Genomic DNA, 72,089 nt, shown 5'->3' on the forward strand with positions numbered 1-72,089 from the left:
TCATCTCTACTCCCTTAAATGGATCTTCCATGAACCGTCAATGACCTGTTGAACAAGAACTTTCCCCTTGTGTGTGTGTGTGTTTGTGTCTGTGTGTTTTTTCTTGGGTGTGCTTATGAATCCATTGAAGTTGATGGTTTTCCCCCTGGTAAGCTGTGGATCTGGTTGTACTGACAAACAAATAGCTTCGCTTTTTCCAGTTTATTAACATCCTGTGCATTACCTCACTCTGATTTGCACTTCCTGCAGATGTGGCTCTGAGCCACCAGCTCTGTTATCACACTTCTAGTTTTGTCTGTTTCTCACATCCTCGCGATCAGTATCTTTAGCAGCTGTGTGTTGACCTTAGTCATCCAAATATATCTTCTGCGTGCCAGAGGTTAGTGTCCAAATCTAGGACAACTGGGACTCTGTCGGTAGGTGCCAGTGTGTGACTGGCAAAAAAGTATTTAGTCAGCCACCAATTGTGCAAGTTCTCCCACTTAAAAAGATGAGAGAGGCCTGTAATTTTCATCATAGGTACACTTCAACTATGACAGACAAAATGAGAAAAAAAATCCAGAAAATCACATTGTAGGATTTTTAATGATTTTATTTGCAAATTATGATGGAAAATAAGTATTTGGTCAATAACAAAAGTTTATCTCAATACTTTGTTATATACTCTTTGTTGGCAATGACAGATGTCAAACGTTTTCTGTAAGTCTTCACAAGGTTTCACACACTGTTGCTGGTATTTTGGCCCATTCCTCCATGCAGATCTCCTCTCGAGCAGTGATGTTTTGGGGCTGTTGCTGGGCAACACGGACTTTCAACTCCCTCCAAAGATTTTCTATGGGGTTGAGATCTGGAGACTGGCTAGGTCATTCCAGGACCTTGAAATGCTTCTTACGAAGCCACTCCTTCGTTGCCCGGGCGGTGTGTTTGGGATCATTGTCATGCTGAAAGACCCAGCCATGTTTCATCTTCAATGCCCTTGCTGATGGAAGGAGGTTTTCACTCAAAATCTCACGATACATGGCCGCATTCATTTTTTCCTTTACACGGATCAGTCGTCCTGGTCCCTTTGCAGAAAAACAGCCCCAAAGCATGATGTTTCCATCCCCATGCTTCACAGTAGGTATGGTGTTCTTCAGCATTCTTTGTCCTCCAAACACGACGAGTTGAGTTTTTACCAAAAAGTTATATTTTGGTTTCAATATGACATTCTCCCAATCTTCTTCTGGATCATCCAAATGCTCTCTAGCAAACTTCAGACGGGCCTGGACATGTACTGGCTTAAGCAGGGGGACACGTCTGGCACTGCAGGATTTGAGTCCCTGGCGGCGTAGTGTGTTACTGATGGTAGGCTTTGTTACTTTGGTCCCAGTTGGTCCCTACTTTGGTCATAGTTGAAGTGTACCTATGATGAAAATTACAGTCCTCTCTCATATTTTTAAGTGGGATAACTTGCACAATTGGTGGCTGACTAAATACTTTTTTGCCCCACTGTATGTATGATGGCTACCCAATTGGATATTGTTGTGATGGACTTCTTATCTCACTGCGTCTTTTATCTATCTTTATGGAAAGAGTCACCATGGTATGATATGATAGAATAGATAAGAAAACATTATTTATTGTCTATTATGTTCCGGATTCGGTAGCCTACCTCTCGTGGCATGAAAATTAATTGTCACTGTTTGCATTGTAACAATTCTATTAAAAGCAATGAAATAATTTTGAGTTGCCTCCTCGCTAATTCTCCTGACCCCCCCAAGAAAACGTATCGTGAAAATGTAGATTTTTAGCCCACACCTGACATTCTAAGAATGTATCAGTTTTGGGCCAGCCCGGGTTTAGGTCTACGCAACATTGTAGCCTGTTTGAGACCAACGCTTGGCTGTTGTTGTGGTAAGAGAGAGAAGTGTGCCTGTCACAGAATTAGAATGAGATATGATCTCTCTCTCTTGCTCTGCTCTGATAGACATGAGCCTGCTACTTTAATACCTCCAATGTCATCCTTTTTTGGTATTTGTTTTACAATTATTTAATATGCAGTTAATTCTATTTTTTTCCCCCAGATGGCCTGTAGAATAATAGCCACGGGAAGGTTGCTGAAGGCGCTGAATCACCCCCTGATAAATTGAAATATATTTGCCAAAATGATACAATTAGCCTACTGCTGTCTGTACAGAAATAAATGAAATAATTCAGAATAACCTACTATACCAAAGAGTATAATTTAGCCACAGAGGATCAATAGCTTTTAAAAATGTATCTAGCTGTGGATTGTGTGTAGCCCAATCACAAGGCATATATAGCCTACAGTCAGGAGCCACCTAATATCAATCGGCTGATTTTTGTGTCACGACTGTCAATGAACAGCACGCAGCCAAATCATTTCACAGTAATGATTTCAAATACAATCACGGGAAAACACTAAACACAGGTTGGAAAACAAATGGCTGCTGCTGAAAAGAGAAGACTAATCTGTCTGTCGGTCAAAATATTTGATCAACTTCCAAATGGGTCTATGGAGCGAATAGCAGTGTGTTACAAAGTAATCATCATTGGGTGAGTCAGTGGAACTAGAACTTTTTTTTTTTTGACACTAATTTCCTCCTCATATTGTTCTATACGTGTGTCTCCACTTGTCTGCCTATGATATTGATTGATTCCAGACAAGGTCGTTTTTAATCCAAGTCAAGTTGACAGTGTCAAAGTAGCCTGTCATTTCTGATGTATTGAAAAAAAAGATTCCACCCCCCCTCTTACATTTTTGTTACGGTACCTGCAGATTTACAAATGAAGCACTGCCGACCGGACGGCAGCATTTTGAAGGATGTGGGTGTTGGGTGGGTGTTGTCTCTGAAGCCCTGGAGTGCTTTCCTTGTGTGTGTACATTTCTTGGAGTTGTGGCTGTTCACTGCAGATTGTTCTGCTGGCCTGATAGACACCTTGTGCCAGTTTACTCATGTTCCTGACTGAGAGCTTCCCATACCAGGAGAAAACATTTAATGTGAGAACAATCTCAATCAGTGTTCTGTACCCTGTTGCCAGTGTTAACCCAAAGGCCAGCAGATGGCAATGTTGAGTCGTTTCCTCTCACCATCTAAAGGGAATGTATGCAGCCGGCTATACACTTGTATCCACAGCCGCGGGAAGTAGAGGTGCTAAGATATATAATAACAGCGGTCTGATACAGACATCTCCATTAAATCGAGTTAAGGAAGAACATGAGTGGCTCTTAGAAAAGTCTTTTGACATTTTCAAAAATGTGGCAATGATCCCTTTTTCCACTTTCACCAACTTCCACCGGAAAAGCAGGTCCCAGCCAAACAATGACTCATACGACATATTAATGATGGAGATGGGGTCATACTATGGATATTTTGGGATGGCAAGGTAATTGGATATTGTTGTCAGGGGTGGTGCTTGTAGGTGGGGCTGAATTGGACTACTTATCTCAGTGCATCTTAAGCTTCCATCTATGAATGAGATTGCTTTATGGAAAGAAACACCATGAACACTCCACTATTGATGTTTGGTATGTGACCATCACTGTCAAACTCTGCACATTTGCTAGAATTTGTGTGTATTATCTCTGGACTTCCTGTCCTTAACATTTGTATGTTTCATTTGTGCAGTTCTTCTGACTCTACCCTGCTACAGCGCACATGGTAAGTGGAAAGCACTGTCATCTCTTGCATCTGTTTGTATGATTTAAATGTGGCCAGCTGTTGAGAAGTGTAGGGCTGTGTGGGCTACTACTCTCCCCCTCAGATTGATGTGTGTACAGTATAAAGCAGAGATGATATTGTAATGTGGGATACTACTCTGCCTCTCAGATTGATGTGTGTACAGTATAAAGCAGAGATGATATTGTAATGTGGGATACTACTCTGCCTCTCAGATTGATGTGTGTACAGTATACAGCAGAGATGGTATTGTAGTGTGGGATACTACTCTGCCTCTCAGATTGATGTGTGTACAGTATAAAGCAGAGATGATATTGTAATGTGGGATACTACTCTGCCTCTCAGATTGATGTGAGTACAGTATACAGCAGAGATGGTATTGTAGTGTGGGATACTACTCTGCCTCTCAGATTGATGTGTGTACAGTATACAGCAGAGATGGTATTGTAGTGTGGGCTACTACTCTGCCTCTCAGATTGATGTGTGTACAGTATACAGCAGAGATGGTATTGTAATAGAATTATCTCCATGTGTTTTATCCTATCAACTTCAGTCACTGAGATAGACATTTGTAAAATGCAAAAATGCTATTTTAAAACATTAAATTATTATAATTTTTTACTGTAAAGTGATTTACAGTTTCAATATTTTCTTAGTGAGTGTTTTGCAAATATCACACTTAGATTAACAGCATAACCTGAGAAAGCTTTTCACAGAATACGTAGCCAGGACATTGTCTTGATGTGGGGATGTTACTTGTCTCACAGGGCAGATAAATCCTTTTGGAATTCCAGTCTCCGTCCATGCTGGGAAGTTCTACGGCACGTGAGTATAGCAAGTGCCCTTATTGTCTCTGCTCTGGTTAGAAGCTGCCCTTGGGCCCAGATCTTTAGTGGGGATATGCAAAACTGACCTTAGAACAGTGTTTAGGGGCAACTTCATCCTACTACCTTTCTTTAATTAAGACGTGTCATCATGATGTAACTGTATTTGTGAGCATTGTGACTCCACTTTGTCTATGTCTAGTTTATGTGCTGCATATAGACGAAGATAAATACCCTCTAGACATGAAGATGAGCCTCTGCCTTTCAGGTCTCCCAGAGATCACGTCTGCGACAGGGTTAATTATAGCGGTCTAGATTTCACCTGCTGTGAAGGAGTACGTCATGAAGGGGCGGGGCTGTCCTGCTGTGGAAACAGGGTCTTTAACCTCACCCAGGCTTCCTGTTGTAAAGGTGATATAGACCGTCATGTCTCCTAGCGGTATCCCACAAGATCTATTCACTTAAACCTGGTAACTGGGTTGAAATCATTATTTTCTTAGCACCTCCCAAGTTTGAATTGATATGCTGTGTGTGTGTTTATCTGTGATTCAACTGTTGCAGGTCAGTTAACTCTGAATGTGAGCCAGCTGGTGTCAGATTGCTGTGGGTGTAGGCCCTACGACCCACTCAACCAGCTGTGTTGTGACTCACGGATCCTAACCAGGACCCAACCTCATGCCAAGTGTTGTGGAAAAGGTCAGTGAGTTCCGGTCTATTGACATCTTTGCTGTCATCGTTGATGATTTATTTTTGTTTGTTTTATTTTCACAAAGGCATAAACAGAGGTGGTGTTGTCGTGTGCATTTTAGACTTGGCTCTCAAACTGTCCTGTAAGAGGTCTGTCTACTTCGAAAGCTGTTTGGGAGATGTTTCCCAATTCTCTCATGCTGACTCCGTGACAACATCCTTTCCCACCTGCACTTCACGGCTTCTATGTTCACACCCTCCCCTTCACAATGCCATGCTTGTAACACTTGAGCACCTGAAAGCACTTCTGTGCTTTAAACAGTAAATCTGATCAATTATTATTACCTGTCCCACAGAGCTTTACGATGAAGACCACCAGCTTTGCTGTGGAAATGTTTTGAAAGGAAGGAAGGTCCTGGCCAAAATGTCCAGTCACCACCGATGCTGTGGAGACCACCAGTTTGACCAGCAAAGCCACTGCTGCTGCTCTGAAACACTATCCCCAGAGCCTCTCAATGCAAGCTGCTGTGCATCAACAAGTTCTAATGTTAGTAAAAAGCCAACCTGCTAGTTTTGTATGGCTGTAATGAAACTTCCCATTATGATCGTTTGTCATCTTTGTGTGTATTTTGTTCGCTCTTTTTTTTCAGTACAGGGGAATTGACGCGAGTTCTCCAAACTGGTAAGGTTGCCTTTGGACTTGAACCATATAATTAACAGTCAGGTTTTAAAAATAATGCATTTGATGTCTAATGGCTCAATGCCACAGTGGGGTTGGCATCCATTTTAAAACACATTAAAAAAACACACACTACATGTCAGCTGTTCTGAATGTTCTATAATAGATTTCAAGGAGTGGTGGAATAATTAGAAACATGATGATGGATAATGTTTAAACAAATAGTTAACTATGCTTGCCTGTGTGTATTTGTATTACATATACACTGGTATGTTTATGGTCTGTTTACATGTGTCTTTATGTGCATGTGTTTGTATTGCATCTAATTGTGCTTGTCTGTTTCCCCACATGCCTCCAGTATGCCAGGGGAGAGGCCCGAGGGTTGCTGTGTGAACCATACATCCTGCCAGGGGCATCCTCACTCCCACCTCCAGACCTCTGCGGAAACACGCAGCCACACCCCAGGTAAGACAACATAAAGTGTCCTACTAGTGTGTGTGTGTGGTGTGTGTGGTGTGTGTGTGTGTGTGTGTGTGTGTGTGGGAGGGGGGGGCAGGTCATTTTTGGCTGGGTCCCAGAGCTCGACTTCCTGGCCGCTTATTTACTGATGGTATCTTAGAGCTGGAATCTGGGTAAACCCCCCCACTTTATTTGACTGGGTTTTTATCTTTGTATGGTCTTTATTCTTTATAAACATATAAGACAGAGAAGCACACGCAATGGAGAAATTGGAAATGCATTCACTGAGACTTCAATAATATATGTGTCTATATGTATGTATGTATGTATGTATGTATGTATGTATGTATGTATGTATGTATGTATGTATGTATGTATGTATGTATGTATGTATGTATGTATGTATGTATGTATGTATGTATGTATGTATGTATGTATGTATGTATGTATGTATGTATGTATGTATGTATATATGTATATATATATATGATGTGTATATATATGTATGTATGTATGTATGTATGTATGTATGTATGTATGTATGTATGTATGTATGTATGTATGTATGTATGTATGTATGTATGTATGTATGTATGTATGTATATGTATGTATGTGTATATATATATACACACATATATATATATACACATATATATATAAATATATATATGTATATACATATATATATATATGTATATACATGTATATATATATATGTATGTATATGTATGTGTGTATATATATATGTATATATATATATGTATGTATGTGTATATATGTGTGTATAAATATATATATATATGTGTATATATATGTGTATATATGTGTGTATATATATATATATGTATGTATATATGTATATATATGTATTTGTATATGTATGTATATGTATGTATATATATGTGTATATGTATGTGTATATATATATATACACATACATATATATACATACACATATATATATATATACATACACATATATATACATATATATACATATAACACACATACACATAACAGATGACCAGTTTTGTTCAGCAGTCATCACACTGTATTGTAAGGATGCTGATTTTACCGTATGAACAGTATACGCTGCCAGGTTAGACAAATCATTTACCATTCTTGATCTGATCATCACCACCATCACCATCTCTGTCCTTCCTCCTTCCCATCTCTCTAACCAGGTCTCCACGATGATGCTGGCTGTGGCTCTCAGGTTTACAATCCAGACCACAAGACCTGCTGTGCCGGGAAGCTGTCCAATAGGGTGCTCGGAAAAAACCTGGTGAGTCCATTAACCCACAGACCTAAGGCCTACAGCTAAAGCCTAGTTCATTGAACATCCTCCACTACGTTAGGTTTAATTCTCATCTCAGTCAAATTTAAGTTAAACAGCTAAATCTCTCTGTTGAGTAGTTGTTGGTCAAGGCATGAAGACAATGCTGTACACTACAGGGATGTATCTGTGTATTTTTCAAATGGTCAAAATAACTCAAAGCGGCATTATAAGACAAGGATGAAACTATATGTTGTCCACAGACCCATTTCAGTTCGCTCAGAATGTTTAGACAGGGCCCCAGTTGGAAGTGGGTGTCCTATACTCCAAGCCAATGTCCTAGAGTGCTGTTTGATCTAAAAGTGTATCAGGGAGAAAATCTGCCCCATGATATGCCAGTAACAAGGACTATTTTATGATTGTGTATGAATTTAGGGAATGCACATGCTATGGTGTGTTTGCATGAAATTGTCTGTATTTAATGTCTGTATTTGTGTCTATTATTCATGTTTTGTGTGTGTTGATACCCTGCTGACTGGTGTGTGTGTGTCTCTCCCAGTGCTGCGGTAAAACTCCCTATGCTGTAGAGGACCGACGGGTGCTGTGCTGTAACCAGACGTTGCACCGTGGGGTGGAGGCTGGGCACCAGTGCTCCCCAGGTGGCCACTTGTATCGGCCATCCCGTGAAATTGTGTGTGAGTCACGTGTTCATCTCAACGATCTAGGCAAACACTGCTGTGGAGAAGAGACCTACGACCCTCAGGATGAAATCTGCTGCAACGGACACAAGTGAGTTTCTTTGTAGGGTGGAAACTGTAGGTAGATGAACCTAGCCAGGCAGTTTATCCCAAAGACATGGGTGGGGTTATCACTGTCTGCAAGCCCAGTTCAGAGTCCCTAAGGGCTAACTATGACATCAGTTGTGAGTGACTCATTTGAATCTACTATTGTTTTGACTCTGTGGCAGGAAAAGGCGATTCTGATTATGAGCCATGTGTATTTTTTTGTCTCTGATTTCAAGGTATGAAACATTTAAAAAAATATTTAAAAAAAAGTTTAACCTCTCTGGTACAACAACAGCCAGTGAAATTGCAGGGTGCCAAATTCAAAACAACAGAAGTCCCCAAATTAAAATTCCTCAAACATACAAGTTTGTTGTACATACAACATTAGTTCAGAAATCCAAAGGCACAATGCACGCTGTCAACACCAAGATGAAAATGATTGCTGTTCTCTATATTTCTTTCAGTCTCCATCCAACAGTCAACATAAAGTTGTTAATATTAATGAGAATAAATAAAATTGGGGTACAACCTCTTGTTCACAATTCCTGACATTTAATCACAGTAAAAATTCCCTGTCTTAGGTCAGTTAGGATCAACACTTTATTTTAAGAATGTGAAATGTCATAATAATAGTAGAGAGAACTATTTATTTCAGCTTTTATTTCTTTCATCACATTCCTTGTGGGTCAGAAATTTACATACACTCAATTAGTATTTGGTAGCATTGCCTTTAAATTGTTTAACTTGGGTCAAACCTTTCCTGTAAGCCTTCCACAAACTTCCCACAATAAGTTGGGTGAATTTTGGCCCATTCCTCCTGACAGAGCTGGTGTAACTGAATCAGGTTTGTAGGCCTCCTTGCTCGCACACGCTTTTTCAGTTCTGCCCACATATTTTCTATAGGATTGAGGTCAGGACTTTGTGATGGCCACTCCAATACCTTGACTTTGTTGTCCTTAAGCCATTTTGCCACAACTTTGGAAATGTGCTTTGGCTCATTGTCCATTTGGAAGTCCCATGTGTGACCAAGCTTCAACTTCCTGACTGATGTCTTGAGATGTTGCTTCAATATATCCACATCATTTTCTCTCCTCATGATGCCATCTATTTTGTGAAGTGCACCAGTACCTCCTGCAGCAAAGTACCCCCACAGCATGATGCAAATCAAATCTGTCGTTCTGCCCTGAACAGGCAGTTAACCCACTGTTCCTAGGCCGTCATTGAAAATAAGGATGTGTTCTTAACTGACTTGCCTAGTTAAATAAAGGTCAAATAAAAAATAAGCTTGGCACATCTAGCCACTGGGATTTTTGCCCATTCTTCAAGGCAAATCTGCTCCAGCTCCTTGAAGCTGGTGTACAGCAATCTATAAGTCATACCACAGATTCTCAATTGGATTGGGGTCTGAATTTCTTTTTGCAGTATGCTTAGGGTTATTGCCCTGCTGGAAGGTGAACCTCCATCCCAGATTCAAATCTCTGGAAGACTGAAACAGGTTAACCTCAAGAATTTCCCTATATTTAGCACCATCCATCATTCCTTCAAGTCTGACCCATTTCCCAGTCCCTGCCAATTAAAAACATCCCCACAGCATGATGCTGCCACCACAATGCTTCACTGTGGGGGTGGTGTTCTCGGGGTGATGAGAGGTGTTGGGTTTGCTCCAGACATAGCATTTTCCTTGATGTCCAAAAAGCTACAATTTAGTCTTATCTGACCAGAGTTCCTTCTTCTATATGTTTTGGGAGTCTCCCACATGCCTTTTGGCGAACAACAAACGTGTTTGATTATTTTTTTCTTTAAGCAATGTCTTTTCTCTGGTCGCTCTTCCATAAATCCCAGCTCTGTGGAATGTTCGGCTTAAAGTGGTCCTATGGACAGACACTCCAATCTCCGTTGTGGAGCTTTGTAGCACCTTCAGGGTTATCTTTGGTCTCTTTGTTGCCTTTCTGATTAATGCCCTCCTTGCCTCTGTGAGTTTTGGTGGGCGGCCCTCTCTTGGCAGGTTTTTTGGGGTGCCATATTCTTTACATTTTTAAATAATGGATTTAATGGAGCTCCGTGGGATGTTCAAAGTTTCAGATGTTTTTTTTCTAGCCCAACCCTGATCTATACTTATCCACAACTTTGTCCCTGACCTGCTTGGAGAGCTCCTTGGTCTTCATGGTGCCATTTGCTTGGTGGTGCCCGTTGCTTAGTGGTGTTGCAGACTCTGGGGACTTTCAGAACAGGTGTATGTATACTGAGATCATGTGACAGATCATATGACACTTAGAATGCACACTGGTGGACTTTGTTTAACAAACGATGTGACTTCTGAAGGTAATTGGTTGCATCAGATCTTATATAAGGGCTTCATAGCAAGGGGGGTGAATACATATGCACGCACCACTTTTCCTTTTTTATATATATATATATATAATTCTTTTGAAAATGTAATTTTTTTTCATTTCACTTCACCAATTTGAACTATTTTGAGTATGTCCATTACTTGAAATCCAAATAAAAATCGATTTACATTACAGGTTGTAATGCAACAAAATAGGAAAAACACAAAGGGGATGAATGCTTTTGCAAAGCACTGTATATACAGTGGGGTTAAAAGTATTTAGTCAGCCACCAATTGTGCAAGTTCTTCCACTTAAAAAGATGAGAGGCCTGTAATGTTCATCATAGGTACACTTCAACTATGACAGACAAAATGAGAAAAAAATCCAGAAAATCACATTGCAGGATTTTTAATGAATTCTTTTGCAAATTTTGGTGGAAAATAAGTATTTGGTCACCTACAAACAAGCAAGATTTCTGGCTCTCACAGACCTGTAACTTCTTCTTTAAGAGGCTCCTCTGTCCTCCACTCATTACCTGTATTAATGGCACCTGTTTGAACTTGTTATCAGTATAAAAGACACCTGTCCACAACCTCAAACAGTCACACTCCAAACTTCACTATGGCCAAGACCAAAGAGCTGTCAAAGGACACCAGAAACAAAATTGTAGACCTGCACCAGGCTGGGAAGACTGAATCTGCAATAGGTAAGCAGCTTGGTTTGAAGAAATCAACTGTGGGAGCAATTATTAGGAAATGGAAGACATACAAGACCACTGATAATCTCCCTCGATCTGGGGCTCCACGCAAGATCTCACCCCGTGGGGTCAGAATTCATCACAAGAACAGTGAGCAAAAATCCCAGAACCACACAGGGGGACCTAGTGAATGACCTGCAGAGAGCTGGGACCAAAGTAACAAAGCCTACCATCGGTAACACACTACGCCGCCAGGGACTCAAATCCTGCAGTGCCAGACATGTCCCCCTGCTTAAGCCAGTACATGTCCAGGCGCGTGTGAAGTTTGCTAGAGAGCATTTGGATGATCCAGAAGAAGATTGGGAGAATGTCATATGGTCAGATGAAACCAAAATATAACTTTTTGGTAAAAACTCAACTCATTGTGTTTGGAGGACAACGGATGCTGAGTTGCATCCAAAGAACACCATACCTACTGTGAAGCATGGGGGTGGAAACATCATGCTTTGGGGCTGTTTTCTGCAAAGGGACCAGGACGACTGATCCGTGTAAAGGAAAGATTGAATGGGGCCATGTATCGTGAGATTTTGAGTGAAAACCTCCTTCCATCAGCAAGGGCATTGAAGATGAAACGTGGCTGGGTCTTTCAGCATGACAATGATCCCAAACACACCGCCCGGGCAACGAAGGAGTGACTTCGTAAGAAGCATTTCAAGGTCCTGGAGTGGCCTAGCCAGTCTCCAGATCTCTATCCCATAGAAAATCTTTGGAGGGAGTTGAAAGTCCGTGTTCCCCAGCAACAGCCCCAAAACATCACTGCTCTAGAGGATATCTGCATGGAGGAATGTGCCAAAATACCAGCAACAGTGTGTGAAAACCTTGTGAAGACTTACAGAAAAAGTTTGACCTCTGTCATTGCCAACAAAGGGTATATAACAAAATATTGAGATAAACTTTTGTTATTGGCCAAATACTTATTTTCCACCATCATTTGCAAATAAATTCATTAAAAATCCTACAATGTGATTTTCTGGATTTTTTTTCTCATTTTGTCTTGCACAGTTCGTGGCTGACTAAATACTTTTTTGCCCCAATGTACATTCTCTTGTGTATTGAAGGAAAAAGAAGAAAACACAGACATGAGAGAGACATTATGTTTTTTAATTTTTTTATTGTTACATTTTTTTGTGGAAGGCTGGCTCCCATGGCATCCATGAATGCACCCCATTGGTCATCTCTCTTCATTGTTCAATCTGTTGAGTCAAGTAATCAATGAGATACAAATCATAATTCTTATAGCTTGAACTCTCCATAATCCATTTCCTTGCTATTCATTGAAATAGAATGGGTAAAATCCAATCATTTATAATTAATCATCATTACACATGGCTCTGAGTTCACCCAACATGACAGCACAATAGACACCAAAATCTGAGAGATATGGGCTCTTTTGGTATTGGGAGGTCAAATATCATTCTCTGCACAGACACCGCAGGTTGGGGAACATGTCCTGCTGCGGAGGGAAGGCCTACGACCCCAGAAGTGGCCAGATGAAGTGCTGTGCAGATACTCTGTACAACCTGCAGGTTCAGGACAGGCTCTCAGAGGATGCCAAGTGCTGTGGGAATATCCTGATGGAGGCCGGCTCCACCTGCTGCTCCGCCCCAGGACTAGACCTGCTCTACCCTACCCAGCCAGGGTTCACCTGCTGTGGGCACCGCTACCCCAACTCCTCCCTGTGGTCTTGCTGCGCGGGCGTCCTGCACCCAAGGACTGAACGAAACACCACCAGCATGAACATGATTCCAGGTCAGTGGGAACAGGATACACTCCGAACCTGACTCCCATTTGGGTGTGTTTTGATAGGTCCCTGGTCTGGATTCTGTCTCTGTCTTAGCCCATTTGATTAGACTGTTGTTCATTTATCCTCAGGACTTAGGATTCTACCACTGGGGGACCTGAAGACGGAAAAGTTGTGTGACAACAAAGGTAAGCCCTCCAGTTTGAAGCACATGATGAAAGGAAACATGACTCAATACTACGGCCTTTAGCAAGAACCTTTAGGAAGCAATTGAATCTACTTTTAAGGGAAGCACAACGCTGATCTAAATTGTGTGTGTGTGTCCAGTTCTGCTAGGGACAGTGGAGAGTGTGTCTGTGAAGAAGAATACGCGATCCATCGTGATGGTGAACGTCATGTCCATGCAGGCCTGGCGTGGCCATGTCAACGCTCTGCCTTCCCCTCACCACCTCACATTACCCAACCACTGCAGCTCTCCTGAATTGGTGCCAGGCAACACTTACCTCTGGGTGAAAACAAGACATTTCCCAGACACCATAAACATAATCTCTGATCTCAGCGACCATCCCTCCCCTCTCCATTCCATCCTCTCCAGGTGCTCAAAATGATACATTTAACCATGATGAGGGTATACAGTGTTTGTTTATAAATATTGGCACAAAAAAAGCAGTAACATTTTACTTGACACCCAGTGACACAGTCATGTCCATTTCATAATATGTCATAACAGCTGACAACCTGTCATAACGTTTATGATATGGTCATAACACTGTCCTGACATATATTTAAACTTGTTGTGACGTATATTGACGTATACCTACTACGGTAGTTATTTTATGGCTTACGACACCAACATAAGAGCGTAAAAACTCACAAAACCTACTACGGTAGTTATTTTATGGCTGGTTATGGCACCTACATAAGAGTGTCAAAACCAACAAAACCTACCACACCAGACAAAACATTCCATTACACCATAGCCTACATGTCAACAGTATGTTCATGCTAATATATATATGCAGACACACGCATATATATGCACACACTGTATATATTTTTTCTATTGACCATATTAAATTATCATTGTGATTATGCACACATTGATGACACACATGCCCATACCCCAATGCTCTGTTGCTGATGACTGGGATGAATGTAGGAGCAGATTTCAAGAGCAGGACAAGGCACCCTCTTTTTTTTTTTTTACTGATATAAGGGCATGTAAAGCGTATCTGGCTTATATAATTATGATGGTCATAATGCTTCTTGACATGGTCATTCAAGTGAATTTTCTTAGTCCAAGTAAAGTGACAGGATGGCCATCAAGCATCATGACAGTGTCCCTAAAAAAAAACGTGACTGTAAAGAATTCACAACAACAAAGGGTGTAGGAAACCGACTTTCAAACCAAAGGAAATTGCACTCTTATTTAGGTGTCATTGTCAGCCATAGAATAACGCTCTCTACAGTATGCCACAACAGGTATAAATGTATGGGTCATGACAGTGTTATTACCATATGACACTGGGTGGCAAGTGAAGTTTGAGCAAAAAGCTTCTATTTTTGGTTCTGATGGGGTAGGACAGTTGAACTAAAGCAAATGAGGCATGCGTTATATTCTTCAAGAAACAATTTGTATGTCATTCATTTAAAAGTCCAACAAATGTATGTACAGTAGCTATCACAGATTGCCCCTTTTATGTTATCAATAGATGTTTAAGTTATTTTTTGATTTGCTTACAAAAATCGACCACCGTTTTATGGTCTCTCAAGGAGTCATATCTCAGGATAAGCCATATTTTATGATGTTTGTCTGAGTGGTGTTTTCTGTTTATGACAAAAGTTCATTTAATGTTAATGCAATTGTATTGTCTTCGATTCCCTCCTTCAATTCCATACTGAAGCTATTTCTTAATTGAAAGTTAACTTGTTCTACGTGACACCAACAGCGTAGGAGTAAACCTGTCTGTGAAGTGATTTGTGGTGGTGGTGGTGGTGGTGGTGGGGGGGTCGTTACATGCTCGCCCACTCCTACAAGTTGCCTCTGAGACTCGTTCCACCAATGCAATTAACATCCCAGGGCACTGGGTCAATGAGCAGAGTATGTTAATGAATAAAGTATTGTGAAACTATGTAGAAATGAGACGGAATGTTTATTATGTAGTTGACAACCGCCTGGTTCATCACAACTGACTGAATCTGAGGTGACCTCAGACAGAAGAGACGTTGCCTGAAACTGGAAGTTGGGTCGCCGTGAGCCATGCTTTTCCTCAGGGTACACCTTTACACAATGAGGTTGAAGCCCGTGGGGCCGGAGTTGAAGACCCATCAAAGTTATTCCACCACCGCACATGATCGGTAAGTGTCACAATTTAAATTTTACATTGATAAGTTGTTTTGTAATGGTTGATTATATATATTTTTTTGCACAGCAGAGCTCAATACTACAGACTGTGTGTTTGTCAGTATTCTTACAAATGCATACTGTATTACATAGAGACTTTGAAGAATAAAGCAATCTTCTCTCGAACACATTAAATGTTAGGGGTGGACCCCTCTAGACCTTAGGTGTTTTATTACATTACTTCTTGTTGTAAATTGTAAGTTACTGTAAATAACTTAAATGTTGTACTTATGTTTTTACATTTGTATAGTGTGTTTTCTTGCAGACATTGGCTGTGTGAAAGTAAGTTGTTGTTAGTCAATTTGTTTGTAAGTATATAGCACATGTAACTGCCTTGTATTGCAGGTATTGTTTGTAAGCACGTACATCATTTTATATTTTCCCATTTGTATATTGTCTGTGAGCTGAATGAGTCTGCTTTCTGGTAAATATTTTAAACTTGCTCGAATTGGATGTTGTTTACATTTGTGTTGTAAATGTATTTATCGCAAGCAAAATTTTTAATTGACTGTAATTAACTGTTCAGTTGCCCACTTCCTTGCTGGTTCTTATCCCTTATCACTAGCCATTACTCTTTTGTGTCCAATTCCAATTCAAACTAGGCCAGGGTTGGTTTGGAAGTGGACATTGGTTTCTAGTTAGGGTTGACATATCTGGAGGTTCTAGATTTGTGTAAGTAATATGGCAGAAGTGTCCCAGAGCCCATTACACAGCAGGTTGGAGACCAACTGAAAAAATAAGGGCTTAATTGAAATTTGAGGCTTGTACCTTGATGTGGTGAAATAACTTTTTAACTAAACCAGGTGCATGTTATTGAAAATTAATTCACCTTTTTTTTTGCTTTTTCATCCTGGCTCCTCCCCTCTTTAGTCTGCTTTTGGCCATGTTCCAAAACGGAGGCGACAAGACGATAACCAGCTTAAGTCAAATTTAAGCCCCTCTTCGAAGACTGGCTGCCTGCCAAGGACAAGTGACAGCAAGAACTAGCCGCAGCACCTCCAGCCCCTTTTCCCCACAATTACTGTGTTAAGGAAATAAATTCCCTGTAAATGATAATATTCTCTGTCTGTCATCCTTACCCATACCTACAATCGCATACCTCTTTCACTCCACGTGGAGTTGAGTGTAGCAGGGTGTTGCGTTCCCTCCAAGAGGCGTACGTAACAATTGACTTCAATGCAAAACCTAGGAGGTTCATAGGCCTCACCCCCTTCAATAGACATACATGGTAATTATGACCACTTCTGGAGGACATCCTCCAACCAATCAAAGCTTTTGCAGTATGAACTGACATGCTGTCCATCCAATATTAGAATTACGATCAGAGAATTAATCTAATGAGTTGTACTGGGATATTGCCACAGAGCATTATGGGGGTTCTATGTAATGCATAGCTTGGTGACATTGTTGGATAGAGATTACGAGTGAAAAGTGTTGAGCATTTTTGGGATACTATTCAATTTAAATTAGTTTTTTCAAATGACAGGAGACGGAGGAAGTATTTTGATTTTATAACTTTATTTTTGTGTCCAGAGTGCAATTTATTTAAATTTGCTTGCTATAACTTCAGTAGCTAGCTAGCTACCAGCGAGAGTGTGCAATTTTCTCCGCCAGAATGGTAGAATGGCCAAAGCTGCCGAAAATGTTGTGGACTTTTCGTTGAAGAACCCCTTTCATTCTCTGGGGTACTGTGGTAGGAGAATCAGAATTAGCTAAGTAACATAGATAATTAAGATGTCTTATCTGAAGAATATGCATATATGATTGAACTGTTGAAATCTTATTAGAATGTCTCCCTTTGTGTTAGCAGCTGCACTTCCTTCCCCATATGGGCCATGGGGCCCAGAGAGGGGAGAAGTCAGGCTTGTCTATCAAATGTCCCTGTTGCTATGCAGAAAATCAGAAAGAGACTAGGGCAAAGGAAATGTGTCTCTAATATGAAGCATGTGAAGGTATGGTGTGAGTAATGGGGAACCAATCACTTTTCTCCACATTGTCTGTGTGTCGTTCACCCCCTCTTTGGGCCTTGGGGGAGATTGTCCTCTCCCTTGGTTCCCTTTTTAGCAAGGTGGAGACTAAGTAACGAAATATGTCCTTTTGGTGTTTGGAATTGTACGCCATTGTATTTCATCTCTGAGGTTGCATCTGTCTTGTAACCCATTAAAATATTAATTTTAATGGGTTACAAGTAGGCTTTCCACTCAAGTAGGCTTTCCACTTTCCTCCAGTATTTATTTAGCAAAGATGATAACACAAAATCACTCCGGACAGACACAAGAAAAAACAAATTACATAAATGTTGCAGCAGCCTAGGCTACACCGAAGCATTAGAGATCTGACTTGCTGTATGGGATGAAAACGAGACTATTTTTCAGTCTGATCAACTGTAGGCTACTAATTAGACCAGCTGCATAAAGCCTATGCGCCCTGTCCATTTGGTCAGGGTAACTAATTGGTAACGTTATGTATTTATTAATAGACCTATATGTGTGCCCGGAGAAAATGTGAATGTGATCAAATGTAGTTAATATTCAAAATTGGGCTGGCTAGGCTGCCTATACATTTTTAATCCAAAATGATTCACTGGAATTAAGCAGTCAACATAATAGTGATGACAGATGTCAGTAAATGTTATGTGAGGCCTACAGTTGCATAGGCCTGCATCATGCAAACATGCATAAAGCAAGCTCAGACCTGTGAGTTCTATTGCCTATCAGTTGTCTCGGTAGAAGAAATCCCCCTCCTTATCTAGTCTAAATATAATTCATATGAACAAATATAAGGTAGCTGCAGTTTGACGGGTTTTCATCCCCCCAAGCCCAGGAGTTTTTTAAACCATATGACCCGACTAGGAAAACTTCATCTCATCCCAGCCCATATAAAACCTTTTAACAACTGATTAATCACTGTCATACTTTATAGGGTCCAGAGTTTTCCTAGTTAGATTAACATAAGGGAAAAACTCCAGGCCCCAGAGGGTAAAAATTGCCCCACTGCTCTGGGACCTATGATGTCACCAGTCTGTTTGCAGTTGTCAGGTATGTGGATGATCAGGGCTTTAGTCAGGAATGCTTCTTGGGATACTTTGATAGTCTGTTTGACTTGATGAATGTTGAGATGTCTGAGTTTAAGTTCATAGAGAAACTCGTTGTCCAAACCTACGATGGTGCAGCTGCAATGGAATGTATCTGCTATTTGTATTTACAACAAAGTCCCCTCCTGTTCCCTGAGTAAGAGGTGATGACTACTCCACTCCACTACCATTGTCAACTTTCTTCTGACATGAACTGAAGCCACGTCTCATGTGTCCGCTCATCCACTGTTACATTTAATGTTTCCTCTCCAAGTACTGTGAGTACACCTATCAATTTCGTCTCATTAATGTATGTAGAGTCAATCACAAACACAATCACATTATTATACAATGATTTTACTCGCTACTTAGACTAACTCATTCTTAGATCTTTTGTCTAAATGTGTAGTGTGTTGTGTGATTGTTTTTTGTCTTCCCAGTCAAATCCTGTCCTGCGTACTGGTCAAGCCTCTGAACACCTCAACTCATGCTGTCACGACATTCGCCGAAGTCGGTCCCTCTCCTTGTTCGGGGAGTGTTCGGTGGTCGAAGTCACCGACCTTCTAGCCATCATTGATCCATTTTTAATTTCCCATTGGTTTTGTCTAGTCTTCCTACACACCTGGTTCCATTCCCATCAATTACATGTTGTGTATTTAACCCTCTGTTTCCCCTCATGTCCTTGTCTGAGATTGTTTGTTGTATGTAGGTGTTTATTGTTATTCTGTTGTGTGATGGGTTTTGAACCCTCTATTTGTTATTTTGTATATTCTGGTTTTCGGGTTTTTTGATGTTTATTAAAACAGCTCAGTTTTTTACCAAGTTCATTCTCCTGCACCTGACTTCCCTGCCACCAACACGCACCACATTACACCTGCATCATACCCTCAGTCAATCACTGCTGTGATCTGTGATCAACATTCCCATTGCCTGTAATATTGTACTATAAATGTCATTAAAAAATGTTTTAGTTGACATTATTTTTGTCTTTGGCGATTTTTGAAACACATTTTGCCGACCGCGAGTTCCGCGCCTGATTTGTATCTTTGTCATCGACATAATAGACCCTGGACCAGTTATGGAGAGGAAACGAGGAGGAAATGTCAAATAAGAAATTTGCTGTAGTATTTAGTCTTTTCTGTCTTTACATTTATTTGCACACAAAAAAAGTCAGAACAACAGTTGGAAAAAGTATTAGTAGAATATCTAGTCAACCAAAATACAATCCACATGGCCTTATCCATGTGCTCTGTCTTGTGGAGACAAATTGCCTCATGAACCCACAAGCAAGTATACATGGTAAACTCTAAGTACTCTACTACATTGCAAAAGGGTTTTTCTAATGATCAGTTAGCCTTTTAAAATGATCAACTTGGACTAGCTAACCCAACATGCCATTGGAACACAGGCATGATGGTTGCTGATAACGGGCCTCTGTACGCCTATGTTGTCACGACTTCCGCCGAAGTCGGTCCCTCTCCTTGTTCGGGGCGGCGTTCGGCGGTCGACGTCACCGGTCTTTTAGCCATCGCCGATCCACTTGTCATTTTCCATTTGTTTTGTCTTTGTTTTCTACACACCTGGTTTCTATTCCCCAATTACATGTTCATTATTTAACCCTCTGTTTCCCACATGTTAGTGTGCGTGTTTATTGATTGTTCATGGCGGTACTTGTCGTCTGGTTATGTTTGCCGGGATATGTATTTACGCCCGTTATTTTCGAGTGACCAGTATTTCTCCGCACTTTGAGTATTGTCTGTATACTGGTGCTGTCATGGAATTAAATACCTTGTACACTCATTTCTGCTCTCCCGCGCCTGATTCACTGCACCAGTTAACCACCGCCTGACATATGTAGATATTCCATGAAATGGTCCGTTTCTGGCTACAATAGTCATTTACAACATTAACAATGTTCCCATTCTGTTTTCTCATTCTGTTTTCTCATTCTGTTTTCCCATTCTGTTTTCCCATTCTGTTTTCTCATTCTGTTTTCCCATTCTGTTTTCTCATTCTGTTTTCCCATTCTGTTTTCTCATTCTGTTTTCTCATTCTGTTTTCCCATTCTGTTTTCTCATGCACTATTTTTGGACCACTTCAGTATTCCGACAGTTTCAAGCAATATTTGGGCGCCAGTGTCAACCAATTATTTTTGATATCATTTCATTGTGGTTTCTTCAATCCCCTACAGACCTTCTTGAGACACCATCACGTCAGTTCCTCCCATTATTTTCAGCAAGACTATAATTATAAGATAATAATGTGTTCGTAATGTATACAATTGTTTGTCCCGTAACTGCATAGCTCTATGTCTGGAACTGGACAGCTTTGATTGATGGTTGTTTATGTAGAATTGAACAGAACCAAATCTACAGTAGTTCTGCTACAATAAATGAAATAATTCCCACCAAAATGTCTGAACTAATTTGGAGTATCTTCATCCATTGTCCAACGGTTGCATTTATTAGGATAGCTCTTACTAAACTTTTTTTTTAATGACCAATGACAGATGCAGCATCTGACAGATGCTCCTCTGCCTTCTCTGACAAGCAAACCGATTTCAGATAAAAAATAAAAAAAAAACTTTTTGACCTCTGTGCGTGAAGGTGTACCTTGAGGAAAAGTATGGCTCATGGATACAAAATGTGTTTGTTCTAGCAATGTCTCTTCTATGAGGTTATAGTACCTCAGATTCATAGTGAGTGACTTTTATCAACTCCACAATAAGCACTCCCTCTCATTTCTACCTAGAGTTTCACAATACTTTTTTCACCTAGCCAAAACACCCCGCGATGTTATTGCATTTCTGAACATGTCCTAGAGGCATCTTGTGGGAGTGGGCGAGCATTTAACAAACATCTTATCTAACTTGTTCTCCTTTAATCTTATACACATTATTCACACACTGCCTCCTCTGATTTCAAGAGTCATAAAATGGTACGTATGCAGGACAGCATAAAGGGAACACCCATCAAAGTCACATTTATTGACGCATGAGGAAGTCACACACCTACATACAAATGTTTTCTTTTAAAAAATGGCTTCATTTCCTGCCATTTCACAACGTGGTGAAATCACTTCACAGGCAGGTTTACACCTACGATGTTAGTGTCACATTGATCACAGAGATAACTTTCAGTGAAGAAATAGCTCCCGTATGGAATAATCATTATTAAGACAACAAAATTGAATTAACATTAAAGGAACTTTTATTTTAATATAACAGAAAACACTACCCAAACAAACATAATACAAATGTGAGCAAATAAAAATGTATTAAAGATATGATAGTTTAAATTAATCTGTGATGGCTACTGTAACGGTTTTCTTGACTTGAAGGAGAGGCGGACCAAAATGCAGCGTGGTTTCTATTCATGGTTCTTTAATAAAGACTCTACACATGAACAAACTAACAAAACAAACAAACTAACAAAACAAGAAAACCCAAAACAGCCCTATCTGGTGCAAACACAGAGACAGGAACAATCACCCACAAGAGACCTAAAGAATATGGCTGCCTAAATATGGTTCCCAATCAGAGACAACGATAAACACCTGCCTCTGATTGAGAACCACTCTAGGCAACCATAGACTTAACTACTCTAACTCTAGTTAACTCTAGTACTACTCTAACCACAATCCCATACCTACCAACAACCCCAGACAAAACAAACCACATAAATCCCCATGTCACACCCTGGCCTCACCAAAATACTAACGAAAACACAGAATACTAAGGCCAGGGCGTGACAGCTACATACATTTTTCGGAATTTGAATTTGAATGATATACAAATCGACTCTTGAAGAATATAGCGTATGCCTCATGAACTTAGTTTAAACTGTCCTACCCCATCAGAACACAAAAATATAAGCTGTTTTTTAAGCCATAGTTTGTATAGCCTCAAAACATGTATAGCCTCAAAACATGGTGAAAAGTATAATTTTGAGCACCTGGAGAGGATTTAATGGAGAGGGGAGGAATAGTCACAGAGATCAGAGATGAAGTTTATGGTGTCAGAGAAATGTCTTGTTTTCACCCAGATGTAATTGTTGCCCGGCACCAGTTCAGGGCAGCTGCAGTGGTCGGGTAATGTGAGGTAGTGAGGGGCAGGCAGGGCGTTGACAGGGCCACACAAGGCCTGCATGAACATGGCGTTCACGATCACGATGGACCGCTCATTCCTCTTCACAGACACACTCTCCACTGTCCCTAGCAGAACTGGACACACACACTTTAGATCAGTGTTGTGAAGCTACTGTACATCAATGAGTCAAAGTGCTTCCCAAAGGGATTCAAGTGCTTCCCACTGTATTTTCATGATTCCTTTCATCCTGTGCTTCAAACTGGAGGCCTTACCTTTGGTGTCACACAGGACTTCCGTCTTCAGGCTCCCCAGTGGTAGAATCCTAGGTCCTGAGGATAGTAAACAACAGTCTAATCAAATGGCCTAAGACAGAGACAGAATCCAGGCAAGTACCAATCAAAACACACCAACTGCATCTTTTATGAACTACATATAGAATCTTCATATCACTCGTCTGGCCTGTAGGTTGGTCTTTCGGTGACCATTCAGAGATCATTTGGTATTTTATGAGGATCAACTCAAGGACAGAACTACATCAATTTAAAAAAAGGCTCACGTAGCCAACATATCAATACATACACAAACTATCTAGGTCAAAAAGGGGAGAGGCGTGGTGCCGTGAGGTGTTGCTTTATCTGTTTTTTAAAAACAGGTTTGCTCTTCATTTGAGCAATATGAGATGGAAGGGAGTTTCATGCAATAACGGCTCTATATAATACTGTACGCTTTCTTGAATTTGTTTTGGATTTGGGGACTGTGAAAAGACCCTTGATGCCTTGTCTGGTGGGGTAAGTGTATGTGTCAGAGCTGTGTGTAAATTGACTATGCAAACCATTTGGGATTTTCAACACATTCATGTTTCTTATAAAAAGAAGTGATGCAGTCAGTCTCTCCTCAACTCTTAACCAAGAGAGACTGGCATGCATAGTATTTCTATAAGCCCTCTGATTACATTGAAGAGCAAGACAGGCCGCTCTGTTCTGGGCCAGCTGCAGCTTAACTAGGCCTTTCCTTGCAGCACTCGACCACACGACTGGACAATAATCATGATAAGACAAAACTAAAGCCTGCAGGAGTGGTGTAAAAAAAAGCAGAGCATCTCTTTCTTACCGACAGACCTCTCCTTATCTTTATAACCATTGAACCGATATGTTTTGACCATGACAGTTTACATTCTAAGGTAACACCAAGTAATTTACTCTCCTCAACTTATTTAATAGCCACACCATTCATTATAAGATTCAGCTGAGGTCTAGAACTTATGGAATGATTTGTACCAAATACAATGCTCTTAGTTTAGATAAAGAGATGCAACTCAAACAGTGACATAAATCATGGATCGATGAAAAATGGATTGCGGATTGCATGCTGTTCCAACTGAGATTGTATCCTGTTCCCACTGACCTGGAATCATGTTCTTGTTGGTGGTGTGTGGTTCAGACCATGGGTGCAGGACCATTGCGCAGCAAGACCACATGGAGGCGTTGGGTAGCGGTGCCCACAGCAGGTGAACCCTGGCTGGGTAGGGTAGAGCAGGTCTAGCCCTGGGGCAGAGCAGCAGTTCTGGATGGAGGATGTAGTTCTGGATGTAGGAGTGTTCTGGATGCAGTTCTGGATGTAGGAGTGTCCTCCATCAGGACACTCCTACATCCTCTGAGAACCTTTCTTGAATCTGGCCACTGTTGGGGTTGTAGACCTTCCCTTCAGATAATATTTTTAGACCTCCCAGTACCAAAAGAGCCCATGTCAACTCTCATAATTTGATGCCTTTTGTGGTGTCATGTTGGGCAAACTCAGGGCCATGTACTGATGATTATTTATAATTGATTGGATTTTACTAATTATATTTCGATGAATAGCACTCAAGGACATGGAATCTGGAGAGTTTTAGTCCATTCACTACTTGAGCATTGAAACCAGCAGACACTGCCATCCTCAAGAGGGGAGGCCTTCCATTTAGGCAATTAAGAGAAACCAATCAGCAAAATCTATTTTTAGATTGACTTTTTTGGTTAGGACAGTGTATTCAAACTTCTACTTTACTTATACTTTAGATCAGTCTTGAAGCCTCTGTACATCATTCAGTGAATCCCAAACCAGCCGCACGCCCCTACCAACCCGCTCGGAGGGCCTTCCATTGTCACGTGTTGCTGACGAAACTCAGAGGGTGACGTCAAGAGTGGTGAGGGGATCAATAAACGCTTCAGCTTCAGGGCACACTCCTGAATTGAATGATGCAATTCATGTTCCAGATTTATCATATAAAACGACCTTGAAATTCTAGTGAACAAATTTCCCCATTGTTATACAATATACAGTTGAAGTCAAAAGTTTACATTCACTTAGGTTAGAGTCATTAAAACTAGTTTTTCAACCACTCCACAAATGTATTGTTAAGAAAATATAGTTTTATCAAGTCGATTAAAGACATCTACTTTGTGCATGACACAAGTCATTTTCCCCAATTTTTTTACAGACAGATTATTTCACTTATAATTCACTGTATCACAATTTCAGTGTGTCAGAAGTTTACATACACTAAGTTGACTTAACCTTTAAACAGCTTGGAAAGTTCCAGAAAATGATGTCATGGCTTTAGAAGCTTCTGATAGGCTAATTGATATAATTTGAGTCAATTGGAGGTGTACCTGTGGATGTATTTCAAGGCCTACCTTCAAACTCAGTGCCTCTTCGCTTTACATCATGGGAAAGTCAAAAGAAATCAGCCAAGACCTCAGAAAAAAATTGGAGACCTCCACAAGTCTGGTTCATCCTTGGGAGCAATTTCCAGATGCCTGAAGGTACCACGTTCATCTGTACAAACAATAGTACGCAAGTATAAACACCATGGGACATGCAGCTGTCAAACCACTCAGGAAGGAGACGCATTCTGTCTCCTAGAGATGAACGTACTTTGGTGTGAAAAGTGCAAATCAATCCCAGAACAACAGCAAAGGACCTTGTGAAGATGCTGGAGGAAACAGGTACAAAAGTATCTATATCCACAGCAAAACAAGTCCTATATCAACATAACCTGAAAGGGTGCTCGGCAAGGAAGAAGCTACTGCTCCGAAACCGCCATAAAAAAGCCAGACTACGGTTTGCAACTGCATATGGGATCGAACTTTTTAGATAAATGTCCTCTGGTCTGATAAAACAAAAATATAACTGTTTTGGTCATAATGACCATCGTTATGTTTGGAGGAAAAAGGGGGAGCTGAAGAACACCATCCCAACAGTGAAGCACAGGGGTGGCAGCATCATGTTGTGGGGGTGCTTTGCTGCAGGAGGGACTGGTGCACTTCACAAAATAGATGGCATCATGAGGAGGAAAAATATGTGGATATTTTGAAGCAACATCTCAAGACATCAGTCAGGAAGTTAAAGCTTGGTCGCAAATGGGTCTTCCAAATGGACAATGACCCCAAGCATACTTCAAACGTTGTGGCAAAATAGCTTAAGGACAACAAAGTCAAGGTATTGGAGTGGCCATCACAAAGCCCTGACCTCAAACCTAAAGACAATTTGTGGGCAGAACTGAAAATGTGGAGTATGTGAGTAAGGAGGCCTACAAACCTGATTCAGTTACACCAGCTCTGTCAGGAGGAATGGGCCAAAATTCACCCAACTTATTGTGGGAAGCTTATGGAAGGCTACCTGAAACGTTTGACCCAAGTTAAACAATTTAAAGGCAATGCTACCAGGTACTAATTGAGTCTATGTAAACTTCTGACCCACTGGGAATGTGACCAAAGAAATAAAAGCTGAAATAAATCACTCTCCACTATTATTCTGACATTTCACATTCTTAAAATAAAGTGTTGATCCTAACTGATCCTAAGAGGGAATTTTTTACTAGGATTAAATGTCAGGAATTGTGAAAACTGAGTTTAAATATTTTTGGCTAAGGTGTATGTAAACTTCTGACTTCAAATATATCAACCTCAGTAACGGTTAAACATTTATTTTGGGATGTATTTATTTTGCTACATGTGTCATGCCTAGAAATTAGACACAAGCGAAATACACGTGGCTCATAATTCCCATTCTTTTTGTGACGTGGTGTTGTTGGACCCAGGTGCAGAGAAGAGACCAAATGAGGGATCAGTGGATAAACATAATACTTTACTGAGAAACGATATCCGCAGAGTCACAGTACACTTGAAATACAACAAACACTAACATGCTGACAACTAACATCCTACAAAATAAATGTACAAATGTTATCCAGTCATTGCACCCACACTGGGACGCGAGCGTCTGCGTAGCATGGCGCTAAAATAGAAATAGGTTGTGATGTTCAACGCGCTGAAAGTCCGGCCTTCCCATCTCCTCATTGGTTTTTAAGAGCATATACCCACGTGGGCGATTGAAAGATGAACTGACGTCCACACTCCAGTCGGTTGTAGTAATGCACTGTAAAGTTAGTTGCCAACCTCCATATAAAGTCCAAATAAGTAAAAAAGAAGCCTGAGGAAGGAGGAGAGATGACGAGAAATGAATTTGGTTTACCGTTTTATCTGTGGATTAATTGCAATGCAGGAAATGTAAAACTTGTTGTGTATTTGAGTTTTAAAAAGGCTTCTGAAGTTTGTAGTTTCCACTTTGAAATTTCAGACTGGATTTTCCCTTAAGAACAATTCAACAATAATTGCAAAAAATGTCTATTCATTATAATCCAAATAATAATTACCATTTCCTGTTGCTGCAGAATTATTTTCCTGCTGTAGTAAACTGGCTCACATTAAGATCCTACATCTGTACCAACCTTTACAGTTTCCATCCTACAGAACAACTCACTTGTGTCCTTTGCAGCAGATTTAATCCTGAGGGTCATATGTCTCCTCTCCACAGCATTTTGCCTGTATTGTGAAGATGAACCTGTTTTTGCTTTGTCATTATTGGGTATAAATGGGTCAATCTCAAGAAACCATTAAAATACCATGGCAATAATTGATTTTAAATATAAAACATGTAATTTAGTAATATAACAAAATATCATAATAATGAACATAGTGTTCTCTACCTTGCACAAATAGTAATTTCAACATAGAGTAAAATGAAAATATTCTGAAAAAAATTTATTCTCCTAGATGTATTTAAATGACAGAAAAATTATTAACTGAATATTCATGTATAATAATAATGAAAAAATAGTGGACAAATTAAGTGTCCATGACTGATGTTCTCATCCTCCGCAACATTTTTGAAGGACTGTTCACACATGCAGAGAATATTAACCTGTTATGGCTGCAATCCCGATATCGGGATCGATATGACAACTACCAGTGAAAATAGAGGGCGCCAAATTCAAACCACAGAAATCTCATAATTACAATTCCTAAAACATACATGTGTCTTATATAATTTGAAAGATATTCTCGTTGTTATTCCCACCAAAGTGTCCGATTTCAAATAGGCTTTTCAGCGAAAGCATTACAAACGATTATGTTAGGTCTCCACCAAAACACAATAAGCACAGCCATTTTCCAGCAAAATATAGCATTCACAAAAAGCATAAATAAAGATAAAATGAATCACTAACCTTAAATTATCTTCATCAGATGACACTCATAGGACTTCATGTTACACAATACATGCATGTTTTGTTTGATAAAGTTCATATTTATATTTAAAAAATCGGAGTTTACATTGGCTATTTAGATTCACTAGTTCCAAAGACATCAAGTGATTTTGCATAGCCACATCGTTTCAACAGAAATACTCATCATAAATGTAGATGATAATACACATGGATGCACATACATGGAATATACACATGGAATTATAGATATATAATATATAATCTGACAACCGCTGAGTCAGATTTCAAAAAAAGTTTACGGAAAAAGCAACCCATGCAATAATCTGAAACGGCACTCAGAACAGTAGCCAAATTAGCCTCCATGTTGGAGTCAACAGAAACCAGAAAATACATGATAAATGTTTCCTTACCTTTGATGAACTTCATCAGAATGCAGTCCTAGAAATCCCAGGTCCACAATAAATGCTTGATTTGTTCGAAAATGTCCGTTATTTATGTCCAATTAGCTACTTTGGTTAGCGCTTTTGTTAAACAATTCCAAAGTCACAAAGCGCGTCCACTATAACGTGACAAAATGTCCAAAAGTTCCGTAACAGTCAGTAGAAACTTGTCAAATGATGTACTGAATCAATCTTTAGAATGTTGTTTACAAATATCTTGAATAACGTTCCAACCGGAGAATTAGAATTACTTCAGATGAGCGGTGGAACGCAAGTCCTTCCCCTGTGAAAGCACCTGGTGAAAGCATGGCCCACTCATGGCTGTGGTGACTATTTCCTGTGTCAATCGACCCCCCTTCACATTAGAGTCATCAGACAAAGTTCTATTGACTGCTGACATCTAGTGGAAGGCGTAGGAAGTGAAACTCATCCATATCTCGCTGTAATTTCAATGAGACCTTGGTTGAAAATCTGCCACCTCCAGAAAAAAAACAGGAAGTGGAATTTCTCAGGTTTTTGCCTGCTATATGAATTCTGTTATACTCACAGACATAATTCAAACAGTTTTAGAAACTTCAGAGTGTTTCCTATCCAATACTAATATGCAAATATTAGCAACTATGACTGAGGAGCAGGCCGTTTGATATGGGCACCTTTCATCCAAGCTACTCAATACTGCCCCTGTAGCCATAAAAAGTTAAATAATGTTTGTATTTGAATGAAGCAATACATCTGCCAGTGCCTTCAAGATTGCTACCATTTAAAAGTTAAACATTCTCTTGTCAGACTGCGTACACGACAGCATTGATTATCATTACCGATACAGGTAGTTTTCCATATTTAGAAAAATGTTACGTTTAACATTTATGAAAATATACTTCATTAATGTCTAATTATGTACATTGAGCAAAAATGTGCTTAGTCATCATGCCTTCTCTATTGTTAGCAAAACATGCTAAGGTTCCTCATCCTCCGCAACACCATTCTCACTTACCGCTGCAATTTAAGCCAGTTGTGGTAGAGAGAACTTCTGTTGCAGTAATGAGAATGTAATAATACAGACTATATTTTTTAAATATGTATAAAGAACTATTCATTTTAAATATTATTTACTATTTTGCTTTATGTCCTGTTTAATTGCAGACAGCCAGCAATTGACATAAAGAAAGCTTCAGCGAAGGCTGACAAAATTCAGAGAAAAAGTTTACACCAACCCAGAACTGCTGGAAGAGTACAGAAGGAAGGAGAAAGAGAGGTCAGGGGTTGGAGAGGTTACAGCAAGAGTAATTATCATATATATAGCCTATGAAGTCTATGCCTTCAAACAGTGTCCATAGGAAGTCAATACCCTGGATATGCATATTCTTGGTTTCATTTTAAAGAAAACACTCTGAAGTTTGTGTAAATGTGAATTGAATGTAGGAGAATAAAACACAATAGATCTGGTTTAGATAATACAATGAAAAAAACATATGTTTTTTATGTTATATAATTTTTATTGTTGTATCATCATCTTTAAAATGAACAAGACAAAACAAACATTTAGATAGGATGATGGGGACAATTTCAGTGAAACACATAAGAGGGCAACAGTACTTGTGCAAAGTTTCAGAATGAAAACTTCCAAAATGAGTGTGCTACATGACATTTATCATGAAATCACCCAGGTGTCCCACACAAGTAGCCCAAATGTACCCGAAGTGGCCAAATTGGTGAAGTTATACATGAATGGAATAACTATATACAAAATACCAAAATGGTATTCTAACACACCCCCCCCAGAAATTGAGAAAAAACATGAAATTATTATTATTATTTTTTTTTTTTTACAAAATAACACTTTCAATATTTGGAAGACCCTCAGTCCTCTACACAGTATTGTGCTGCTGATGCCAGGTGCCATAGCAGTCTCTTTCTGCTGTAAAGCAAAGGGTCAACAAGCATGTGGTGCAGGTAATATGGGTCTTCATTTTGCAAAGAACACAGCGACGCCTCCATGCTGTGCCCTTTTGGCCCTGAGGCACATCCATGCCTGCAGAAATAAATTTGGGCAAATGAACACCACTTGTGTCAGGAGCAGAAGGGACAGAGGTAGAGGGGCCAGAACATGGTGCAGTGGTGCTTGATGAGCAGCTCTCTGAAGGCTAGCTGTGAGATGGGGGGCTTTCCACAGCTCTTAGCCATTTCCTTGTGTAGGATAAATGCATTCACCACAGCAATGTTGATGAAATGATAGAAGAAGGTCTTGTACCATTTCATCGTCTTATGGAGAACATTGTAATAGCCTATTAGCGCATTTGACAGGTCCACACCTCCCATGCTCTTGTTGTTGTCCTTTATTGCAGTTGGAATGGGGACATTTTTTGTGGTCCATGCCCCAGTAGCACTGAGACAACAGGTGTCCGGCTGGATGAACCAGCTTCAGTGGGGGATGGACACCTTGGCACTGGGGGCTCCCATTCGGAGTCAGTGTCACTGTGAAATAAAATGTTCAGTTAGAATAGTTTCACATATGAGCCCTGTATCAACAGGTATAATAAACAGATATATATAGAGTACAGGGTACATAAGGTTGAATAGATTATTACAGTGGGGCAAAAAATTATTTAGTCAGCCACCAATTTTCTTCCACTTAAAAAGATGAGAGAGGCCTGTAATTTTCATCATATGTACACTTCAACTATGACAGACAAAATGAGAAGAAAAATCCAGAAAATCACATTGTACGATTTTTAATTAATTAATTTGCAAATAATGGTGGAAAATAAGTATTTGGTCAATAACAAAAGTTTCTCAATACTTTATTATATACCCTTAGTTGGCAATGACAGAGGTCAAATGATTTCTGTAGGTCTTCACAAGGTTTTCACACACTGTTGCTGTTTTTTTTGCCCATTCCTCCATGCAGATCTCCTCTAGAGCAGTGATGTTTTGGTGCTGTTGCTGGGCAACACGGACTTTCAACTCCCTCCAAAGATTTTCTATGGGGCTGAGATCTGGGGACTGGCTAGGCCACTCCAGGACCTTGAAGTGCTTCTTACGAAGCCACTCCTTCGTTGCCCGGGCGGTGTGTTTGGGATCATTGTCATGCTGAAAGACCCAGCCACGTTTCATCTTCAATGCCCTTGCTGATGGAAGGAGGTTTTCACTCAAAATCTCACGATACATGGCCCCATTCATTCTTTCCTTTACACGGATCAGTCGTCCTGGTCCCTTTGCAGTAAACAGCCCCAAAGCATGATGTTTCCACCCCCATGCTTCACAGTAGGTATGGTGTTTTTTGGATGCAACTCAGCATTCTTTGTCCTCCAAACACGACGAGTTGAGTTTACACCAAAAAGTTCTATTTTGGTTTCATCTGACCATATGACATTCTCCCAATCTTCTTCTGGATCATCCAAATGCTCTCTAGCAAACTTCAGACGGGCCTGGACATGTACTGGCTTAAGCAAGGGGACACATCTGGCACTGCAGGATTTGAGTCCCTGGCGGCGTAGTGTGTTACTGATGTAAGGGAACACCCCCCTGAAATGGACAAAAATGAATGGGAAGTCATTGGCACTGGACAAACCATATACATGGTGTCCAATACCACTCAATTCGGCGTCGTTTCTTTCAAAGTTGATTGCAAATGCCATATGGCAAATGCCAAGTGTAACCCTTTAAAAATCCAACAGTTGGCGAGTGCGCTCCACCGTGGTTTTTCATATAGAGCGTTGGGCTATTAACTGGAAGGTTGCAAGTTCAAATCCCCTATCTGACAAGGTACAAATCTGTCGTTCTGCCCCTGAACAGGCAGTTAACCCACTGTTCCTAGGCCGTCATTGAAAATAAGAATTTGTTCTTAACTGACTTGCCTAGTTAAATAAAGGTAAAATAAAAAAAATAAAAAACAAGTCAACATCCAAAAGTAAAATTTTGAAAAACTGAACATTTTTTCAAAAATGTATCACCCCCTTAAAAAAGTGCCTTCTGGACCGTTTTTCGAAAGTCTTTCAATTTTTTTTTGTCAATTACACATGTGTAAGAACAGTATGAATATACTTTTGTCCAATTTTATTATCATATTTAAAAATATATTTTTTAAACTTGTGCATAAGACATGTATAAGAACTGTATCAACATACTTTAGTCATATTTTATTATCATCATTTAAAAAAAACTTGTCCATAAGGCATATGTTTTCTCCATTTGCAATATGATTTCATAGGAAGTCAAAAGTAAAAAATGTGAACTTTTTTCAAAAACTTTTCACCCCCTTAAAAAAGTAATTTCTGGACCGTTTTTCGAAATTCTTTAGATTTTTTTGTCAATTAATCACGTGTAAGAACTGTATGAATATACTTTTGTCAAATTTTATTATCATATATATATATTTTTTTTACTTGTGCATTAAGGCATATGTTTTGTACATTTGATTTCATAGGAAGTCAAAATTCAAATTTTTGGGCCAAATACCATAAGAAATGTCCAAATGCAATATGAAAGATTTGAAAATGCCAAATCAGGATGTTATGTCCATTTGCCATGTACCATCACGAATTTGACACGCTCAAAAATCCTGCAGAAATGCAAAAGTTACTGGCCCGATGAACACAGGATGGCCGGGCAGTGATAGTGGTTCCTCTCCATCGCTCGTTGTGTTGATTTCATCATGTCCATTTGGTGATATTTTTTCACTGTTGAATCATATTGCAAATGCACGTGCATTTGCAATATGTTTCAATGGGCATTTACCATCACGAATTTGTCATGTTCAAAAATCCTGCAGGAATGCGAAATTGACTGGCCCGATGAACTCGGGATGGCTGGGCAGTGATTCTGGTTCCTCTACATCGCTCGTTGGGGTTGATTTCAAGAATGTCACTTTGGTGATGTTACCTCACTGTTTAAACATATTGTAAATGGACAAAAGTCACCAGCAAGTCACCGTCCATCAGTCAATTAGATATCATTCTGACACCAAACTGATACAAACTGACACCACACCCACTTTTTCCAACTCGTTTAGAAGCCAACTATCACATACTTCAAAGCTGGCCCAAAATTCACACCGCCTTCTGTTCAAACCATGATTAAAACGTAAAACACGTAGTTACGTTCTAGCTGCGGGTTCAGTTCTGACAATATGTGTAGGCCTAGCTAAGGCGACCCCGAATCCCAAGTTTCGGCTCGATAGGTCATTTGCTGCCCGAGCAAGACCTTAATTGGTGCTGAAAATCCACTTTTTTCCATGACTTGCTACGGGGTCCTTGAATGAGCTATCAGACAGAAACATTGGGGTCCGTCTATATGGGCCGAGGTGGTTGCACCTAGTCTTGCGACTCTGGGATATTTCTAAATGTCGGCATTTTCGTGATGCAAAAATGAATTGAAGTTATTACAAATGTACGAGGCTGTTTCTCGGTCCGGGAACCTTCTAGAGCCACATAACTCACCACACACTATCGACCTGAGCTCTAGAACAGGTTTCTAAAGTTTCAGAACTCTAGGTCTGACGGTTCTTTAATAGTTCGAACAAAGTTAACTGTTGCAGACACTGTCTGTCTCTACTCACCCCAATGTGTCCCTCCTTCCAAGCTGTGTGTGTGTGTGATTTAGTTTCTCTTGGAAATTTTATGGGAGACATGACTGATTTACAGTTCACGAGGGTTGCCTAATCACACATATGAAGTTTTGGAAAGATCTGACTTTTTTAACCCTTCGAAACAGCCCCTGTGACACCAATTATGGCACTTCCGGTTGGCACAGGAAGCTAAAAGTAAAGACATATCCTCATTGGAGTATGTTTTTACAGAATCCTGAGTTTTAAGTCTTTACGTTAAGAACTGACTGATTTACACAGGTTTGAATGCACTATTTCTATCAAACTGCAGGTTGTGTATGGAAAAACACTTTTAGGGTGATTTTAACCACTTCCGATTGCTTCAGGAAGCTTAAAATCAAGGTTAGGCTTGCACAGATCGGGAGGACCTCAGGTCGAATTGTGCTTCTCACCCTAAACGGTTCTCTCACTGTCACCCAAAAGCAAATGACATTTAGGGCCAGGCTTCATTCTGGGCCTTCTTTCTTTCAAGGTCGCTGCACTACGGTCAAGCGGGGCATCTCGTTGAACTCGGCACGGCCTTGAGAATATGGAAATGCCATTGTAAGCTCTGTGTGTCTTTGAGCACCGCACTTTGTCACTCCATCCTTGCTGTGTGTGTGTGAGAGCTTTTCTTTGATATCTGGTGGGAGAAAGTGACTGATTTACAGTTCATGAGGGTTACCTAGTCACACATATGAAGTTTTAGAATGATGTGACTTTTTTAACCCTTCGAAACAGAAACTGTGACCCAATTAAAGGCACTTCCGGTTGGACAGGAAGCTATAAGTAAACACATATCTTGCTTGGCGTATGCTCTTACAGAATCCTGAGTTTAAAGACTTTATGTTAAGAATTGACTGATCTACACAGGGTTGAATGCAGTCATTTTCACATTTGCAGGTTATGTACTTCAACATACCTTTGGGGTGAATTTAACCACTTCCGGTTGCTCCAGGAAGCTTAGAATCGACACAGGTAGACCTCATAGTGGCCTGATGGATTAGCATTGAAGACAGGTTCATAAGGCATTATTAACCCACATAGGCTTCAGGTTGAATTTAGGGGTGCAGACAATGTATTCCTATGGGGAGAGAAGTCATTGTAATCTGTGAGATAAAAAAAAACGTTTTGCTGTTAAGGGTTAATGCCACACGGTCAAGGTTAGGCTTGCACAGATCGGGAAGACTTTAGGAACCTTCCTGTGGTCGAATTGTCCTTCTAAACCTAAAGGTTCCGCCGCTGTCCCCCAAAAGCCCCTGAAATTTAGGGCCAGGCCTCATTTTGAGCCTGCTTTTTTTCACTGTTGCTGCACTCAGAGCGAGCTACGGTCAAGCGGGGCATCTCGTTGAACTCGGCACAGTCTGGAGACTATGTTGATGCCATTTTTAGTGTTGATTTCAGAATGCCATTTTGGTGATGGTCCCTCTCCGTTTAAACATATTGCAAATGTACAAAAGTCAATTAGCAAGTCAGTGTCCATCAGTCAATTCGATGTAATTCTGACACCAAACTGATATCATCTGACACCAAACCCACTTTTTCCAACTCATTTAGAAGCCAACTATCACATATTTCAGAGCAGGCCCATAATTCACAGCGCCTTCAGTTTAAAACATAATAAAAACGTAAAACACATAGTTACGTTCTAGCTGCGGGTCCAGTTCTGACAATATGTGTAGGCCTATGTAAGGCGACCCCGAATCCCAAGTTTCGGCTCGATAGGTCCTTCGGTGCTCGAGCAAGACCTTAATTGGTGCTGAAAATCCACTTTTTTCCATGCCTTGCTACGGGGTCCTTGAATGAGCTATCGGACAGAAATTTTGGGGTCCGTCTCTATGGGCCGAGTAGGTTTCAATGCACCTAGTCTTGCGTCTTTGAGACTTTTCTAAATGTTGTCATTTTCGTAATGGTCAAAATGAATTGAAGTCATTGCAAATGTACGAGGCTGTTTCTTGGTCCGAGAACCTTCTAGAGCCAAGTAACTCACCACGCGCTATCGACCTGAGGTCTAGAACAGGTTTCTAAAGTTTCAAAACTCTAGGTCTGACGGTTATTTTTTAGCTCGAACAAAGGTAACTATTGCAGGCACTGTCTGTCTCTACGCACCACACTATGTCCCTCTGTCCTAGCTGTGTGTGTGTGTCTGTGTGATTTTTTTCTTGGAAATGTTATGGGAGAAATGACTGATTTACAGTTCATGGGGGTTGCCTAATCACACATATGAAGTTTTGAAAAGATCTGACCTTTTTAACCCTTCGAAACAGCCACTATGACACCATTTAAGGCACTTCCGGTTGGCACAGGAAGCTATAAGTAAACACATATCCTGATTGGGGTATGCCTTTACAGAATCCTGAGTTTTAAGTGTTTACGTTAAGAACTGACCGATTTACACAGGGTTGAATGCACTATTTATCATAAACTGCTGGTTGGGTATGGGAAAACACTTTTAGGGTGATTTGAACCACTTCCGGTTGCTTCAGGAAGCTTAGAATCGACACAGGTAGACCTCATAGTGTCCTGATGTACTGTCATTGAAGACCGGTTCATAAGGCATTCATAACTCACATAGGCTTCAGGTTGACTTTAGAGGAGCAGGCAATGTATTCCTATGGGGAGAGATGTCATTGTAATCTGTGAGATCAAAAAACCCTGATTAACTGTTATGGGTTAATGCCACACGGTCAAGGTTAGGCTTGCACAGATCGGGAGGACCTCAGGAACATACCTGAGGTTGAATTGTGCTTCTCACCCTAACGGTTCTCTCACTGTCACCCAAAAGCAAATGACGTTGAGGGTCAGGCTTCATTTTGGGCCTACTTTTTCTCATGGTCGCTGCGCTTAGACCGAGCGAGCTACGGTCAAGCGGGATATCTCGTTGAACTCGGTACGGCCTAGAGATTATGGTAAGGCCATTGCCTGCTCTCTGTGTCTTTAAGTACCGCACTTTGTCACTCAATCCTTGCTGTGTGTGTGTGTGTGTGAGAGCTTTTCTTTGATATCTGGTGGGAGAAAGTGACTGATTTACAGTTTATGAGGGTTACCTAGTCACACATATGAAGTTTTAGAAAGATGTGACTTTTTTAACCCTTCGAAACAGCACCTACGACACAATTTTAAGGCACTTCCGGTTTACACAGGAAGCTGAAAGTGAACACATATCCTCCTTGGGGTAGGCAATTATAGAATTTTGAGTTATAGAATTCTGACTTATTTACGGAGGGTTTAGTGAGTGTGTGTTATTTCAGAAGATCACAGAAAATCACAGAAATGTCGCAGAGCTCCGAAGCACACTTTCAAAAGATTCATATGAACACGCTGCAACTGGATCTGTAACTGTTTAAAAAAAAATATATATTTTTTAACATCTCCAATTTGACATTGTACGATTTCTCTTAAATGAAGATAGATAAATGGCGGGTTCTTTTTTTATTGACACGGTAGGTTCCTTTACTTTGACGTGAAGCGGGAAAAATTATTGCTCTATTTTCATTTTGGACCTTTAATCTCAGACAAATGGCCATAACTCAAAAATCGTTGAGGCCTAGATGCCATCTTGTTCGGGGTCAACTGCCCAGTATGCCAAACCTATGCTCACCAAGTCTCGTCTTCGAAGTCTTTTCCGTTTAGGAGATAAGGCCACGTCGTGATTCGTGATGTTTTGTACATTTGCAATATGATTCCATTCACCCTCTTGTGGGATTTCCCAGGACAGCGTAAAAATGACCAAAATGTGAAAATTTTATAAAACGGAAACCAAATGTCCGAGAGAGTTCGTTTGGTGACTTCCTGGAAGATCCGGCCCTGCCGCACGGCCCGATGCTATCCGCAAATTTTACAAACGTTTTCGGAAGTCTAGTAAGGGACCGTACATTTGCAATATGGACTTTCTCACTAACCATATGGCAAGCGTCAACATGTTCCCTTAAGGTATGGTAGGCTTTGTTACTTTGATCCCAGCTCTCTGCAGGTCATTCGCTAGGTCCCCCCGTGTGGTTCTGGGATTTTTGCTCACCGTTCTTGTGATCATTTTGACCCCACGGGGTGAGATCTTGCGTGGAGCCCCAGATCGAGGGAGATTATCAGTGGTCTTGTATGTCTTCCATTTCCTAATAATTGCTCCCACAGTTGATTTCTTCAAACCAAGCTGCTTACCTATTGCAGATTCAGTCTTCCCAGCCTGGTGAAGGTCTACAATTTTGTTTCTGGTGTCCTTTGACAGCTCTTTGGTCTTTGCCATAGTGGAGTTTGGAGTGTGACTGTTTGAGGTTGTGGACAGGTGTATTTTATACTGATAACAAGTTCAAACAGGTCCCATTCATACAGGCAACGAGTGGAGGACAGAGGAGCCTCTTAAAGAAGAAGTTACAGGTCTGTGAGAGCCAGAAATCTTGCTTGTTTGTAGGTGACCAAATACTTATTTTCCACCATAATTTGCAAATAAATTCATTACAAATCCTACAATGTGATTTTCTGGATTTTTTTCTTCTCATTTTGTCCGTCATAGTTGATGTGTAGGCAGGCCTCTCTCATATTTTTAAGTGGGAGAACTTGCACAGTTGGTGGCTGATTAAATACTTTTTTGTCCCACTGTACACCTTAGCCAAGTACATTTACAATTCCTGACATTTAATCCTAGTAGAAATTCCCTGTCGTAGGTCAGTTAGGATCACCACTTTATTTTAAGAATGTGAAATGTCAGAATAATAGTAGAGAGAATGATTTATTTCAGCTTTTATTTCTTTCATCACATTCCCAGTGGGTCAGATTTTTACATACACTCAATTAGTATTTGGTAGCATTGCCTTTAAATTGTTTAACTTGGGTCAAACGTTTTGGGTAGCCTTCCACAAGCTTCCCACAATAAGTTGGGTGAATGTTGACCCATTCCTCCTGACAGAGCTGGTGTAACTGAGTCAGGTTTGTAGGCCTCCTTGCTCGCACACACTTTTTCAGTTCTGCCCACAAATGTTCTATAGGGTTGAGGTCAGGGCTTTGTGATGGCCACTCCAATACCTTGACTTTGTTGTCCTTAAGCCATTTTGCCACAACGTTGGAAGTATTCTTGGGCTCATTGTCCATTTGGAAGACCCATTTGCGACCAAGCTTTAACTTCCTGACTGATGTCTTGAGATGTTGTTTCAATATATCCACATATTTTTCTTCCTCGTGATGCCATCTATTTTGTGAATTGCACCAGCCCCTCCTGCAGCAAGGCATCCCCACAACATGATGCTGCCTCCACCGTGCTTCATGGTTGGGATGGTGTTTTTCGGCTTGCAAGCCTCCCCCTTTTCCCTCCAAACATAACAATGGTCATTATGGCCAAACAGTTATATTTTTGTTTCATCAGACCAGAGGACATTTCTCCCAAAATTACGATATACGCTCCATGTGCAGTTGCAAACCTTTTTTATGGCAGTTTTGGAGCAGTGACTTCTTCCTTGCTGAGCGGCCTTTCAGGTTATGTCAATATAGGACTTGTTTTACTGTGGATATAGATACATTTGTACCTGCTTCCTCCAGCATCTTCACAAGGTCCTTTGCTGTTGTTCTCGGATTGATTTGCACACTTCGCACCAAAGTACATTCATCTCCAGGAGACAGAACGCGTCTCCTTCCTGAGTGGTATGACGGCTGCGTGGTCTCATGGTATTTATACTTGCGTGCTATTGTTTGTACAGATGAACGTGGTACCTTCAGACGTATGGAAATTACTCCCACGGATGAACCAGACTTTTTCTGAGGTCTTGGCTGATTTATTTTGATTTATTTTGACATCCACAGGTGTAATACATCACTAATGGCGGTGGAGGAAATGGCAGCAGTTTTACGGGCGCCCAACCAATTGTGCTATTATGTGGGGGTTTTTCACGTTATTCGTAACTTATTTTGTACATAATGTTTCTGCAACCGTATCTTCCGTACCTGCAGAAGGCGAGTGGGGAAGCTGCCATTACCGTCAATAATACTTGCCAACGTGCAATCATTGGACAATAAATTAGACGAGGTACGATCACAAATATCCTACCACGACACGCAGAGCTAATACTCTCGACCACTGCTACTCTAACTTCCGCGATGCATACAAAGCCCTCCCTTCGGCAAATCAGACCATGTCGGATCACAGTGGGTACAACATCTCCAATGCACTGTTTACAGACAGATTATTTAATTTATAATTCAATTTATCACAATTCCAGTGGGTCAGAAGCTTGCATACACTAAGTTGACTGTGCCTTTAAACAACTTGGAAAATCCCAGAAAATTATGTCATGGCTTTAGAAGCTTCTGAAAGATTAATTAACATAATTTGAGTCAATTGGTGGTGTCCCTCAAATCAAATCAAAGTTGATTTTTTACACGTGCGCCGAATACAACAGATTACAGTGAAATGCTTACTTACAGGCTCTAACCAATAGTGCAAAAAAGGCCAAAAAAGATCATCAAGGACAACAGCCACCCGAGCCACTGCCTGTTCACACCATTATCATCCAGAAGGCGAGGTCAGTACAGGTACATCCAAGCTGGGACCGAGAGATTGAATAACAGCTTCAAGGCCATCAGACTGCTAAACAGCAATTATGAACTCAGAGAGGCTGCTGCCTACACTGAGACCCAATCACTGGACACTTTTAAAATGAATAAATGGATCACTAGTCACTTTAAACAATGCCACATTAAATAATGCCACTTTAATAATGTTTACATATCTTACATTACTCACAACACATGTATATACTGTATTTTATACCATCTTGCCTATGCCGCTCGGCCATCGCTCATATACTCATATGTACATATTCTCATTTGTGTGTATTAGGTAGTTGTTGGGGAATTGTTGGATTACTTGTTAGATATTTCTGCACTGTCGGAACTAGAAGCACAAGAACTTCGCTACACTCGCATTAACATCTGCTAACCGTGTGCATGTGACCAATACAATTTGATTCAATTTGGTGATTTGCCAGTAACAATGACTCATTAAAGTGGTGCTTGCTTTATTTTAGGCTATATGCGGTACTATGTCAGTTTTGGCTGCACAGTTAGATATGAAAGCCCCACCCCGTAGAAAGTTAGAGTAGAGCAGATTCTTTTCTGTGTGATAGTGTATCGGACAGTGGGCAACGAGAGCTCGCTTTGGATCTCTTTTCTATCGCTTGGAACTTTCTAGCATGTGGCCTTTCTTTTTTGATTGTGTGTGAATTTTGTGTATGTGCATGCTATGGTTTGTTAGTACATCAAGGTGTCTGTATATGTGTCTATTATTTGTGTGTGTGTGTGTGCGTTGATACCCTGCTGACTGTTGTGTGTCTCTCTCCCAGTGCTGAGAGAAAACTCCCTATGCTGTAGAGTACCGATGGGTGCTGTGCTGTAACCAGACCTTGCACCGTGGGGTGGAGGCTGGGCACCAGTGGTCCTTAGGTGACCACTTGTATCTGCCATCCCGTGACATGGTGTGTGAGTCACGTGTTCATCTCGATGATCCAAGCAAATTGTGTTGTGGAGAGGAGACATACGACCCTCAGGATGAAATCTGTTGCAACGGACTCAAGTGAGTTGCTCTGTAGGGTGGAAACTGTTTAGGATTGTGCAGATGTAGGATTTTAATTTGAGCCAGTTTGCAACAGCAAGAAAAGAATCCTGCAGCAACAGGAAATGTTAATTATTATGTAAATGATAATGAATGGACATTTTTTGTAATGGTTGGTACATTTTTCGTAAGGGAAAATCCAGTCTGAAATGAAGCCGGTGTTTGGAGGATATATTGGCACAGGTGTTGTTTGGCCTAAGACGAAGTTGAGCAAACAGTGGCAAACCGTGCCAATATATCCAACAGTGACTTCGAGGGCATTATCACTTTAATACAATGGTTTACCGACATATTCAAATAATGATTGACATATTTTAATTAAAAACATTATTTGGATTAAATTTATTCATACAATTTCGTCCTTCACCAAGATATATTCCCGACACAAATCTAGGGTTGCTAGAGACACGACCTAGTTTATAAATTGCCTGGCTGTGCTGATGGGACAGTGGATTGCGCAGTCAGATGGAACTGAGTAGATAGGCATTATAACGTCATAGATTTAGCTGGTGGCAACTTGTGCAATAGACACCGACTGGATGGCGGTATAAAAACACAGTTCATAGTGCCTAAAGGCAAACGATTAGATCCCTTTTTCTACAGCAGACTGTATCCAGCCTCCCTTTCTTAAGTGTTGATGAGTGTGTTTGTGTGTTTTTTTTTTGCACTATGACAAACCTTGGAAACAATTTTCTCTGTCTCAGAGACATTGGAAAAAAAGACATCCCGACAATTCCAATCCCCATATGCGGGAGAATTGTGTGGGTGGCAGCAGCACCATGTCTCCAGAGAGACAAAGATTACTGTAAGTCAGTTTGAAAAAGGCGTATTTCCTATTCCCTTTTTCCCTTTCTCAATAGAGGCATTCAGACAGTTAGAAAGTCAGCCATGGGAGGGGGGGGGGTGTGGGTGTGGGTGTGTGTGTGTGGGGGGGTGTTGTCTGCTTTCCTGTAAAGCTAGACATGCGGTCTCATCATTAACAAATCATGTTACAGTCTCGAACCCTGACATTTAAACTGTGGGTCACGATCCCTAGTGCTTTCCCCCAGGAAAGCATGGCTGTCTGAATTTATACCCAAACCTCAGCACCTTGGCAATGAAACAAGCGGATAGTCTGTGAGAACAGTGCAGTGGTGACGCACTTGAATCTGCTTCAGTTTTGAACTGGACCCTTAGCCGTTTTGACTGAGCCAGCATGTTTTGGAGTTTGCACAATTTCATACAAAACAATGAAAGGCGTTTCTAACTATGAGCCACGTGCACTTTGTTTGTCTCTGATTTCGAGTTATGACACTTAACAAAAAAATACATCCCAAATTAAATGTTTAACTGCTACTGAGGTTTATTTATTGTAAAATTACAGGGGGGAAATTTGTTCATTTGAATTTTATGCTTGTTTTATTATTTGAATGTGGAACATGAATTGAGTGTGTCCTGAAGGTGAAGGGTTTATTGATCCCCCTCGCCACTCTTGACATCACCCTCTGAGTTTCGTCAGCAACACGTGACAATGGAAGGCCCTCCGAGCGGGTTGGTAGGGGCGTGCGGCTGGTTTGGGATTCACTGAATGATGTACAGAGGCTTCAAGACTGATCTAAAGTATAAGTAAAGTAGAAGTTTGAATACACTGTCCTAACCAAACAAAGACAATATACAACAGATTTTGCTGATTGGTTTCTCTTAATTGCCTAAATGGAAGGCCTCCCCTCTTGAGGATGGCAGTATCTGATGGTTTTGGTCATCTCTCTACATTGCTCAATCTGTTTATTCAAGTAAACAATGGGCTAATTCTCATAATTCTTATAGCTAGAACTCTCTAGATTTTATTTCCTTGAGTGCTATTCATCGAAATATAACAGGTAAAATCCAATCAATTATAAATAATCATCATTTCCCAACATGACAGCACAATAGGCACCAAATTCCGAGAGACGATATGTGCTCTTTTGGTATTGGGACATCCAAAAAACGTATCTGGAGGGATAGCCTACAACCCCAACAGTGGCAAGAATATGTGCTGTGAAGGGACTCTGTACAACCTGCAGGTTCAGGATAGGCTCTCAGAGGAGGCCCAGTGCTCTGGGAGTGTCCTGATGGAGGTCAGCTCCACTGCTCCTGCTGCTCTGTCCCAGGGCAAGACCTGCTCTAATCTACCCAGCCAGCGTTCATCTGCCTTGGACACCGCTACCCCAACACCACTCTGTGGTCTTGCTGTGCGGAGGTCCTGCACCCAAGGTCTGGAACCACACACCACCAGCAAAAACATGATTCCAGGTCAGTGGGAACAGGATACAATCTGAACTTGATTCCCATTTTTCATCGAAGATGACTATGTCACAGTTTGAGTTACGTCTGTTAATCTAAACCAAGAGCATTGTATTTGGTACAAATCATTCCCTAAGTTCTAGACCTCAGCTGAATCTGGTAATGAATTGTGTGACTGTTGAACGAGTTGAGGAGACTAAAATTACTTGGTGTTACGTTAGATTGTAAACTGTCATGGTCAAAACATATAGATTCAATATTGTAAAGATGGGGAGAGGTATATCCACAATAAAGAGATGCTCTGCTTTTTTGACACCACACTCCAAAAAGCAAGTTCTGCAGGCTCTAGTTTGGTCTTATCTTGATTACTGTTCAGTCGTGTGGTCCAGTGCTGCAAGGAAAGACCTAGGCTGCAGCTGGCCCAGAACAGAGCGGCACGTCTTGCTCTACTTTGTAATCAGGGGGCTACTATAAATACTATGCATACCAGTCTCTCTATCGCTAAGAGTTGAGGAGAGACTGACTGCACCACTTCTTTTTATAAGAAAGATTATTATTGTTTGCATAGTCAACTTACACACAGACATTTTTTTCTTTAACTAGGCAAGTCAGTTAAGAACCAATTCTGATTTTCAATGACGGCCTAGGAATAGTGGGTTAACTGCCTTGTTCGGGGAAAGAATGACAGATTTTTACCTTGTCAACTCAGGGATTTGATCTTTCAACCTTTCGGTTACTAGTCCAATGCTCGAACCACTAGGCTACCTGCCACCAGGGTTCTTTTCACAGTCCCCAAATCCAGAACAAATTCAAGAAAGCGTACAGTATTATATAGAGCCGTTATTGCATGAAACTCCCTTCCATCTCATATTGCTCAAATGAAGAGCAAACCTGTTTTTAAAAAACAGATAAAGCAACACCTCACGGCACCACGCCTCTCCCCTTTTTGACCTAGATAGTTTGTGTGTATGTATTGATAAGTAGGCTACGTGAGCCTTTTTTAAATTAATGTATTTCTGTCCTTGAGTTGTTCTTAGCTATTAGTGTTGTGTATTATGCCATGTTTTGTGTGCACCCGATTTGTAATGAACACGATGGGAGACAGAGAGCTGGTTTCAAGCGCAGGGCGCAGCAGGTGTTTATTGTAAAGAACCACAGGAGGAGGCAGGTAGCTGGGTCCAGGGGCAGGCAGAAGGTCATACACAGGGGTCCAAAAAGGCAACAGTACAGGCAGGGAAAAGGCTAGTAACGTCATCCGGGAAATCTGATAAGCTAAAGTACCGGCAGGGAATAGACAAAAGACATCAATTGTAAGTCATGTAAAAACTATCATACACAGGCAGAATACATTCCAGGAAAACCCAGCGCTCCAAATAGAATGGTGTCACAAAACAAACAATACCTCACAATGGTGGGGTGCAAAGAAATGATCTAAATAGTGTGTGATAATGACATACAGGTGTGTGAACAGGTGATCAGAATTCAGGTGATTGGGATCTGGAGAGTGAGCTGCGTTCAGGGGATCTATGTGTTTGAAAGTGTGAGTTGGAAGCAGACGTCACACCAGGAAGAGTAGCTGCTGCTTTCCCAACAGCTAATGGGGATCATAATAAAATACCAAATCATCTCTGAATGATCACCGAAAGACCAACTTACAGGCCAGACGAGTGATATGAAGATTCTATGGGTCCCTGCCTGGATTCTGTTTCTGTCTTAGCCCATTTGATTAGACTGTTGTTTAGTTTCAGAGGTCAGTCCTCCCGTTTGAAGCACAGGATGAAAGGAAACATGACTTTATACTTTGGCAAGAACAGTGGGAAGCACTTCAATCTCTTTTTAAGGGAAGCTCTTTGACTCATTGATGTACATTGGTTTCACAACACTGATCTGAAGTGTGTGTGTCCAGTTCTGCTAGTGACAATGGAGAGTGTGTCTGTGAAGTAGAATGAGCAGTCCATCTCTCCAGGTTAATGTCCATGCAGGCCTCGCGTGGCCATGTCAACACTCTGCCTTCCCCTCACTACCTCACATTACCTGACCACTGCAGCTCTCCTGAACTGGTGCCGGGCAACACTTACATCTGGGTGAAAACAAGACATTTCTCAGAAACAATACACTTAATCTCTGATCTCAGCAATCATTCCTCCCCTCTCCATTCCATCCTCTCCAGGTGCTCAAAATTATACCATGTTTTGAGGCTATGCAGTGTTTGCTTACATGTGCATTGTTTACAAACAATGGCGTTAAAAAAGCTTATTTTGGTTTCTGATGGGGTAGGACAGTTTAACTAAGCTTATGAGGCTTATACGTCATATTCCTCAAGAGTCAATTGGTGTATCATTCATTTAAATGTCAATAAATGGATGTAGCTGTCACAGATTGCCCCTTTAAACTATCAGTTGATTTTATTTGCTTACAAAAAATGTTCATGCTCTCTCATGAGTCATATCTCAGGATAAGCCATATTGTATGCGTTTTCTGTCACATTATCACAAAAGTACAATTTTTGTGAATGCATATTTTTCTCAAGAGTTATTCCCTCCCACAATTCCATACTGAAGCTATTTCGTCACGTGACACTAACATCTTAGGTGTAGGCCTGTCTGTGAATGACAGGAAATTAAACCTATTTCAAGTATTTGTGCGTAGGTGTGTGACTTCACTGCATAATAAATATGGTTTAAATTGAGTTTTGAGGAGTGGTTGCCTTTTTGGAATCCAACATATATACCATATTAAATGAAACCTCATAACATGAGAGGCAGTGCGGAAAGCTGTCAGGACAAATAATAAGCAGAGAATAAAAATGGATTCTTCCATAGCAATAGTTCCTGCCTTTTGCTAAATAGTATAAAGTAGATTATTCAGTTGATGTTCCTATCGGTCCTAAACATATGGCTACTTTATTACGGGTGAGAATTTTAGCACTCATCACTACATTCTCTACCAGAAAGTTGGTTGGACCTCTTTGATGTCAAATAGGTTGATACATTGCTATTCTATCATTTATAAAGCCATTTTACAAAAAGTCCCACTGTACAGAACATCTTTACGAAACTTCAGACATACGAGTTAACACACCTGGTCTCAGGGATGGCTAACTCTGGAACTTCCTTTGGTCTCTACTGAGTTAGGTAAATCAGCTTTAGGTTTTCAAAATGTTCTTAAATGTTTTGTTTTGTTGCCTCTAGGGCAATTCAAAAAGCTGATATAGGACCTTGTTTTTTTCTGCTTATATTTAAATTTTTGTATTTTCTGTTATGTATGTAATTCAGGGCTCATCTGTAAAAGAGATTTTAGTCTCAGTATGACTCCCTGATAAAATAAAGGTTAAATAAAATAAAAAATATGGGGAAGCAGAAGGTCATTACATGCTCACCTACTCCCATAGGATGCCTCTGAGGTTTGTTCCAGAAATGAATCAATGCAAAAACATTCCAGGGCACTGGGCCTTTTGTCTTCATCAATTAGCAGAGTAAGTTAAAACCTCTACGGGATCGGTGTCCCTCCATCGGGATGGTTGAGCTAAGGTGCGCTAATGTGATTAGCATGACGTTGTAAGTAAGAAGAACATTTCCCAGGACATAGACATGTCTTATATGGGCAGAAAGCTTACATTCTTGTTTATCTAACTGCACTGTCCAATTTACAGCAACTAATACAGTGAAATCATAGCATGCTATTGTGTGAGGAGAGTGCACAACAAGTAATTTTTTGGTACCCTTCCCCAGATATGTGCCTCGACACAATCCTGTCTTGGAGGTCACTGATAATTCCTTCAACCTCTTGGCTTGGTTTTTGCTCTGACATGCACTGTCACCTGTGGGACCTTATATAGACAGGTGTGCGACTTTTCAAACCATGTCCAATTAATTGAATTTACAACAGGTGGACTCCAATCAAGTTGTAGAAACATCTCAAGGATGAGCTCAGGATGCACATGAGCTCAATTTCAGTCTCATAGTGAAGGTTCTGAATACTTATATAAAAGGTATTCTTTCTAAAAAATAAATTAGCAAAACATTCCAAAACCCTGTTTTCTCTTGGTCATTATGAGGTATTGTGTTTAGATTGATGAGGAAAAAAATGTATTTAATCCATTTTAGAACAAGTCTGTAATGTAACAAAATGTTGAAAAGCGAATGGGTCTGAATACTTTCCGAATGCACTGTAAATGCAGCAGTTGGATATTGGATGAAAATACTCCAAACGTTTAACTTGTTTAATCCATCAGATATTGACTTAATTACAGCATGGTGCTGGCAAGGACAAATAATGAATGTTCAGGCATTTTGGTGTGAATTAAGTTATTCAATTTATTGTAAAAATTGCTATTTTTTTTCTTCATATAATGCACTCAATTATACATATCTTGGGATATCATTATTATTTTCTTTGCCAACCAAACACACAAAGCATGTATCGACAGGATACAGTCTGTATCAAAGCTATGTGACATTAACTCACTGTTGTTTGATAGCCTTGCTGATGCTCTCTCCCAATTGAGTTAAAACCTCTTCGGGCTAGGTGTCCTGCTAGCATCCCACCACGACAACATCTGGTGAAATTGTAGAGCTCGAAATTCAAAATACAAAAATTGTAATATCAAACATTCATGAAAATACAAGTGTCTTAGATCGTTTATAAGCGTAACTTCTTGTTAATCCAACTGCGTTGTCAGATTTCAAAAAGGCTTTACAGCAAAAGCATACCATGCGATTATCTGAGGACCGTGCCCCACACCAAAATACTTTTCCAAATCAACACAGGCGTCACAAAATCACAAATAGCGATAAAATAAATCACTTACCTTTGAAGATCTTCCTCTATTTGCAATCACAAGGGTCCCAGCTACACAACAAATGGTTGTTTTGTTCGATAAAGTCCTTCTTTATATCCCAAAAATCTCTGTTTAGTTGGGTCGCTTGATTCAGTAATCCACTCGTTCAACATGCATACAAACGAATCCAAAAAGTTACCAGTAAATTTTATCCAAACAAGTCAACAAGTTTCTAATTAAGTACTCTAATATCTAAATAAACGATAAAATGTAAGACCGAGAATACTATGTTCAATAGGGAAGATAAATAACGAAGAGTTCGCACCTCATTCACGCGCGCAACAAGACTACTTTTTAAATGAGAGACACCTTGGAAAAACTACAACTACTCATTTGTTTTTCAAAAAACAAACCTGAAACCATTTCTAAAGACTGTTGACATCTAGTGGAAGCCATAGGAACTTCAATCTGGGAGGAATTATTTTGAATATCCCATAGGCTTGCATTGAAATGGCCTGTGGCCTCAAAAAACAAACAAAAAATCTGGATGGATTCTCCTTGAGTTTTTTCCTGCCATATCAGTTCTGTTATACCCACAGACATTATTTTAACAGTTTTCTATCCAATGCTACCAATTATATGCATATCCTATCATCAGGGCCTGAGTAACAGGCAGTTTACCTTGGGAACGTCAGTCATCCGGAATTCAGGATACTGCACCCTGGCTTAAAAAGATAAAGAGATAGCTGATCTCTGCACAAGGCTAAACCATAGACTGTGAAAAATACAACTGTTGAACAACTGTTTAAATCAAGGTGTAATCCTTTCAGCACAATTTAAATATAGGCTGACTATTTTACTTGGCTGGGTGGGAGGCCAGCCTGATGCATTGTAACAGAACTACTGTGTGAAAGAAAATTGGACATAAACAAATAATCAAAGCTGTCCAGAGTGGCGGTATGGAATTACAGGGTAAACAATTGTATACACTGCAAACATGTTCTAGTCTTATAATTATAGTCTTCCTAAAACAAAATGTAAACATTTCCTACAAATATTCTGAAAATAATGGGACTGATTAAAAAAGTACATCTCCTCTTCCGTAAGGTTATCCCTAGGGTGCTTTTATTTGTCCTGTAATGGAAATGTGTTTTCTTTTGCACATCCCAACGCCCCCTGAGACACCCACAGGCAGTGGGGCCAGGGTCGGCTTTGTGTAGGCTTCCCGGCTCTGATTTGTAGATGATTGAAGATAGCAATAGGATATACCCCCGGTTAGCGGATCCTACGGCGGTTATCCCCCGGTGCCAAAAAAATAGCTCAGAACTGTGGGAGAAACAATTTCAGTGACTTGGCAAGAAATGAGAGGAAAGTGAGCAATAAGTCTTTAATATATTTCCTTTCAGGCTCTTGACGTGGGAGATGGTTTGGCTCCTTCCCATGTAATCACACTGTTCTCATGTGGACCACACAGCCTCTTGCTGTATGATTTAAGAAGCTCTGAACTTTATGTTTGATGACGAAATACAATCACACAATCCTGACATTCTTGGACCTTTGACTCCAACAATTACTTCTACAGGGCTGATTGGAATAGTGTTATTTCTGAGAAGTTTAAGAATCTTATCAAAATGACCAGACATAATAAAAGAGATCATGTCTGAAATGTGATTTCTCTCACAGATGTAATTATCTCTCGCCGTCTCTCTTTCTCTCTTTCCAATTCCCTCTCGGGCAGATTTTGGGATGACGGCCCCATCCACAACAGAGTGCAAAGTCCTCCTGGTAATCTATGGCCTGCTGGAATGCTCTGCCACCATCCTCTTCTTCAACCTCTTCCTGGAGAGGATCATCACCATGTTGTGCTTCCTCATGCGATGGTGCCACAGGAAGAGAACACACAATATCAGGCTAGGGGGCAACAACAACCAAGGAGGGTGGGAAAGAAGGGTGGAGGCCCTCTGGGTATTTGGTCACTCTCAAACTGCCTCCTCATGCTCCTAGGGGTATGCTGTACCTACTCCCTCTTCAATGCCCTCTCTGTCATCATCAAACGGGATGAACAGGATCCTGAGTCAGCTGATCCATCTGCATAGCTGCCTGTGCCACGGCAGACCTCTACAATGTGTGTCTGGCTGTAGAACTCTCTCACCACTCTGACCTTTTTCAACTGCTCCTGTATCTCTGTGCTGCTACCTTCACCTCTGGACTTCTCTCACCCTCTGGACTACCACCTGTGGACACCTTTCTTGCTACAACCTCTGAACACCTTTAGTGTTTGTGCTTCAATGCCTAGAGTAAGGGGACTTTGTGGAGCCAGGGTGCCTTTACTGTTATCTTATGTATATATTATGTGTTACTACGTCATAAGCCCATTACTACTTAATTCCAAACTATTTATAGTTGTTGTTGTACTGCCTTGGCTAGGGATCTTTTTTCTCAATTTCCGCCTGACTGACGTGCCCAAAGTAAACTGCCTGTTGCTTGGGCCCTGAAGCCAGGATATGCATACAATTGCTATCACTGGAAAGAAAACTCTCTGAAGTTTGTAGAAATGTTAAAATAATGTAGTTCACTATAACACAATATATATGGTAGGAGAAAATCCAAAGAAAAACCAACCAGATTTTTTTTTTTGAGGATTAAAGGATTAAATAGAGATGAAATATATTTAATCTGAGGATTAAATAGAAATGTATTTTGACTTGTTGAAACAAGGTTTAGGGGTAGATTTTCAGATTCCTATCTTGGCATGTTGAACGAGTGGATTACTCCATAATGTCCAATACTAGTGTCCAATTAGCTGCATTTGCTATCACTTTCAGCTCACGTGCCCAAAAGCTGACGCTGGTCCAGGACAACTCGCACGAAAACTTCAAAAAGTTATATTCCAGGTCGAATAAACTGGTCAAACTAAGTAGAGAATCAATCTTCAGGATGTTATTTTCAAAAATATCCAATAACGTTCCAACCGGATCATACGTTTTCAGCTGCAGCCAAATGGAACGACGGTGGCACCCACGGAGAAATGCACCACAGGGAAATTGCATTCTGCCAAGACCGTGACTATTTACCCTCCCATTCGGTCAAAGTTCACACCAAAAGCTCCATTCCACGTTCTACTGAATGAGGATATCTCGTGGAAGGCATAGGAAGTGCTACCAGATCCATATCTTGTTGGGAAAGGAAGGGGCGATGACGTCAAAGTTGACCCACATTCAGAATTTCACTTCTTGTTTGGAAATTGCCTGCCCTATGAGTTCTGTTATACTCACAGACATAATTCAAACAGTTTTAGAAACTTCAGAGTGTTTTCTATCCAATAGTAATAATAATATGCATATATTAGCAATCTAGGACAGAGTAAGATGCAGTTCACTATGGGCACGCAATTCATCCAAAGTGAAAATACTGCCCCCTATCCTCAACCGATATAAGACACTTGTATGTACCTAAATGTTTAATATCCATAATTTTTATGATTATTTATTTGAATTGCGGGCCCTCCAATTTCACCGGACGTTGTCCCGCTAGCGGGACGCCTAGACTTAAGAAGTGAGTGTATCTATGTTAGTATTTCATCTGTATATAATATGTCATGTTACATAGTCATTTATTAATAGCTTCATGGTCGAGCTATGAGTACTTTTACCGTTGGGACAATAGTTACTCTACTTGCCATTAAAACCTACAGGCATAAGATGGCCACCTGTCGTGAGGTAATTAGCATCCAATAATGCTGGCATTTCAGCTTTCTCATTGTCATGTGACCTTTCCTAGACGGCAGCCCCCATAACCTTGTTTATATTAACATGCTAGCTTAATTAACCTAGCATGCTAACTGGAATGCTAACATTTATGCGAACCTGTGCAAACTAGGTATGGGGTTTATACTGTTATGTTAGCTTATACTGTTTATTATGTTAGGTTATATCATTTTCCTACAAGCTTATTAGCTTTCCGCTAATGTATGCTAATAATCGTTATGCCTTATAATGTGTAATGTATTCTCTATTAGCCTGTTGTTAATACTTAGCTGAGAGTGTGTTTAGCTTCCCTAGCCATTCCCTATTGCCTATATACAGTGCATTGCTGCCATTGCTGCTATGCTATTAGCCTTGCCTCTATTACTCCTACTGTTGCTTAGCATATTAGCCTTATATTGTTAAAGCACATTTATAGCCATGTCATTACACTTCTAATCCTATTAGCTATCATTGTAGCATTGTCATTGTTATGTTTTCATGCCGTTACTGTTGCTAAATTTTTATGGCTATATCACTGTTTAATACATCTTCCTATTTGTCTTCTTACAGAATACCACACACACCCATCACAGTTATCACTATCACTCCTATTCTCCTGTAATGCCTTCTTGCCCTTTGTGCTGCTGTCTGTGTCCAATAACGTTTGGACCATGTTTTGTGTTGCTACCATGTTGTTGTCATGTTGTGTTGCTACCATGCTGTGTTGTCATGTGTTGCTGCCTTGCTATGTTGTTGTCTTAGGTTTCTCATTAAGTAGTGTTGTCTCTCTTGTCGTGATGTGTGTTTTGTCCTATATTTATATACACTACCATTCAAAAGTTTGGGGTCACTTAGAAATGTCCTTGTTTTTGAAAGAAAAGCACATTTTTTGTCCATTAAAGTAACATCAAATTGATCAGAAATACAGTGTAGACATGGTTAATGTTGTAAATGACTATTGTAGATGGAAATGGCAGATTTTTTATGGAATATCTACATAGGCGTACAGAGGCCCATTATCAGCAACCATCACTCCTGTGTTCCAATGGCACCTCAAAAGTCCTCACAATGCTTGCCTTCTAGGCAGAGTCCCTCTGTCCAGTGTCTGTGTTCTATTGCCCATCTTAATATTTTCTTTGTATTGTCCAGTCTGAGATATGGCTTTTTCTTTGCAACTCTGCAAGGCCAGCATCCCGGAGTCTGTTGACATTGAGACTGGTGTTTTGCGGTTACTATTTAATGAAGCTGCCAGTTGAGGACTTATAAGGCGTCTGTTTCTCAAACAAGACACTCTAATGTAATTGCCCTCTTGCTGAGTTGTGCACCGGGGCCTCCCTCTCCCCTTTCTATTCTGGTTAGAGCCAGTTTGCGCTGTTCTGTGAAGGGAGTAGTACACAGCGTTGTACGAGATCTTCAGTTAGCAACACTCACTACCGAATTCCAAACTGCCTCTGGAAGCAACGTCAGCACAAGAACTGTTCGTTGGGGGCTTCATAAAATGGGTTTCCATGGCTGAGCAGCCGCACAGAAACCTGGTGTAAAGCTCTTGTTCTCTGGAGTGATGAATCACGTTTCACCATCTGGCAGTTTTGACGGAATTGGGTTTTGGCGGATGCCAGGAGAACACTACCTGCCCTAATCCATAGTGCCAACTGCAAAGTTAGGTGGAGGAGGTATAATGGTATTTTTAATGGTTCCGGCTAGGCCCCTTAGTTCCAGTGATGTAAAATCTTAACGTTACAACAAACAATAACATTCTAGAGATGATTCTGTGCTTTCAACTTTTTGGTAACAGTTTGGGGAAGGCCCTTTCCTGTTTCGGCATAAAAATGTCCCCTTGCGAGATCGGTGTGGAACAACGTGATTGGCCTGCACAGAGCCCTGAGCCCCTCACCCCATCCAACACCTTTGGGATGAATTGAAACGCCGACTGCGAGACAGGCCTAATCGTTCAACATCAATGCCCAATCTCACTTGTAGCTGAATGGAAAGAAGTCCCCTCAGCAATGTTCCAACATCTAGTGGAAAGCCTTCCCAGAGGAATGGAGGCTGTTATGGCAGCAAATTCCCATGATTTTGTAATGACAGGTTCAGCGAGCAGGTGTCCACATACGCTTGGTAATGTAGTGTAGCTGATATTAGCATGAAAAAATAATTGATGTTTCAAAAATGTAGCAATGATAACTTTTCCATTTTCACCAACTGCAACTGGAAAAGCAGGTCTCAGCAAAACAATGGCTCATACAACATATTAATGACTGAGATGGAGTCGTACTATGTAATATTGTGGAATGACAAGGCAACTGGATATTGTTGTCAGGGCTGGTGCTTGTAGGGGTCGCTGAAGTTGACTCCTTATCTCAGTGCGGTTTTAGTCTTTCATCTGTGCTTTAAAAAGAGTCACCATGACCACTCCGCTACTGATGTTTGGTATGTGAGCATCACTACCAAACTCTGCACATTTGCTAGAATTTGTGTGTACAATCTCTGGACTTCCTGTCCTTAACATTTGTTTGTTTCATTTGTGCAGTTCTTCTGACTCTACCCTGCTACAAGCGCACATGGTAAGTGGAAAGCACTGTCATCTCTTGCATCTGTTTGTATGAATTAAATGGGGCCAGCTGTTGAGAGGTGTAGGGCTGTGTGGGCTACTATTCTGCCTCTCAGATTGATGTGGGCTCCTCTTTGATTGCAGCATTTCTCATTGTGAATTATTGCTCTGGTTTGGACTCGAGTGTTTATGCATCATGCATCGTACTTCCCCGAAATGCTTCCTGAAAAACAAATGTCAATGGGGAAAGCAATGGATCGTGTTGATTTAGAATCCCAGACAGAGTTCAGCTCGTATAGGCATATCTGCAATCTCGATGATAAGTCAGTGAAATGAGTTGTCATCATTACTAGAAACCATATGTTCTTAAGCTTTTTCACCTCGAGACCCAAATGAGAAATTTACTGTCCTTGAACAACCAAAATTAAGAATAAATAGTTTGAGATTATACATGTTTATTCATAACTTGCGACCCACTGTCACGCCCTGACCATAGAGAGCGCTTGTTTCTCTATGGTGTAGTAGCGTGACTAGGGGGTGTTCTAGTTGACATTTTCTATGTTGGTGTTTTGTATGGTTCCCAATTAGAGGCAGCTGGTAATCGTTGCCTCTAATTGGGGATCATATTTAAGTAGCTATTTTTCCCACCTGTGTTTGTGGAATATTTTTTTGTGTTTGTGCATGTGCACCAACGTAGTCAGGGTTCGTTTCTTGTTTTGCTGAAGTTTCACTTTGTAATAAAGATGTGGAACTCTACATACGCTGCGCCTTTGCCTTGTCCTTACGACATCCGTGACAGAATATCCCACGAACACTGGACCAAGCAGCGTGTGACGGAGATAACATAGTTTTGGACCTGGGAGGAGATCATGGGAGGTTGTGAGACCCTTCCTTGGAAGGAGACACCGTGGAAGGACAGCAACGACGCCGGGGACCGCGGCCACAGAAACCCCAAGATATATTTTATTTTGGGGGGGTGGTCGGCGGAGCAGCGGAGAGTGGAAGAGCAGTTCATAAGTCCAGGGCCATCTATGCCAGCTCCCCATACTCAACCTAAAGAGCCAGAGACCATCAGGGAGGCGATGGATAAGTTGGGAGAGAGAGAGAAATGTTATGTAGGTGTGTTCTGCATGGCATCTGACCTGAAGATCCTGTCAGCAGTTTGGTGAATCCTATGCCAGCTCCCCGCACTAGCCCTGAAGTGGGCCTCCCCAGTCCGGTACGTCTTGTGCCAGCTCCCCGCACTCTTCCTGAAGTGCGTGTCACCAGTCCGGTGCCACCTGTGCCGGCTCCATGCTGCTGGCTTCCAGTGCGTCTCCCCACCCTGGGACGTCCTGTGCCAGCTCCCCGCACTAGCCCTGAAGTGCGTGTCACCAGTCTGGTGCCATCTGCGCCGATGCCCAGTCCAGGCACGGTGTCCAGTCCCGCTCCAGGGCAGGAGCCTTCCTCTATGCCGGTGCCCAGTCCAGGCACGGCGGTCAGCCCAGCTCCATGGCCAGAGCCTTCTGCACCGACGCCCAGTCCAGGTACGTCTCCAACTCAGCTCCAGGGCTGGAGCCCTCTGTGCCGGTGCCCGGTTCAGGCACGGCGTTCAGCCCAGCGCCATGGTTGGTCTGGGACTACTACCCGCACCGGAGCCACAACCGACACCAGTCACCCCCCCAATCCCCCCCATCAGGTTCTGCAGCCAGAGTCCGCACCTTGGGGGGGCTGTCGCGCCCTGACCATAGAGGGCCCTTGTTTCTCTATGGTGTAGTAGGTCAGGGTGTGACTAGGGGGTGTTCTAGTTGAACTTTTCTATGTTGGTGTTTTGTATGGTTCCCAATTAGAGGTAATCGTTGCCTCTAATTGGGGATCATATTTAAGTAGCTATTTTTTTCCACCTGTGTTTGTGGGATATTGTTGTTTGTGCATGTGTACCACGTAGTCACGTTTCGTTGTTTGTTTATTGTTTTTGTTTTGCTGAAGTTTAACTTTGTAACTCTGCGCCTTGGTCCCGTCCTTACGACATCCGTTCAGGGCCCGACACATGCTCAGGGCCCACTTTGTGTCCCAAACCATAGTTTAAGAAACGCTTCTCTAAACCAGTGGTTCCCAACCTTTTTCATTTATTGTACAATCAACTGAATTTTGCTCTGCCCGGAGTACCCCTGAAGTACCCCCTCACGTGCTTTTTACCAGTAAGCCTACAGTCTCATTAGTCTTAAGTTCCTCCAGTGGATAGGCCAAGTACCCCCAGGGGTCCTAGTACCCCTGGTTGGGAACCACTTCTCTAAACAGTATAGCCTTTGTCATATTACTAGCTGTGTGATTTATAGCGCTATAGTGGGATATTAAACCCAATTAAGATGTGTCATCAAGATGTAACTATGTGTGAGCATTGCGATTCCACTTTGTCTATGTCTAGTTTATGTGCCTCATATAGATGAAGATACTGTAAATGTCCTCTAGACATGAAGATGAGCCTCTGCCTTTCAGGTCTCCCAGAGATCACGTCTGCGGCAGGGTTAATTATGACGTTCTAGAATACACCTGCTGTGAAGGAGTACGTCATAAAGGGGCGGGGCTGTCCTGTGGAAACAGGGTCTTTACAACAGGAAGCCTGGGTGAGGTTAAAGGTGATACAGACAGTCATGTCTCCTAGCGGTATCCCACAAGATCTATTCACTTAAACCTGGTAACTGGGACCTCCCAAGTTTGAACCTGGCACCTCCCAAGTTTGAATTGATATGCTGTGTGTGTGTGTTTATCTGTGATTCAACTGACTCTGAATGTAAGCCAGTTGGTGTCAGATTGCTGTGGGTGTAGGCCCTACGACCTACTCGACCAGCTGTGTTGTGACTCATGGATCCTAACCAGGACCCAACCTCATGCCAATTTCTTTTTCTCTTTTTTTTCTTTGCTGTCATTGTGCTTTTATAAAATTCATAAATAGGCATACAATGTTAGGCTCTCCAACTGTCTTTCCCATAGAGGTCTGTCTGTTTCGAAAGCTGTTTGGGAGATGTTTTCCAATTCTCTCAAGCAGTGTCCCTGTGACAACATCATTTCCCAGCTGCACCTCATGGTTTCTATGCTCACTCACTCCCCTTCACAATGCCAAGCTTGTAACACTTGAGCACTTGAATGCACTTCAGTGCTTTACACAGTAAATGTGATTAATTGTTATTAGTTGTCCCACAAAGCATTACAATGAAGACCACCAGCTTTGCTGTGGAAATGTTGTCAACGGAAGGAAGGTCCTGACAAATGTAATTGTAAAGGAATAAATAAGAATATGTACATAACTATATGGATGAGAGATGGCCGTGCGGCATAGTCAAGATACAGTAGATGATATAGTACAGTATATACATATGACATGAGTAATGTAGGATATGAAAATATTATATAAAGTTCCATTGTTTAAAGTGACTAGTGATACATTTATTACATCTATCCAAGAATTCCATTTCCCTTTTCTTTCCCTGTCCTTCAGAAACCATTTAAAAACATTTCCATCATTCTGCATATCATATTTAAAACAAAATTGGAAAGATCCCACACAATAAATCACACGGTATTAACACCACTAACCTATATTCATAACCGGTAAGTTGTGTGTACTTGCTGGTGTGTGTGTGTGTAGTAAACCGTAGGTCAAAAACACACTTGAACAGGCCTTACCTATCTGGGAGCTCCTTTTATGGCCTAATCCAGATACTTATACACTCCTCAAACTCCCGAATTTCACTAACTGCTCTTCCTGAAACCACAGTCTCGGGAAACATTCCAAAAAAAGATAATGAAACCCCCTCCTCTCCTGGAAAATAAAGTGTACATTTCATTAGCATTCACTATGCTACCTCTCAGCAACCCAAAAGTTTGAATTACAAACCAAACATGATAATGGTCCACTGTCCTCCCTCTAATCAGTAAGTACAAACAATTATTTATCCTTTATAGCATATACCCTAAGACACAGCGACATATCTCTCGCCACCGAGTCTAACGGTTCACTGGTCTCTCTTTTCCCCATAAATTTCCATAACCACCGCATCACAATGCCCTTCATGTTCATGAGCCCTTCATGTGCATTTCAGGTTTGATAACCCCAATGCTGTCGCTTGACAGAATTGCTCCCTTAAACTCTAACAATTACTCACACTATTAACTCCAATCGAATTACTCGTGACTCCTTCTCCCTTTTGTCCATTCTATAAATCTATTTCAGAATATGACACAATGACACAATGTAAATCTATTTCATAATGAGATGACAAATGTCTCACTAGATCAAAACCCCCAAAGGTTATCTGCGTTCGCAAGGAGTGCTTGGCCTAGTAATTTTTATGTATTACGTTTTAGAATCCATTCCCCTGGCATTTCACATAGATTCTTCAACCCAAAATACTTTTTCCTCTGGCAAATTTTGTCAATTTGACAACCGCAAAAAGGCCAATTCCATCTGTGTGTTACTCCCAACTCCGGCCGCTTTCATGAGTGCTTGCTGTTGCTCACTATTCAGCTAAGAAAATGTGTGCACAGCCGCACTTATCCCCGAAATTATACAGTACAGAGGGCTCAGGCACTCCGTGCAGTCTCTCACACAATAGCCAAATGCGTCGCTTTGGTGACAAGGTTCGGTAGCTTTTCTCTGCCGAATGTATTTGTTGTCATTTTTACCTCTTTGTTTCTTTGTCTTTCCTTGGCCATTGAAACCACTGTTAGTAGACTTTCACTGTGGCCGTATTAACCCCTCGCACGATTGCGAAGTGAGCGGAGTTATGTTCCACTCTCAAAGCATCCTGCTCCATTTCATCCACCACCCCCGCAATTGCCGTTTTGATGGCAGGATTCAAACCTGCCGTCAAAGCCGACGTAGAACTATCGATGTACTCACATACCCAATCGTTTTGCAGCTGAGTACATCTAATTTCACTTTTATTAGTTATACCCTTCTGTCTCTAACACAGGCCTAATACAATTGAAGTCGGAAGTTTACATACACCTTAGCCAAATACATTTAAACTCAGTTTTTCACAATTCCTGACATTTAATCCCTGACATTTAAGTAAAAATTTCCCTGTTTTAGGTCAGTTAGGATCACCACTTTATTTTAAGAATGTTAAATGTCAGAATAATAGTAGAGTGATTTATTTCAGCTTTTATTTATTTCATCACATTCCCTGTGGGTCTGAAGTTTACACACAGTCAATTAGTATTTGGTAGCATTGCCTATAAATAGTTTATCTTGTGCCAAATGTTTCAGGTAGCCTTCCACAAGCTTCCCACAATAAGTTGAGTGAATGTTGACCCATTCCTCCTGACAGAGCAGGTGTAACTGAGTCAGGTTTGTAGGCCTCACACACACTTTTTCAGTTCTGCCCACAAGTGTTCTATAGGATTGAGTTCAGGGCTTTGTGATGGCCACTCCAATAGTTTGACTTTGTTGTCCTTATGCCATTTTGCCATAACGTTGGAAGAATGCTTGTGGTCATTGTCCATTTGGAAGACCCATTTGCCACCAAGCTTTAACTTCCTGACTGATGCCTTGAGAAGTTGCTTCAAAATATCCACATTGTTTTCCTCCATGATTCAATTTATTTTGTGAAGTGCACCAGCCCCTCCTGCAGCAAAGCACCCCCACAACATGATGCTGCCACCCCCATGCTTCACAGTTGGGATGGTGTTCTTCGGCTTGCAAGTCTCCCCCTTTTTCCTCCAAACATAACGATGGTCATTATGGCCAAACAGTTCTATTTTTGTTTCATCAGACCACAGGACATTTCTCCAAAAAGTATGATATTTTTCCCCATGTGCAGTTGCAAACTGTAGTCTGGCTTTTTATGGCGGTTTCGGAGCAGTGGCTTCTTCCTTGCTGAGTGGCCTTTCCGATTATGTCGATAAAGGACTCATTTTACTGTGGATATAGATCATTTTGTACCGGTTTCCTCCAGCATCTTCACAAGGTCCTTTGCTGTTGTTCTGGGAATGATTTGCATGTTTCGCACCAAAGTACGTTCATCTCTAGGAGACAGAACGAGTCTCCTTCCTGAGCGGTATGACAGCTACAATTATTTTTCTGAGGTATTGGCTGATTTCTTTTGATTTTCCCATGATGTCAAGCAAAGAGGCACTGAGTTTGAAGGTAAACCTTGAAATACATCCACAGGTGCACCTCCAAATTATGTCGATTCGCCTATCAGAAGATTCTAAAGCCATGACATAATTTTCAGGAACTTTCCAAGCTGTCTAAAAGCACAGTCAATTTAGTGTAAACACTTCTTGTTCTGACCCACTGGAATTGTGATACAGTGAATTATGAGTGAAATAATCTGTCTGTAAACAATTGTTGGAAGAATTACTTGTGCCATGCACAAAGTCTTAATCGTCTTGCCAAAAATAATAGGTTGTTTTCAAGAAATTTATGGAGTGGTTAAAACACTAATGATGGAGTCATTAAAACTCGTTTATATAAACCTCCGACTTCAACTGTACAGTCCCTCTCCATTTAGCCGCCCTGGAAAACAGTACATAGTTTCACAACCTCCTGGCAAAGATGCTGATGTAGAGGTTTGCTTTGGGTAATTCCCATGTATTGTGGAAAGACAAATGGTTTTTTGGGTGTTCCTTGAACATTTATCTTCAAGGCTGTAATGCAGCAAATATGTAGGTGAAAAAGGAATCTATTTTCTTGCAGATGACCAGTTTTGTTCAGCAGTCATCACACTGTATTGTAAGGATGCTGATTTTACCGTATGAACAGTATACGCTGCCAGGTTAGACAAATCATTTACCATTCTTGATCTGATCATCACCACCATCACCATCTCTGTCCTTCCTCCTTCCCATCTCTCTAACCAGGTGTCTACAATGGTGCAAGCTGTTTCTCTTGGGTTTACAATCCAGACATCAAAATCTGCTGCGCAGGGCAGCTGTCCAATAGGGTGCTTGGAGTCCATTAGCCGACAGAGCTGAGGCTTACAGCTGAAGCCTAGTTCATTGAACATCCTCGGCTACATTAAAATGACTTTTCCTCATCTCAGTCAAATGAAAGTAAAACAGCTAAATCATCCATCTGCCTGTTGAGTAGTTGTTGGTCAAGGCATGAAGACAATGCTGTTCACTACAGGGATGTACAGTGCCTTGCGAAAGTATTCGGCCCCCTTGAACTTTGCGACCTTTTGACACATTTCAGGCATCAAACATAAAGATATAAAACTGTATTTTTTTGTGAAGAATCAACAACAAGTGGGACACAATCATGAAGTGGAACGACATTTATTGGATATTTCAAACTTTTTTAACAAATCAAAAACTGAAAAATTGGGCGTGCAAAATTATTCAGCCCCTTTACTTTCAGTGCAGCAAACTCTCTCCAGAAGTTCAGTGAGGATCTCTGAATGATCCAATGTTGACCTAAATGACTAATGATGATAAATACAATCCACCTGTGTGTAATCAAGTGTCCGTATAAATGCACCTGCACTGTGATAGTCTCAGAGGTCCGATAAAAGCGCAGAGAGCATCATGAAGAACAAGGAACACACCAGGCAGGTCCGAGATACTGTTGTGAAGAAGTTTAAAGCCGGATTCGGTTACAAAAATATTTCCCAAGCTTTAAACATCCCAAGGAGCACTGTGCAAGCGATAATATTGAAATGGAAGGAGTATCAGACCACTGCAAATCTACCAAGACCTGGCCGTCCCTCTAAACTTTCAGCTCATACAAGGAGAAGACTGATCAGAGATACAGCCAAGAGGCCCATGATCACTCTGGATGAACTGCAGAGATCTACAGCTGAGGTGGGAGACTCTGTCCATAGGACAACAATCAGTCGTATATTGCACAAATCTGGCCTTTATGGAAGAGTGGCAAGAAGAAAGCCATTTCTTAAAGATATCCATAAAAAGTGTTGTTTAAAGTTTGCCACAAGCCACCTGGGAGACACACCAAACATGTGGAAGAAGGTGCTCTGGTCAGATGAAACCAAAATTGAAAAAAGCAACACAGCTCATCACCCTGAACACAACATCCCCACTGTCAAACATGGTGGTGGCATCATCATGGTTTGGGCCTGCTTTTCTTCAGCAGGGACAGGGAAGATGGTTAAAATTGATGGGAAGATGGATGGAGCCAAATACAGGACCATTCTGGAAGAAAACCTGATGGAGTCTGCAAAAGACCTGAGACTGGGACGGAGATTTGTCTTCCAACAAGACAATGATCCAAAACATAAAGCAAAATCTACAATGGAATGGTTAAAAAATAAACATATCCAGGTGTTAGAATGGCCAAGTCAAAGTCCAGACCTGAATCCAATCGAGAATCTGTGGAAAGAACTGAAAACTGCTGTTCACAAATGCTCTCCATCCAAACTCACTGAGCTCGAGCTGCTTGCAAGGAGGAATGGGGAAAAATTTCAGTCTCTCGATGTGCAAAACTGATAGAGACATACCCCAAGCGACTTTACAGCTGTAATCGCAGCAAAAGGTGACGCTACAAAGTATTAACTTAAGGGGGCTGAATAATTTTTCACGCCCAATTTTTCAGTTTTTGATCTGTTAAAAAAGTTTGAAATATCCAATAAATGTCGTTCCACTTCATGATTGTGTCCCACTTGTTGTTGATTCTTCACAAAAAAATACAGTTTTATATCTTTATGTTTGAAGCCTGAAATGTGGCAAAAGGTCGCAAAGTTCAAGGGGGCCGAATACTTTCGCAAGGCACTGTATTTGTACATTTTTAAATGGTCAAAATAACTCAAAGCGACGTTATAAGACAATGCTGAAACTATATGTTGTCCACAGACCCATTTCAGTTCGCTCAGAATGTTTAGACAGGGCCCCAGTTGGAAGTGGGTGTCCTATACTCCAAGCCAATGTCCTAGAGTGCTGTTTGATCTGAAAGTCTATCAGGGTGTAACGATCGTCTGTGGAAGAAGGTGTGGACCAAAGCGCAGCATGGTACGTGTCCATGATTTTTATTTGACTGAACACTAAAACACAATTACAAGAGAATAAATTAAACCGAAACAGTCCCGCAAGGTGCAAACACTGATACGGAAAACAACTACCCACAAAAACCCTGTGGGGAAAAGCTACTTAAGTATGGTTCTCAATCAGAGACAAGGATAGACAGCTGTCCCTGATTGAGAACCATACCCGGCCAAAAAAAAAGAAATACAAACGCATAGAGCGCACAGAATGCCCACCCAAATCACACCCTGACCAACCCAAAAATAGAGACATAAAAAGCTCTACTGTCAGGGCGTGACACAGGGAGAAAATCTGCCTCATGATTTGCCAGTAACAAGGACTATTTGTAGTGGTGAGAGCTTTACTTTGGCTATATGCTGTACTATGTCAGTTTAGTCCGCACAGTTATTTACTTAAGCCCCATTCCGCAACCAATTAGAGTAGCGCAGCTCCTCTTCAGTGTGAGAGTGTACCTGACGAGTAACGAGAGCTCTCTTTGGGTCTCTTTTCTATCACGGCACTCTATCGGTAGAGGATGTCTGCACAGGTCCCCTGGTAAGTAGGAAAGTCAGACTTTCTTTTCTAGCAAGTGGACTTTTATGATTGTGTGAATTTAGGGTATGCGCACGCTAGAGTATGTTGGCATGAAATTGTCTGTATTCAAGTCTGTATGTGTGTCTGTTATTTGTGTGTGTGTGTTGATACCCTGCTGACTGTGGTACAACTCCATATGGTGTAGAGGACCAAGGGGTGCTGTGCTGTAACCAGACCTTGCACCTTGGGGTGGAGGCTGGGCACCAGTGGTCCTCAGGTGGCCACTTGTATCTGCCATGATCCAGGCAAACACTGCTGTGGAGAGGAGTCATACAACCCTCAGAATGAAATCTGCTGCAACGGACTGAAGTGAGTTGCTCTGTACGGTGGAAACTGCAAAGGTTTGTACAGATGTAGCATCTTAGTTTGAGCCAGTTCGCTACAGCTGGAAAATAATTCTGCAGAAACAGCAAATGTGAATTACTGTATTATGTGGATTATAATGAATGGACATTTTTGTTAGGGTTGTACATTTTACGTAAGGGAGAATACACTGCAAGTTTTACATTTCCTGTATATATATCCAGCCCCCGTCTAAGTGTTGATGCAATGTCTTGAAATGTGTGTGTGTTTGTGTGTGCGTTCGAGCATGTGGGTGTTTGTGCTCGTGAATGCGTGTTTGTACTATAACAAACTCTAGAAAGTGTTTTCCCACTGTCTTCGACTGGGTCAGCATCTTTATACTGTATATGTGTGTCTGAGAGACGTGGATATTTTATTTTAACCTTTATTTAACTAGGCAAGTCAGTTAAGAACAAATTCTTATTTCCAATGACGGTCTGCCCCGGCCAAACCCTAACCCGGACGATGCTGGGCCAATTGTGCGCCGCCCAATGGGACTCCCAATCACGGCCGGTTGTGATACAGCCTGGAATCTAACCAGGGTCTGTAGTGACGTCCTCTAGCACTGTGATTCAGTGCCTTAGACCGCTGCGCCACTTAGAAGCAAAGTGATGCAAGTGGGATAAAAAATATATCCCGACATTCCCAGTCCCACTACCGCAGATGTGAGAGGATTCTGTGGCCGGCCACGGCTCAATGGAATTCACCATGTCTCTAGAGAGACAAACGGATAACTTATGTTAGCCTTCCAGACACCTTTTAAAGGGGGTGTATTCCACTGCAGCTGATGGTCTAAAGGTCTCCTGCTGTGTAGTCTTGTGTGACTTGACCTCAGTGTTTAGGAGGAAGTTGAGGAGGAATCGGGTTGATTCTTATTACGGATTTTAGGAATGTTACTCAAGTATTTTCAAAGTAAATGTTGTTCATTATTGACTCGTGTCTGTTTAATGGGAATACAGAAACATGCACAATGTCTGAGGGCATACCTGACAGAGGCAGGAAAGAAAAAAGCACTGTAATCTACTTGTGTTTTTTGACAGCGGCTTTACACCCTGATCTAAAGTCGAGAGGCCATGTAGAAACATGTCATTAACAAACAACTCTCCATTGTTAAAGTCTCTAACCCTGACATTAAAACTGTGGGTTGAAAGCAATGCCATGACTCTATACTTTGGCCATGAAACAAGCAGGAAGTCTGTGAGAACAACACAGCTTTGAGTGACGCACTAGAATCTACTTTAGTTTTGACCCTGTAACTGAATCCCTAATCACTCCCTTGCCCTTCCCCTGCCCCTCACTTTGTTCATTCACACGCATTTCCTCCACATGTACAAGTGTCTCAAAGCTGAGGGAGTGAACATTATCGAGGGTGTAGGGGATAGTTAGACCCACTTAGACTGTTTTGTAGTTTTCCCAATTGCATACAAACGAAGGAAAAGGTGTTTCTAATTATGAGCCATGTGTATTTTGTTCGTGTCTGATTTTGAGGTATGACACGTGACAAAATAAATACATCCCAAATTAAATGTTGAACTGGTACTGAGGTTTATATATTGTAAAACGATGGGGGGGATATCTTTATTTGAATTTCATGGTTGTTTTATATTATAAGTTGGGACATGAATTGCATCATTCAAGCAATGAGTGTGTCCCGAATTTCAAATCAAATCAAATTTTATTTGTCACATACACATGGTTAGCAGATGTTAGTGCGAGTGTAGCGAAATGCTTGTGCTTCTAGTTCCGACAATGCAGTAATAACCAACAAGTAATCTAGCTAACAATTCCAAAACTACTACCTTTTCGACACAAGTGTAAGGGGATAAAGAATATGTACATAAAGATATATGAATGAGTGATGGTACAGAGCGGCATAGGCAAGATACAGTAGATGGTATTGAGTGCAGTATATACATATGAGATGAGTATGTAAACAAAGTGGCATAGTTAAAGTGGCTAGTGATGCATGTATTACATAAGGATGCAGTAGATGATATCGAGTACAGTATATACGTATACATATGAGATGAATAATGTAGGGTATGTAAGCATTATATTAGGTAGCATTGTTTAAAGTGGCTAGTGATGTATTTTACATTTCCCATCAATTCCCATTATTAAAGTGGCTGGAGTTGAGTCAGTGTGTTGGCAGCAGCCACTCAATGTTAGTGGTGGCTGTTTAACAGTCTGATGGCCTTGAGATAGAAGCTGTTTTTCAGTCTCTCGGTCCCAGCTTTGATGCACCTGTACTGACCTCGCCTTCTGGATGATAGCGGGGTGAACAGGCAGTGGCTCGGGTGGTTGTTGTCCTTGATGATCTTTATGGCCTTCCTGTGACATCGGGTGGTGTAGGTGTCCTGGAGGGCAGGTAGTTTGCCCCCGGTGATGCGTTGTGCAGACCTCACTACCCTCTGGTTGGTTTACTGATCCCCTCGCCACTCTTGACGTCAGCAACGTGTCATAACATGTAATAACAGCTGACATAACTTGTCATGACCTGTCATAATATGGCCAAAACATTGTCATGACTGATACATTTACACCTGTTGTGACATACAGTAAGTGGACTGCGTTATTTTATGGCTGATAATGACACCCACATTTATTCAAATTAGTTTTTTTTCCCTGCCAAGAAGTTTCCGTTAGTTTGAAAGTTTGTTTCTTAAATCCTTTGTTGTTGTAATGAATTCTTTACAGTCATGTTTTTTTAAACAAGTGTTAATCAAAATACATGTTATATTTGAGGTTCTTCAAATAGCCACCCATTGCCTTGATGACAGCTTTGCACACTCTTGGCATTCTCTCAACCAGCTTCACCTGGAATGCTTTTCCAACAGTCTTGAATGAGTTCCCACATGCTGAGCACTTGTAGGCTGCTTTTCCTTCACTCTGTGCTCCAACTCATCCCAAACCATCTTAATTTGTTTGAGGTCGGGCGATTGTGGAGGCCAGGTCATCTGATGCAACACTCCATCACTCTCCTTCTTGGTAAAATAGCCCTGACACAGCCTGTAGATGTGTTGGGTCATTGTCCTGTTGAAAAACAAATGATAGTCCCACTGATCCCAAACCAGATGGGATAGCGTATCGCTGCAGAATGCTGTGGTAGCCATGCTGGTTAAGTAAGACTTGAATTCTAAAGAAATTACTGACAGTTCACCAGCAAAGCACCATCACACCTCCTCCTCCATGCTTCACGGTGAGAACCACACATGCGGAGATCATCTGTTTACCCACACCGTGTCTCACAAAGACAAGGCGGTTGGAACCAAAAGTCTCCAATTTGGAGAACACATTTCCACCAGTCTGTCCATTGCTCGTGTTTCTTGGCCCAAGCACGTCTCTTCTTCTTATTGGTGTCCTTTAGTAGTGGTTTCTTTGCAGCAGTTCAACCATGAAGGCCTGATTTCACACAGTCTCCTCTGAACAGTTGATGTTGAGATGTGTCTGATACTTGAACTCTGAAGCATTTATTTGGGCTGCAATTTCTGAGGCTTGTAACTTTAAGGAACTTATCCTCTGCAGCAGAGGTAACCCTGGGTCTTCTTTTCTTGTGGCGATCCTCATGGGAGCCAGTTTCATCGTGGCGCTTGATGGTTTTTGCGACTCCACTTGAAGAAACATTCAAAGTTCTTGAAATGCTCCAGATTGACTTTCCTTCCTGTCTAAAAGTAATGATGGACTGTTTCTCTTTGCTTATTTGAGCTGTTCATGCCAAGATATGGACTTGGTATTTTACTAAATAGTGCTTGATATTTTACCAAATATCTTCTGTATACCACCCATACCTTGTCACAACACAACTGATTGGCTCAAACGCATTAAGGAAAAGAAAAAATAAATTCCACAAATTAACTTTTAAGAAGGCACACCTGTTAATTGAAATGCATTCCAGGTGACTACCTCATGAAGCTGGTTGAGAAAATGCCAAGAGTGTGCAAGCTGTCATCAAGGCAAAGGGTGGCTATTTGAAGAACCTCAAATATAAAATATATTTTGATTTGTTTAACACTTTTTTTGGTTACTACATGATTCCATTTGTGTTATTTCATAATTCTGACATCTTCACTATTATTCTACAATGTAGAAAATAGGAAAAATAAAGAAACTCTTGAATGAGTACAGAAGTGTTTTTTAAAAATGTTTAACCGGTAGTGTATGTCACAACAGGTCTAAATATGTGTAATGACAGTGTTATGACCATATTATAACAGGTTGTGACACGTTATGTCAGCTGTTACGACATATTATGACATGGTTATGACCATGTGATAATCTGTTATGACACTGGGTGTCAAGTAAAATGTTACCAAAATAGATTTTGCTGATGGGTTTGTCTTAATTGATTAGCTAAATGGATGGCCTCCCCTCTTGAGTACAACAGAGTCGGCTGGTTTTGGCCATCTCTCTACATTGCTCAGTCTGGTGATTCAGGTTGATTAGGCCAAAACCCATCATTCTTATAGCTAGCACTCTCCAAATTACATTTCCATAAGTGCTATCATCCTTTAAAACCTCTTTAAGGAATAGTCCCGAACTCACAAATGCTGATGCTCTAGATACTAAACTAGTCTAAAGAAGTCCAGTTTTATTGCTTCTTTTAATAGAATGGGTAAAATCCAATTAATTATAAATAATCATCAGTTCAATCAAGTACGGGCTTACCTGAATGACAACATACACAGACTACCATATGAAATTTCACTGAATAGTTTGGGGGTAGGCCTCATCTCTGAGGAATGCTCCTATATGCTGACTACACTGGCATAGACAGCGAAATGGGCACCAAATTCTGAAAGACGATATGGGCTTTTTTGGTATTGGGAGATCAAATATTTTTCTCTGCACAGACTCAGCAGGTGGAGGGTTATGCATGTTATGCTGCAGAGGGAAGACCTACGACCCCAGCAGTGGCCAGATGAAGTCCGTTGCCGGGACTCTGTACGACCTTCAGGTTCAGGACAGGCTCTCAGAGGATGCCCAGTGCTGTGGGAATCTCCTGATGGAGGCCGGCTCCACCTGCTGCTCCGACCCAGGACTAGACCTGCTCTACCCTACCCAGCCAGGGTTCACCTGCTGTGGGCACCGATACCCCAACTCCTCCCTGTGGTCTTGCTGTGCGGGGGTCCTGCACCCAAGGCTTGAACCACACACCACCAGCATGAACATGACTCCAGGTCAGTGGGAACAGGATATACTCCGAACTTGACTCCCATTTTTCTTCGATCCATGATTTATGTCACAGTATGAGTTGCATCTGTTTATCTCTGAAAGGTCTATGAAAGACCAACCTACAAGCCAGAAAGTGATATGAATTGTAGTAGTAGTTCATATAAGATAAAATTGGTGTCTTTTGATGGGTCCTTGCCTGGATTCTGTCTCTGTCTTAGCCCATTTGATTAGACTGTTGTTTACTATCCTCAGGACCTAGGATTCTACCACTGGGGAGCCTGAAGACGGAAGTCCTGTGTGACACCAGAGGTAAGGCCTCCAGTTTGAAGCACAGGATGAAAGGAATCATGAAAATACAGTGGGAAGAACTTCAATCACTTTGGGAAGCACTTTGACTCATTGATGTACAGTGCCTTGCGAAAGTATTCGGCCCCCTTGAACTTTGCGACCTTTTGCCACATTTCAGGCTTCAAACATAGATATAAAACTGTATTTTTTTGTGAAGAATCAACAACAAGTGGGACACAATCATGAAGTGGAACGACATTTATTGGATATTCCCAAAAAATTTAACAAATCAAAAACTGAAAAATTGGGCGTGCAAAATTATTCAGCCCCTTTACTTTCAGTGCAGCAAACTCTCTCCAGAAGTTCAGTGAGGATCTCTGAATGATCCAATGTTGACCTAAAATGACTAATGATGATAAATAAAATCCACCTGTGTGTAATCAAGTCTCCGTATAAATGCACCTGCACTGTGATAGTCTCAGAGGTCCGTTAAAAGCGCAGAGAGCATCATGAAGAACAAGGAACACACCAGGCAGGTCCGAGATACTGTTGTGAAGAGTTTAAAGCCGGATTTGGATACAAAAAGATTTCCCAAGCTTTAAACATCCCAAGGAGCACTGTGCAAGCGATAATATTGAAATGGAAGGAGTATCAGACCACTGCAAATCTACCAAGACCTGGCCGTCCCTCTAAACTTTCAGCTCATACAAGGAGAAGACTGATCAGAGATGCAGCCAAGAGGCCCATGATCACTCTGGATGAACTGCAGAGATCTACAGCTGAGGTGGGAGACTCTGTCCATAGGACAACAATCAGTCGTATATTGCAAAAATCTGGCCTTTATGGAAGAGTGGCAAGAAGAAAGACATTTCTTAAAGATATCCATAAAAAGTGTTGTTTCCAAGTTTGCCACAAGCCACCTGGGAGACACACCAAACATGTGGAAGAAGGTGCTCTGGTCAGATGAAACCAAAATTGAACTTTTTGGCAACAATGCAAAACGTTATGTTTGGCGTAAAAGCAACACAGCGCATCACCCTGACCACACCATCCCCACGGTCAAACATGGTGGTGGCAGCATCATGGTTTGGACCTGCTTTTCTTCAGCAGGGACAGGGAAGATGGTTAAAATTGATGGGAAGATGGATGGAGCCAAATACAGGACCATTCTGGAAGAAAACCTGATGGAGTCTGCAAAAGACCTGAGACTGGGACGGAGATTTGTCTTCCAACAAGACAATGATCCAAAACATAAAGCAAAATCTACAATGGAATGGTTCAAAAATAAACATATCCAGGTGTTAGAATGGCCAAGTCAAACTCCAGACCTGAATCCAATCGAGAATCTGTGGGAAGAACTGAAAACTGCTGTTCACAAATGCTCTCCATCCAACCTCACTGAGCTCGAGCTGTTTTGCAAGGAGGAATGGGAAAAAATGTC

The 72,089-nt window shown here is 41.1% G+C and overlaps 2 protein-coding genes across 3 annotated transcripts in view; both read left to right on the forward strand.

Moving 5' to 3' along the window:
• The first annotated feature begins 3,442 nt into the window (after nt 1-3,442).
• LOC112266667 lies at nt 3,443-15,202 on the forward strand. The gene is made up of 13 exons (XM_024444348.2): nt 3,443-3,529; nt 3,630-3,662; nt 4,448-4,505; nt 4,773-4,915; nt 5,066-5,200; nt 5,548-5,738; nt 5,842-5,873; nt 6,229-6,335; nt 7,515-7,615; nt 8,166-8,395; nt 12,905-13,227; nt 13,351-13,407; nt 13,547-15,202. Exons 1-13 carry the CDS (start codon nt 3,490-3,492, stop codon nt 13,825-13,827), a joined length of 1,731 nt encoding a protein of 576 aa, XP_024300116.2. The 5' UTR covers nt 3,443-3,489; the 3' UTR covers nt 13,828-15,202.
• Nucleotides 15,203-64,537: 49,335 nt separating this feature from the next.
• The window catches only part of LOC121839260, a 15,250-nt gene continuing 7,698 nt past the window's right edge, over nt 64,538-72,089 (forward strand). The window contains exons 1-3 of one of the 2 annotated variants that reach the window (XM_042297110.1): nt 64,538-64,807; nt 70,039-70,365; nt 70,613-70,669. In XM_042297110.1, coding sequence (XP_042153044.1) covers nt 64,627-64,807; nt 70,039-70,365; nt 70,613-70,669 — 565 coding nt within the window. In that variant the 5' untranslated portion in view covers nt 64,538-64,626. The remainder of the gene's footprint in view (nt 64,808-70,038; nt 70,366-70,612; nt 70,670-72,089) is intronic. The other variant, XM_042297109.1, reaches the window with a different exon arrangement.

This window comes from Oncorhynchus tshawytscha, linkage group LG14, assembly GCF_018296145.1.
Source record: "Oncorhynchus tshawytscha isolate Ot180627B linkage group LG14, Otsh_v2.0, whole genome shotgun sequence".
Taxonomy (NCBI): domain Eukaryota; kingdom Metazoa; phylum Chordata; class Actinopteri; order Salmoniformes; family Salmonidae; genus Oncorhynchus; species Oncorhynchus tshawytscha.

Excerpts from the sequence above, each read along its gene's own strand:
- LOC112266667 (XM_024444348.2), top strand. The coding sequence starts at position 3,490 with ATGGAAAGAAACACCATGAACACTCCACTATTGATGTTTG. Across the intron at positions 3,530-3,629 it reads CACTCCACTATTGATGTTTG|TTCTTCTGACTCTACCCTGC; the intron begins GTATGTGACCAT and ends TCATTTGTGCAG. Across the intron at positions 3,663-4,447 it reads ACCCTGCTACAGCGCACATG|GGCAGATAAATCCTTTTGGA; the intron begins GTAAGTGGAAAG and ends CTTGTCTCACAG.